Source organism: Pantherophis guttatus, chromosome 1 (assembly GCF_059756535.1).
Source record: "Pantherophis guttatus breed Tessera chromosome 1, ASM5975653v1, whole genome shotgun sequence".
Taxonomy (NCBI): Eukaryota; Metazoa; Chordata; class Lepidosauria; order Squamata; family Colubridae; genus Pantherophis; species Pantherophis guttatus.
Window position 1 is genome coordinate 170539051 of NC_142063.1, and position 72089 is coordinate 170611139.

General features: G+C 39.6%; 1 protein-coding gene across 3 annotated transcripts; it reads left to right on the forward strand.

Annotated features, from left to right (window-relative positions):
* The first annotated feature begins 7626 nt into the window (after positions 1–7626).
* Positions 7627–32885, forward strand: LOC117675021 (inducible T-cell costimulator-like). 3 transcript variants are annotated; one of them, XM_034433313.3, is made up of 5 exons: positions 7627–7689; positions 25851–25898; positions 26989–27321; positions 30046–30158; positions 30699–32885. In XM_034433313.3, exons 1-5 carry the CDS (start codon positions 7644–7646, stop codon positions 30768–30770), a joined length of 612 nt encoding a protein of 203 aa, XP_034289204.2. In that variant the 5' UTR covers positions 7627–7643; the 3' UTR covers positions 30771–32885. The 3 variants fall into 3 exon arrangements, with proteins under 3 accessions (XP_034289204.2, XP_087738263.1, XP_034289196.2); XM_087882137.1 differs by lacking the exon at positions 7627–7689 and adding an exon at positions 17738–17784; XM_034433305.3 differs by lacking the exon at positions 7627–7689 and adding an exon at positions 22059–22615.
* The last annotated feature ends 39204 nt before the right edge of the window (positions 32886–72089 follow it).

Genomic DNA, 72089 nt, shown 5'->3' on the forward strand with positions numbered 1-72089 from the left:
GTTACATTCAGAGGTAGAAAGGAGAGGCTCTGCTTTCAAATACTAATCACGTTTACATTAGTCCACAAACCACATAATACCTTATTTGGCATTTAACCGACTCATGCCTATTCAGCAAAACTTACAGACTTTCTATGCCTACGTGCTCTATTACAGACAGTCTCCTGTTCATATGCAACTATGCAAGTTTCACAAACATAATACTTTTCTATTTCCTGTAGATTCTGCAATTTTTCCCACTTTCTTTAGGACTCAAGAGCTGTTGCTGGAAAATCAGGAACATAGTTTGGGTACAAACAATGCTTTTACTTGAAGATATTAAATAGGTCTAGGAAGCTCCAGATTCTAGCAATATGTGTTTAAAATCCTGAGTTTATTTCTCCCACCATTACCTGATATCAGCTAATTACAGACTGTGGGAAGCCATCCCCCTCCTAGAAGAATGAAATATTTTGAGGAATATTAAAAAGGCAGAATACTATATTTCCCTAAATGAGAAATGGAGAAATGTTTTTTTTAGAGGCAGGAAACAGACTCATTCTTAATAGCGCCCCCCCTCTCTCAGCAGATATTTTGTGCCCATTAAGAAAGACTGGGCCAGCCTATCTAGAAAACAAAAGACCTTCAGCTCCAAGACGATTGGATTATCCTTTAGGACATAATAGGATTAACCCACTACCATTTAGCAGAAGATACAGAGCTCACTACATTGCACAATCGCCTAAGGGTATTTCAGACATTGCATCACCCTCAGAACAGACCAAACTTCAACCAAACATAGCTCAGACAAACACCTAGAATTTGTACTTTGCCTATAGAGCCAGCTATGACCCCTACATAACCCCTATATGGCCCCATGGCAGTCTGCCAACAGCGAATAGAATACATATTATTGCATAGGAACAGGAAGCTCAAGTGCAAAGCCCAAGAGAAGGTATAAAAAAATCCCACTCTCAACTTCATGTGGTCAGCTGCCCAGAACTCATGTGGTTCTGTTCATCATTAAACCTTCTTTCCAATCAACCTCCATGTTTCCAGTGTCTTTCTCCTGGATGGGAACTGAACCAGATGGATATTTCTTCTGAGACGACCATTCCTCTGGTTGAGCTGTTGATGACACCTGTAGTGTGCTTCCATGACACAAGTAAGACTCTGTTTCTCATTTTGCTACCTCCACTATTTAAACAAGGGGAAGGGAGCACATCCAGAGGAACTCATCAATCCTTGCTTTGCATCATAAATAAGGGCAGCACCATGAGATGGCATTCTGTCTGTGACAGGATAGGGATTGCCTGTGGTGGCAGCAAACTTTTATGTGTTTCTGGGTAGTTCAAGGACTGGTGAAGAGCCCCTTACCTGGCTGTGAGGAAAAGCCCTAGGAATGATTCAAGCAGGTTCAAAGTTGCACAATTAGTCTCAACGGGTATTCTTTGCTTCTGAGCATCACAAGGACTGGAATTACATAAATTAACCTGCTGTGCCTTTCCTGAAACTTATCCTCCTCTACAGTCAGTAAACCTCACACTGCTGAATTTGGCACACCACGTTTAATTCTTGCCAGAAATTAGTTCTGCGTTAGAGAGAAAATAAAACATAGAAACCCTGAGCCTCTAGGGGGCAGCAGAAAGCAATATACCAACAGCAGTCCCTGAAAAGAACACCTGTACCTTCCTTTCAGAAGCTATCTCCATATATAGGTACTATACTTGATGAAAAGAGTAATGAAAAGAGAGATTCTCCACACAGTGATAGCTTCTTCTTCTTCTTCTGCATAGCAAGTCCAAATTATGATAATTTTATGAGTGGAATCAGAGATTTATGCAATGTTACCAGGACAGGAAGAGCTATGGTTTGTGTGGTGTATCAAAACAAGCACATACAGCATATTTTTTTTTGGTCAGAAAAGACTCTTGTATTCTGTCCAATCATGAATTTAGCAATTTAAAAAGGAGGAGAGTTTTATGGTCTTCCTGTTCCCTGCTCCATGAGCTCTTCCGTAGCTTGGTTTTCTTCAACCCTCTCCCCCTCCCTCTCTTCCATTAACATTTTCATTTTGTTGCACCTAGATAGAGGAAGGGGAGGGGGGAATTTATCTCCATCCCTGGCACTTGGTGGTGTTACAGCAGTGAGTCAGATGCCAGTATTGCTGAGATGATATAAAGCAGAGAACGAAGTCCTCTCAACACCCCTAAATTCTATTTATGGGGGCCAAATATCTGTATAAAATTCATGGAATTTCACTTCAACATTTGTTCTCATTTCAACATTATGAACATTTTACAAGTGTGTGTCACTGATGATCATAGAATTTAACCATCTCTTTGATTTTCCTGGTATACTGAGTGTAGTATCATGGGCTTATAATGGGACATGTGCCCCCCCCCTTGGAGCCTGCCTGATATAGTTGAGTGTTGCTGAATTATGCAAGTATGTTCTTATAGCTATAGAAGAGCTTATAGAACTGTAGCAAGTGGGTGAAGGAAGGAGAAAGAATGTCTTGCGGTTCTAGAACAGGGGTCCTCAACTCCTGGGCTCCAGATCGGTCCCGGTCCGTGGCCTGTTATGAACCAGGCCGTGCAAGCAAAGCTTCATCTGCACATGTGCGGGATCTAGATCCTGCGCAAAACCATTCCTGCTCCTCCTGGTCTGTGGAAAAATTGTCTTCCACGAAACTGGCCTCTGGTGCCAGAAAGGTAGGGGATCGTGTTTTAAAGGGTTCTAAAGGGAATATGTTTATGAAGCAAGGGAATTTTACGATTATATTGAGAAACTTAACCCAAGAGCACACTGACACTATTAGGCATGGAAGGTTGATTGACTAAATTATCCTAGGCTCCAAAGGCAAAAAGATTATATTAGAACTGGAAAATGAAGCTAACCATCCCCTCAAATTCTCAGAGCTTTGAACCCACAGCTTACTTTCCAAACAAAGATATGTACAAGATGTTGGGTAGACAAGGGAGGAAATAACAAAAAAAAAGTAAGCTTTGTTGTATCACTTTCGTTATAGTAATACCAGTCAGTGAACTTTGGATTGTGTGGTGTATATGTGTGCGTGCGTGCGTGCATACACGCACGCACATACTTTCAAGTAACTGACTTCTGCTGACTGCCTGGAAAACCTTAACCCTGCAGTTTTCGTGGCAATTTTATTAGTAGTTTGCCCTTGCCTCCTTTCTAGGGCTAGAAGAGAGAGACTGGCCCAAGCTCACCCAGCTGGCTTCATGCCTAAAGCGGGACCAGAATTCCCGGTTTTTCTAGCTTGGTGCCTTAACTACCACACCAAACTGGCTAGTATAAAAAAGGTAGTAAGAAATGTATTAGTATAGCATATAGCTGAACGTTTTCAAAGGAACTAACTGGCATTTTGTAAATTAGATTAACAGTAACATAGGACTAAGAATTTAACACACTTTTTTTTTTTTTAAATTTGATTTATATGCCGCCCTTCTCCGGAGACTCAGGGCGGCTTACAATGCGTTAAGCAATACTTAAAACTTAAAACTTAAAGGAAAGGCACTGCTGTTCTTCTGGCAAACAGCTAAAATTCATTCTTTCCCCCATACTTCTTTGCACAGTTCCAGTTAAAACAGAGTAGCCCTGATTAGGGCATCCTTGGTAGTTTTTAACCCTACCATTGCTTCTACCTCTCAATAAAGCAATTTTAAATGGATTGGTGTCTGTTCTAATTCCTGTCCATGCTAGAAGGGAGTGGAAAATATAGAGAACATTGTAATTTTGCCAGGGTTCCTGTTGTCTCCCCCCACTCCCCTCCCCTCCCCTCCCCCCCTTCCTCTTTTTCTCTCTCTTACTGGGGGACCAGCAAGAAAGTACAAAGAATGTTATCCAGTCATTACCCCACACTGTGACAATCAGTCATGGACTAACAAAAATCCCTCAGCCTATTGCACCGAGCAAATTTCCAGAGAAAAGTTTAGTGAATTACAAAATAAATAAGCACGAGAGACTGCGATGAAAAGAAAGTATGTGTGAAAATGGAGACTGTAAAAAATGTAAACAAGAACACTGAAATCTTACATGTGAGCAAATTGCAACTGACCCTTTTCCCGGTTCCATGTTGCTATGGTGCATGTTGCTATGGTAGTGCACAGCACAGCACTGGTGGGGAAATGTCCTCAGAATGGGGGGAGGGGGACTCTCTTTCCCCATTTCAAATCTATCACTCTAGCCACTATGACCTTATAATATTTATCTCTCTTGTTTCCTCCAAAGAACTCAGGATGGTTATAATTCTTCCCACATCTCAGTTTATTTAGTAAACGTGCAATATAGATTAGACAAAAGGTAGCAATAAGCGCCAAGATATCTAAAGAACTGCCTGAAAATGTAAATCCAAGTCTCTCCCCAGAAAGTCCATGGTTAATGCCACTATATCCCATTGGGGACACCTGATTAACAACTGCTGCCAGCTAAACAAGCTCCATGATACATTTTGGGAGGGGGGGGCAGGGGTTCATCTAGTCTTCTAAAATTGATGTTTAGGAGGAGTGTCTGTGAGTGAGGCAGAAGACATTATTTTTTGATTTACAAGAAAGTTATTTTCTCAGGTATCTAGTGAAAGAGCCAGGAGCTAAGCGATTGCTCAAAGGAATATACCTGATCTCATATGGTTTCTTAGGAGAAGTCTTTATCTGGTCTGATGCTTCAATGAAATCCTAATGGTGTCCATTAGCCTGGGGATAGAGAGCTCTTCACAAGGTGAGCCCCAAAAGACTACTAAAAAAATTGTTACCTTTGGAAAAATGGAGGTGAAACAAGCTGTCTGAATGCAAAGATGTCATTTCAGCTTAAAACAGGGCTTGGGCTGCAAATAACCCGAATGTTTTGTTGTGTAGAATAAAGAAGGGAAGTAGGAGGTTGAAAGTCATTTTGTAAATCACAAGCACAATAGGGGTATTTCTTATTAATCTCAAAAATCTCACCTCTGTAAATGTGAGAGGGAATATGGTTGAATGAGAAGCATCAGCAAACTGACCCGAGGCAGCCTCATATGAAGACATATTTAGCCCGGCCAGAGAGGAGGAACCAGCTGGCAGGGACAGTTACAGGTAGTCCTTAAGTTACGACCACAATTGAGCCCAAAATTTTCCTTGCTAAGCAAGACAGTTATTAAGAGAATTTTGTCCCATTTTACGACTTTTCTTGCCACAGCTGTTAAGTGAATCTGGTTTCCACACTGACTTTGCTTGTTAGAAGGTCGCAAAAGGTGATCACATGACCCTGGGACACTACAACCATCATAAATATGAACCAATGGCCAACTGTCTAAATTTTGATCACATGACCATGGGATGCTGCTATATTCATAAGTGCGAAAAATGGTCGCAAGTCACTTTTTTCAGTGCCGTTGTAACTTCGAATGGTCACTAAAGAAATGGTTGTAAGATGAAGACTACATATATGCTTGGATTTTGTTGCATATGATACTACTCCTTACCTAATGGGTTCAAGGAATCCAGAGAGTGGGAGTAGAGGGGGGAGCATGCAAATTATATAAAAATTATTTTTAAAAAACTTTTATGATGACAATACTTCTATAAAGGATACTTGGAAGTCCCAACCATTCAATACGTAGTTGAAGATTCCAAGAATATATGAATAGCAGAATTATCTTCTTGCGTCCTATTTGAGCTTATAATACTGTAAGTTGGTTTGCACATCTCTAGCGGTTCATGCACACAGGGTCAGTAGTACTATGGTGTCCGCCTTTCTTTGAAACGGGAGGAAAAGATGGCAATATAAAGAATGCAGCGCCCACAAATTTTTAATAAAAGTTTTAGTAAAAGGGCCCACACTGTTGCTGTTTTCACAAAATATAACACAGGTTACTTTCAGGAACAGGAAATGTTTGATGAGTTCCTGTTGTCCTTCCCCTGCCTACCTATGGTCTCCTACAGTCAGAAAAACCAAGAAAGGACCAACATCCTGTGTGGTGAGGAGAATATCAGAGATAATATTATTCATGTGGCTGGGAGAAGCTCTGCTTTCTCTCACCACAAGTAATATTGACCTCCTGCGTTCAACCTTACATGAGATCAATATTCTTATCCTTAAACAGCAATGAAATTAAATAGACTGCACAATTGAGATATTTAGTCTCTTAGTCACAGCTGAAATAGCCCTGAAGGTAAGAAGTCCAGTGACCAGATAAGAGAGGCAAGTCCCACAGCAGACTTGCTGGACCATTTGAAATCCCCCTGATGGCCAATCTAAAAATGCTGCCCCTGTGCACTCTGGCTTGGTTGCAACTTTACATGAGAACTCTTGTGGCATAATATTGGGGAGAATTATTTAGCGAAGATCTTCCCTTTTTGCTTGGCTCATTGCCAGGAAGGGCCACTCCATGATTCAGGAACAGATGATCATCTCCTCCTCCTCCTCCTCCTCCTCCTCCTCCTCCTCCTCCTCCTCCTCCTTTGTGTTTTCAAGCTTTATTCAAAACTGCTGTGTTGACCCAGGTTGTTTTAAGTCTTTCAGAGCAGATGGCCTTTAGCACTTCATTCGAGTCGAGCAGCTGGAAACCACAGTAGTGCCTGGCATATCTTTTTCCCTCTGGGGGTTAGTTACTGTCTTGGTTGCCATTTCAGGATCACATGATCCCACCAATTTCCTAACAACTAATCAAAATCACTGATTTTCCAGGATGAGAAAACAAATCACCTGCAAGCAGGTTATTGGGAGGAAGGGTAAACTTGTTACTTCTCTCTTCCCACCAGTGACACACTGCTCAGGATTTTGAGTGCATGTTAAAGATGTTCTCACAAAACAGTATTATGTAGGAGTAACCAGTTTCAAAATACCCATTTGCTAAAAAGTACTGGCATTATTTTCAGCATCAGCTTAAAATTTTATATGGATAATTGGCAAGCAAAGGAAAGCAAATCCAGTGGAATAGCCATCACAAAGAATAGATGATTGAAGTGAACAATGAAAGTAGCAGTGTGCTTTCAGAAATGGCACCTGCTCTACAAACGTAATTGCTAATATGAAGGGAAATTAGTCTGAAGTAAGGACTGTTCAAAATGGAAGATAATGCAGTGTTTATCTAAAAGGAAGACAACACAAAATTTAAAAAGACCCATTCCCGAAATAAAGATTATACTGAAAATAGGTTAGAAATACTAATAAAATTCTATGCATTGCCCAATTTCTCTACTTGCCATTTATGGTTGCCAACACATAAATGTATATAGTGAGCAGAGCCAGAACAAAACAATATACATACATACATACATACATACCAGTGGTGGGTTGCCCTCGGTTCGGACCAGTTCGCAAGAACCGCTAGTAAAACCGGCGGGAGGCCCCGCCCACCACCCCAGATGTCGTCATCAGTGATCTGTGCATGCGCAGAAGTGATCCCGTTGCAAACCGGTAGTAAAGGTAAGTAGAACTCACCCCTGATACATACATACAACATACATACAGCCATGTAAATTGAGGTGGAAACTGGTGAAGATATCCCCCTTGTGAGGATGATGGATCTAACCCAATAGCTCATAAGACACAAGTATATCTTCTTTTAATTTCTTTATTGCAGGCCTGAACTAGTCCTAGGCCCATTCAGTTGATAACCACTGACCTTTGTCTCTCTCTTACAGGTGCACATCTGGAACTGCTGGATGGCCTCATGGTGGGACCTCTTATACCCAGGGGGAGGAGTCAGAGGTAAGGTGGAATGATGGGATATGTGGTTATGTTAACCCTTGCAGGACTATGAGGGGATGTGATACGAATGGGTTAGACATTTAACTTGACAAAACCCCCTCTAAATGTCTAACTGATGGCAGGTACATGATATTCACATACATACATGTTACATACATAAAATTATTTGGTTTACATATAGACACATATTTTTGACGTGAGGTATGCCTGTTGTTTGTGAGGTAAAGGTTTGGTAAGTATATCTGCTGTTTGCTCTTCAGTGTCACAGTGTATGGCCTTAATAAAACCAATCTCTGAGAATTGTCTAACATTTTTACACTTAATGTCGATGTGCCTTGATCTCTGTCCCACGGCATCAGCCTTTGATATTTCTATGGCTGCTTTATTATCCTCATGGATAATTATTGGGTATGATGGTTCAGTCCAAATATCACTGAGTAAGTCATCAAACCATATTAGGTTATTTGCGGCTTTAGACAAGCAGACAAATTCTGCCTCGGTGGTAGAGATGGCTACTAGTTTTTGCTTCCCTGTGTACCAATGTATAGGGCTGTTGTTGAGGAAAAGTACGTACCCAGAAGTGCTTTTCCTACTTTTGATATCTCCCGCCCAGTCAGCGTCTGTATAACAGGTTAACTTTGGTTTCATGGATAGGTCTGGTTCAAGGTATAAGTGGGCATTAATACTGCATTTTAGGTACCTGAGTAACCTTTTGATGGCATCCCAGTGTAGAGTTGTAGGCTTACTTACGTGTCTAGATAGTAGGTTGACAGCTAAAGCGATGTCTGGTCTTGTACAGTAGTGACCCTATGGTAGACCTGTACAGTTTGTTGTCAATGAAGGGTTCAGCTTCATTGTACATATTTTTTAGAAAATCTGGTTGCATGGGGGTCTCACTGGGTTTTGCCTCTGACATATTACATTTTGATAATAGCTCTATGATTTTTTCTTTTTGCGAGAGTCGGAAACTTTTGTCAGTTTTGGTCACTTGGACCCCTAAGTGTTTGTCTGTTTTCCCTAGTGATTTTAATGAAAAATGATTCCCTAATTCAGCGGCAAACTTGTCACATTTGGTTTTTTGCTTTCCTATGTATCATCCACATAGACAAGGAAGCCTTCAAATGATTCTTTTTCTCTCTTTATGAAGAAGCATTTATCCGCTGAAGTGGCGGTGAAGCCCATAGAGTTGAGGGTTTTGGCTAGACAATCGTACCACCTTTTGCCTGACTGCTTGAGTCCATATAAACTTTTATTCAGAAGCCACATGTTGTTTTTTCCTTCATTGTATCCTGGTGGGGCCATGACGTAAATTTCCTTATCCAATTCTGCATGAAGATATGCAGTTTGCACATCGAATTGAAATACTTCTAGTCCCAGGATGGTGGCTATTACTAGGGCACTCTTGACACTCTCAGCCCTGACCGTGGGCGAGTAGGTGTCTGTGTAGTCCTCTGGGTGCTTCTGGGCAAAGCCTTGTGCGACTAGCCTTGCTTTGTACAATACTTTATTGTTTTCTAGCATCTTGACCTTGAACACCCACTTGGTCCCTATTGGTTTTTTGTTTTCTGGTACTTGAGCTGGTGAGTATACTCGCAGGTTCCTAAGACTCTCCATTTCTCTTTCTATGGCTTGTTTCCATTTTTCTTTCTCTTCCTGGGGAAGGTCGAGTATCTCTTCATAGGAACCTGGTGTGATATTGCCTGTATGTATAGACATGACGTAATCCTCAAGTCTCTTTGGTATTTTGTTTCTATTCGTTCTGATTGGTCTGTCAGGAGGCGTGTCTGTTTCATGCAGGTACTAGGCTTCTTTGTTAGTGAGGCTAACTAAGTTCAAAGTGGGATGCCCTTCCTTCCATTCCTCGGCCCTTAGTTCGTGGTGTTTGGGCCTGTGTGTTTTGGTTTCTTTTTCTTTTTCAGTGGTTGGTTCCTCATCCTTTTGTTTATGTGAGTGCGTATCCCTGCCAAGAGAAATGTCGTTGGAATGAAGCCTTGACCAATTTGAATGTTCATGAAAGTCCGCAGATCTAGACACAATAAACTTGTTATTGCAATCCACGAACCTGAAACCTTTTGTTCCTGGTTCATACCCCATGATGTTGTGGCTCTGTTACCTGAGCCTGTGTCATCGGCAGGAGAGGACTCCGAGAGTGAAGGAGAGGAGTTGGCAAGGCCTCCCTCTCCAGGACCCTCCTCTCTGGCAATGCCTTCGGTGTCCGCTGAAGGGCAAGTGATAGGGCAGGGGCCAAGCACATCCATGCAGCCACAGGTGGACAGTGATGAGGGAAATGAGTCTTGGCTGGATCCTCGGCAGCATCGCAGAGATAAGCGCACACAACAGAAGAAAAGGCGTGCCAGAGATTAAGCTCTGTGGGGTGTGAGTCACTGGACCACACCCCACAGGGTATAAAAGGGGGTGAGGTGGCCATTCAGACTCTGTGACGGACAAAACTAACTACTATCGAGTCACATTGCATCTTTGGAAACAACATTATCGGCCTTGGATTTATTTTACGAACTGGACAATTCTTGACTGTGTGTATTTTGTTTTATGAGTAAAGTTCTTGGCAAGCAGCTACTGGATTGCTGCCAAGCTTCTTATCGGAAGAATTGGTTGTCTGCCAGTTTATTTAACCCCGGGCTGTCTGTTTGTGTGCATGTGTGTGTGAGACGGGGACAGAACACATGAATCTTAGTCTTTTGGATATCTTTTCTCCTTTCTTTCTTAATTGTCTGGGGATATGAACGTCCGCTGGGACACCAAATATATGCAGGTGAGGTAGGTTAGGTTTTCTCTTATACATTATCTCATATGGGGTTTTATTAATTGAACTTGACCACAATCTGTTCAGTGTATAGTTGGAGTAATGCAATGCCTCTGACCAGAATGATTGGCTCATCCCTGCGTCTTCTAGGACACATCTCACCATTGTTTGGAGCACGCCGTTTTTATGTTCTACGACTCCATTTTGAAAGGGGGAAAAAGGTGAAGAAGTGAAATGCAATATGCCCCTTTCCCTTAACCATTTTGTAAAGTCTCTGGCCATGAATTCTGTACCTCGGTCAGTCATTATCTGCTTGATTTTGGTGCCATGTTGTAGTTCCACTTTTCTATAGAATTCTTTGAATTTTTGGAATGTTTCATTTTTATGTCTGAGTGAATATACATAACCATATCTACTATAATTGTCCACAATGGTTAGAAAAAATCTTTTTCTATGCCTAATGGATGGCTTCAATGGCCCCACTAGGTCCATGTGTACTAGTTGAAAGGTAGAGTCAGTAGTCAGAGCTCTGATTTCTTGGGCCTCGCTTTGACCTTAATTTTTGAGCACTTACAAGTGGAACACTCTAAATAATTCTCACAATCTTTTACTTTTAAACCCTCGGTACATTCCAACATTTTCTTAACAACTGGGAAACTGATATGCCCTAGCCTTCTATGGAGAAGGTGGGCACAATTATCATGGCTGGGCTTTCCCATAGATACCGTGTTTTTACCTGGTGACATACAATTGGTTTCCCTCTGGTGTATCCCTCCTGTTTCTGTGTTTCCCTTTTTCTCATTGACAATGCTTATGTTTACACTCCCTTTGTTACTCTCGTTAGGTGTAAAGTAAGGTAGACCGTCGTGTATGGTTACCTTCCCAACCTTTTTCCCTTGATTGGATAAGTAAACTCTGCCTTCTTTGAACATTATTTAGGTGTTTGTGTCTATTGTAAGTTTTGTGGTGGCTAGCACGTTATGGGATATTTCTGGCATATATAACACCCCTTCTATTTCTCCTATTCCTGGGATATGCACACTTCCCTTTCCTATTACCTTGGAATGCTCTGGTTGGCCACTCTGATCTCAAAATCTGTCTCTATGAGGGAAATGAATAAATTTGAGTTATGTGTGGTGTGGTTAGTGGCTCCTGAGTTTAAGAGCCACATGTTCTCGCTTATTTTTTGTTTGGAGTTTGGCTTCCCATATCTGAAACCGTACATGGACCCTGGGTTACTGTCCCTGAAACTGTCCCTACACTCACTGTTTCGTCTGGGGTTGGGAGACCACCCACACCCTTGTTCCCTAAAGGGCCTGCGGTCTGGTGATTGTCTCCCTCTGCGATCATTGTATCCCCTGTCCTTATTGTTTCTGGGGCAATCCCTTTTTAAATGGTTCTTGGAACTGCAAGAAAAACATTCTGGAGTACCCTTTGCCCTATCCTGGAACTCAACCCTCTTGGTAGGTCTTGGATCTCTCCTGGATAGATGGTGGTTCCTCCTTAGGTTATCTTCTGCAATTAGGCGATTGGTGAGTGTGTCTAAGGATAAGTGTTCTAGACTGAGACTGTCTAGCTGTGTCACAAAGTTGTCCCAGCTACTGTCTAAGGAGTTTATGACTATGCTCATCATACTCTCTTCGGTGATTGCTTCCCCCCTTTGCATTAATTCAGCCCTGGTACCATTAAGCTTCAACAGGTGCTCGCTCATGGGAACCCCTGGCCTGAGCCTGGCAGAGTGAAAATCCCTGGATATCTTTGTAGTGGTGGCTCTACTTCTACTGTAAAACAGGCTATAAAGTTTTTGCATGACCTCGTGTACCGTCATGTGATTACTTATGCTTGGATACATAGTGGGTGAGATGCTGGTTAACAATATACAAAAAACCCTGTGATGGATACAGTCAATTTCAATTTCAATTTCAATTTCAATTTCTGTGTATTTCGCTGTGCCCTCAAGACCCTGCTGTTCCGCCAAGCTGGGCTATCAATGTAATGATTTTTAAATTGGGTTTTAAATTTTGGGGTTTTAAATCTGAGCCAAAATTATGTAATAATTTTAATTATTTTTTAACTGATGTTTGTCTTTGTGTTTTTAATAGGCTGTACACCGCCCTGAGTCCTTCGGGAGAAGGGCGGTATAGAAATTTATTTATTTATTTATTTATTTATTTATTTATTTATTTATTTATTTATTTATTTATTTATTTATTTATTTATTTAAATGTCCAAGGTTTCTGGGGTGGTTTTGAAATTAGAAAAAGTATGTTTTCTTTCATAAATATTATTTGCAGTTGCTGACTCCATTCTAAAAGATTTCTCCCATCTACCTGTAGTTTAGGAAAGTTAACAGGTAATGTTCCAGAATTATTTGAGTAATTACTTACTGAGGGCAGCTGTCCATGGTCCTGGATGTGAGTGAATTCACAATATGGTAATGGGATGCTTGAGCTTAAAAAAACTGCTAGTCACTTTTTTTTCTTCTTTCCCTACAGGTGAAGACTTAGCATGCGCAAAGCTCATTACCAAGAGCCTTGGTAGTACAGTGGTCTAAAGCACCCTGTTATTAAGACCAGCTGCCTACAATTACTGCAGGTTCGAATCTCACCAGGCTCAAGGTTGACTCAGCCTTCCATCCTTTCTAAGGTAGGTAAATTGAGGACCCAATTGTGGGGGCAATAAGCTGACTTTGTATAAATATACAAAAGGATGAAGGCTATTGCTTAGTACATTGTAAGCCGCCCTGAGTCTCCGGAGAAGGGCGGCATATAAATCAAATTAAAAAAAAAATTCGCACTGGAAGTTGTCGGGTGAGGAGCTCGCGGCCGTGGCTCCTAGGCCTAGGCCCAGGCCTGCCAGGGGGAGGTTGGACTCACCCCTGGCGCATCTGGACTCCACGCTGGGCGTTGGAAACTGTTGCTGGGCAGCTGGATCCCCGGCGAACATTGGTAGAAGGCGCGGGGGCATTGCGGTCGTTGACCGAGGACTTCCAAAGTCCGGTGGCTCGGCGGCGGCGGCGGCAGCAGGTCTCGATCCACAGATGCTGGTCCCTGGGTGAGCAGAGAAGCCCGGAGGAGGTCGTAGAGTAGGTAAGTAGCTGGCTTGGTTTTCTTCCCTCAGGTCTCGTGCCGGTAGTAGGAGGGGTGGTGAGTTCGAGTCCTGCCGTGGGGTCAATCTGTAGGCAGTCGATGTCCTGTGCTTGTCGCGGAAGTGTGTTGCTTTTCTGGGGAGTGACAGGGTCGGTGCTTCGGTGCCGATGGTCACTCTGATGTCCCTCTGGCTTTCGGAAGTTTCTTTGCGGCTTGTGGCTGGTGCGGGAGGCTTGAACGTGGAGCCAAACGCTGCCGCTAGAGTCTCGATGGTTCTCTCTATCTCGAACTCGGTAGGCGAGCTCCTGTTGCTTTGGATTCGTTCCTCACAGTTGTCTTCGGGATGTTCCCCGTTTGTTTTGGGGCTCTGGCTGTTTTGCGCCATTGAGTTTGAATCCCAGCTCCCCATTGGTTGTTGGCCATTCCAAGATGGCTGCCGGGAAAAGGGCGCAAAAATGGATTTGGCTAGGTCTGGGTCGTCCGACTGGGCTGGCCTGTCCCTTACCGGAGTGTTGGTTCCTTGAATCAGCTCTGGGGCCTCGATCGCTGCTCCATGGCTCCCAAGGAGGCTTTGGACGTTCATGATGAGGTTTTCTTCACTGGTAGGCGTCTCCATTAACATCAGTATTGATAGCCTTAGTTCATCCCCTCTCTGCGATGCTTCCTGTTCGCGATAGATTGCTTTCTCTTGTTGTCTTTCGTTCCTGGGCAGTGAGTTCAGGTCGCCATCCTGCTCACTCTCAGTCGGTGTGGCTCTTGCTGTGGCACCTCCGGGTGTCAGTTGTGCAGCCATTTGTCTAGTGAGAGCTCTTGTGTTTATTCTGTTCTTCTTTTCAGAATAAACAGCTGGTTCAGTCATTATTCAGAGTTATGGGTAACCATCCTCTGCTACCAATCTGTGAGGATGATGGATCTAACCCAATAGCTCATAAGACACAAGTATATCTTCTTTTAATTTCTTTATTGCTGGCCTGAACTAGTCCTAGGTCCATTCAGTTGATAACCACTGACCTTTGTCTCTCTCTTACAGGTGCACATCTGGAACTGCTGGATGGCCTCGTGGTGGGACCTCTTATACCCAGGGGGAGGAGTAAGGTGGAATGATGGGATATGTGGTTATGTTAACCCTTGCAGGACTATGAGGGGATGTGATATGAATGGGTTAGACATTTAACTTGACACCCCTCCTCCTGAGTTAGATAATTGAAGATGAAATTACACATATTAAAAATCCCACATCCCAGAAGGCCACAGATGAGAGGTCTAAGATTTGAAATTAAGACATATGGGTGGTGCTCAAGTTGAGGAAGACAGTTATTGAAAATACCCAAAGTTCAATTTTATAGTAGGGGTCTAAATAAACATTACATACCAGCTGAATATAACTTTATCCCACAATTTTTGTTTTAATTCCAACTGCTAGCTAAAGTATGATTTTAAGCAGAACAACAGAGTTAAGGAGGAGTTACGTGACACTTTTTTTCTTTGCTAGTTTCCAAATCAAGTCTCTTTCTTTCTTGTTCCCCTATCCAGGGAAATTTGAGAAGACCTGGACAAGAAAGTCAATAAAAAAGTATCAATTTAAAGATAAATTAAGAGAGTACTATGAGTGTTAAATATGTAAATGGGGAGTGAAGCCTGGAGCAGCTGTCACCAACTGGTGGTCCGCGGACCACTGGTGGTCCATGAGAAAATTTTGGTGGTCCACAGAGAAATCGTTGCATTTCTCTCATGGAGCCCAGCCAAGGTTTCCTATGCCACTCGCACTTCAGCGCTTTGACTCCCAGAGACAGGATGGGGTCCTTCAGGCAGTTAGTTTGGCCACCTGTTAGCAGAGAGAAGCAGCCGGAGTCCATCCTGGCTTTGCTGTCCATTGCAGATGCTAGAGCAGCCCCCTGCAAACTCTTGTCTCTCAAAGAGCACTCGCTGAAGAGGCATGGGAAACTTCGACCGGGCTCCTCGAGAGGCGAGAATTTGAAGGGGCTGATCTAGCGTCTGCAATGGACAGCAAAGCCAGGGTTGACTCCAGCTGCTTCCCTCTGGTGTAGTGCTTCCTGGATGTGGTTTACCACTCTGAGCCCCAAGTGCCCCCCCATCAGTCCTTCACAGCACTTCCCCTCCAGCCGGCAGGTCGAGCCCAGTGCCGGCTCTCGTATGCCAAGCTGAGCTCTTTGTCTACTTCAAGCCATCCCCCATCAGGGGGACCCCACAAAACCCTCACCACCCCTTCCATCCTTCTGCCCCCAGCCTTTTGGATGAGGTGGAAATACTGGATCTTCAGAGGTTGGGTAGCTACGGCCGGGAAGAAAAGGAAGAAGAGCAGCAGCAGTTCCAGGAGGAGGAGGAGGAACCCCCCCTCCTCCTGGAGATATCTTTGAGGTATCTTTGCTTGACTTTTCCGTACAAAGCTGGCTTTTTCCCCTTCTTTCCCTGTGGCTCATTCTGGGGGAAAAAAAAAGACCCCTTCCTCTTTTTGTATCCAGCTGGTGCTTTCCAAAGCTGGCTTTTCCAGTGTTAGCTGCCCAAATCCCCTTTGATTGTGATTTTTAAAAATTATTATTTACATCGACCGTCCCTTTCCGGACATCACCGGGCTTTAAAGACCTCTCTTTGTATTAGATTGGTGGATAAATCCCAGGCATGAATATGCCTATGTATTTAAAATGGGAATGAACAGAAATTCTTAAAAGAAATTTAGCATGAAGCGGGGGAACTGAGATTTGTTAGCTTTGGTTTCTTTGCTGCATTGCCTTGATTATGTTGTGCAAAAAATAATAATGGTGCACCGGTTAAGATTCTAAGTTGATGCTGATTAAATTTAAAATAGGACATTCATGAACAGTGTACTGTAATGTAGGGAAGAAATGATAAAATGGAAAAAAGCTGAAGTGCTTCCTGGATGTGGTTTACCACTCTGAGCCCCAAACGGCAGGAGACAAAGGCTGCCTTGGTGCCACCAGCTGGCACAAATATACCATGGTGAAGGCGGAATGCTGATGCCATGCAAATACAAGTAGCATTTCACTCCTGGACCTTCCAGCCATCGCCACCGCCACTTCAGCTGCCCCCCCCACCTCTGTAACAGCACCATTATCTCATTCAGGCCAGCAAGGACTGTGCTCCTTTTCACATGTTGCACCACCTGCAAAGTTGCACATTGCACGTCCCACCCCCTACGGTGGAGATTTTCAGCCCCACCATGGCCTAGTCCCATATTCCAGAGCTGTGGTAGTCACAGGACTAGCTCTTTGGTCATCCCGGAGCAGTCCTCCACCTGGGTGCACTGGCCTGCCAGGCAGCAGGCGGGTAATTAAAGTGATGTCAGTGGCCAGGCTGCTGGACAGTCCCTTTAAAAGAGGGCACTGCAGAATAGCCGGCAGAATAGCTTTCCCTTTTTTTCTTCACCCAACATCATCAAGGCATGTGATCCTGTCCACCATTAAAAACATATTTCCAAGCAGTCTCCATGTTTACAGTGTCTTTTTCCTCACTTGGAACTGAACTCAGATGGACATTTCTTCCAACAGTACAAAATAGTAGTAATAATCAAAATACTAGCCCCTAAGTAGACCTTTTGAAAATTTAACAACGTTTAATTACAACATTTTCAGCTATAATTGATCAAAGTTGATCAGTTTTATCAGAATAAGCTTGCCAATTTTTAAAGTGCTGCATACCATCATGAGATTTTAAGCAATGCCATGGGTGTAAAAAAATTATATTTATTCATAGCAGTAGAGAACACTCTAGCTTCAAAAATGGCTTGGAAGAAATGTCTCAGGCCTCCTGAAATTACAGCCTCTCTTTGCTATTCTACAAGAGTAGCTAGCCTGAGGTTTTTCAGGATTGTTTATGAATCTGAGGAAATGAGTTTCATTAAGTTTAAAGAATGGAATCATTAATACAGGTGTTAGGGTTCTAATGGGAAGGCTGAAAAAAAATGGGTTACTTTAATAACTAGCAGAGAATACTTACATATGGTCTGAAGCACTTCTTCTAAATGTAACCATTCCTTGACAATAAAATCACAAAAGAAGCATCATGAATGATGTCACAATGACAGCTCTGCCTTTTGTTTTCGCATCCCAACATTGCAAGAAAAAATATAAGGGGCAGAGTTTGCATTCCGAAGTCCTATTACCCATTTTGTCACCTGCATATTGGATGCCTGTTTCATTTTGGAAGCCGTATGGCATAATCCTATTCAGCAGACGCAGAAAAAACAATCATACTGTTGTGCAGGTACAGTTCCATGGTATCCACTCTCCAGGACTTCTTGTTAGATCAAGTCATTTAAGTCTTTTAAAAACATAGCTTTTGATCCCCCCATCTTTCAGAAGGAATTCTATCTTTAAATTAGAAATTATTTCTTTATCTCTTGAGCCAGTTCCTCTCAAAATCTCTCTGCGTCTTTGTGAGCACTTTCTCTCTCTTTTTTCTTTTGTTCTTTTATTTGAAATTAAGCAGAGTCAGTCTAGGATGTGGCTCAACTGCTTTTTGGATCTTTTGAATTCATCATTGTTTCAACCTCCCTGCTGTATCTAGCTATTTAAGTAGCTATTTGAATAGAGAATTAGATTTGTTCTGAGGCTGGCTCAGAACTGCATTACAGTCTCTCCTAAGTACTGCAAGAATCTGTAGAGAATTATATTGCTTGGGTATCTGCATCCTTTGGGTAATCGTTTCCCTTTCTTCAAATCAATTTTTCTGCCACATTCTGCTAAACAGCCTCAACAGTCTCCAAAATGGTGTAGTTTCTTAATATCCCTTTTGGGGAACTTGTCCCAAAATTACTCCAATTTTCTTGCTCCTTAGAAGTTCTCCAAGATGATGGACACCTACCTTTCCACAAGAAGTTTTAATTTAATTGTTTAAATGATGTCAGGGAATCTCTTAGTGGTGGATGCTGTTGCAGAAGGCAGATATAGTGACAGAGAAAGCTTGTGTTGTAACAACAATTAGATGCTATTTCTTAATAGATGGGATGTGAAATGTACCCACTCTGCTCAATCTGAGGGGAACAACATAAATAATGGGGGAAAGATGATCCCTCAGATAAATGGACTACAGTATTTATAGTAGGTGGCAACAAACAGGTTGAATTACAACTGAAAATTCATTGCAGCTCGCATAGCAGAAGTTACATGGGCATACCAAAGCACACTCACAACTGCTCACACATCTGCATTTGGACCAGCTGCAGCTGTCAAATGGTCTTTAAGAACAGTCTGCTTTGTATGCAATATTTTACATTTGGGGGAGACTATGGGTGTGTAACTCTGAAAAAATACTTCTAGCCCAGGAAATGATGCAATTGGTGCATCAGACAAATCTGTGCAAAAACCTTTCTGTTTGTAATAGCTGCCACCAACATTTCAAGTAGCAGCAGTCAATCTAGGAAGATTTATGAATTTCATGCCAGTTTTGTCTGGAAAAAATTGATTCTATTCAGAAATAAAAACAAGAAATATCTGGCACCGGAAGAATCATAGCTACTTGGTCTTTTAAGAGGCAAGACAAGACTTATTGCGTCCTATAAAGACTCCAGGCATTAGGATAAGACTTCAGCAGCATCATTTGGTTGACCAAGGGTTGAACTATACAACTATTATTGGCATACTAATGACACCTGATTCTGTGTCATGGGAAGACTTTTCCCTGCAGATTCAGATAGATGTTAAACAGGAATTCTGATAGTGTTGAACACCATGCTGCCCTATAATAAGAGGCTTCAGACTTTATTTCCCCCACTCCCAAACAATGATTGGAGCCAGAAAGAGAAATACCACAGCACTGTGCCTTTGATCTCAGTCCCTTTGTAGTTGATCCAGAAGGATAATATAATCAGTGTTATCAAAAGCTGTTGAGAGATCAAAGACCACCAGCTGGACTGCTCTGTCCAAATTCTGCCACAACTCCAGCTCTGCCATAAGTCCTGTGCAGTAAATTCATCTCCATGCTATGGCTTGACTTGAAATTTGACTGAAATGGGTCCAAATAATCTGATTTTCCAAGGTCTATTGGAACTCCAATATAGATAGATAGATAGATGATAGATAGATAGATAGATAGATAGATAGATAGATAGATAGATAGATAGATAGATAGATAGATGATAGGCCTAGGCCAGTAGTAGGTTTCAAATCCCATCGCTACCGGTTTGCTCGTGGGCATGCGTGTGCAATGCTTCTACGCATGCGCAGAGACATCTGGGTAGGTGGGTGGAGCCTCCCACCGCCGCTGCTACCAGTTCGCCTGATCTGGGGCAAACCGGTAGCAACCTACCACTGGCATAGGTATATACTGTATATTATTTCACTAGCTTTAATTAGATGTATCATCAATGTTTTAGTTTCTTTTTACATATCTTACAAACTATTAAAAGTAGAGTTTTTTTACAACAGTGGGATATAAAACAATAAAGAAATGAAATGTGTCATTCAGTAATCTGAATTCATTGGGAATGATCACTTCTTGATAAAACAAGAGAATATTGTTTAGGAATGAATGGGTGCAGAATGAATGAGGATTGAATAAAGAAGTGAGAGATCAATGCAAAAGAAGTACAATGCAAAAGAAGGTTATTTGGACACTGAAAATGAATGAGGTTCAAATATTTAAAATAAATATAGAAAGACAAAGTAAATGGTTTGGGAGGAAGTGGAAGATCAAGGAAGTTCTGATTAGATAGATTTGATATGAGAATTTTGAATAGTAAAAGGCAGTGTATGACACCAAGTATTGATATGTTGGGTGCAAAGATAGTTCATTCAGATAGGAAAGTGTATTGAATATTGTTGTTGTAAGCCAGATTCTGCTATATTTCTTTTCTTCTTTTTATCTCTTATCTCTATTTCTTTGGTTCAAAGAACAATAATTTCTTTGGTTTATTCCTTTTTTCATTTTGTATATTGTTAAATTATTTAAAAAAGTTACATAGTTAATGTGAACTGTTAATTTCCCAAATTAAACACATTAGAATTTCTTGTATTTCTGTTCTTTCCTCTTTACTTCTATATGCCTTACATATTTCAAGAAAATTGAAGGTAGTGATAATTGGATTAATTCACAAGGAGGCTTCAAATTACAACCAAAGGAGAGGATCATTAAAGAACCTAAGCAGAATTGACAACGAGAAATTTAGTAGATGAGCAACTATACCCGCTGACCTATTTTCAGTTTTCCTTGCTATTGCAGAAAGGGATATGAGATTTGTTTAAAAAAAAAGGGGGGGGGGTTTCAGGAGAACTATCTCTGGCAAACGCACCATGTCTCCCACTGAAGCCTTATCCATAGAGTCCTTGGAGACTGACTGGGACAAGAAGTTAAAGCCCAGATAGCAAGCATAGAAGTGACTCCTGAGTGTCTAAATCCAGAGGCCAACAGCAATTCTGGGTCAAAAGAAGGCTGAAGGACACAAATGTTCAAGACTGAGGAGAGTGATTGATTCACAAATCACTATGGCTCTTGAGTAGACCATTAGTCTTAATTGGGTCAATGCAGTCCATCTGGTTTAGGGCGTGAGCTTGAAGCCTATGATACAAAAAGTGGTTTGTGGAGATGAACAAGTACTGAAAAAAATTGTCTTGACTTTGTGTAGTCTGATTATCAGCTGCCAGAAAACTTGCCTCATTTCCTATGACTGAGTATTTATACTTAGACCTGGTTTGTATTTGGACCTTATTTTTTCCTAAACTTTCTTGTATGAAGAACTCATCTGCTCACTTTAAGATGTTGATAGGCCTTGTTTCCATTGCACTGCAAACCAATTCTCTTTGATATAAAGGAAACTTGGTAACTCTCGGGGAAAAAAAGGTTAACATTGCTATCATGATAGGTAACTTCCTGTTTTACCCCAAGAAAAACAAATTTTGAAATGTTCTGGAAGAGATAACAAGAGCTGCTTATAGAAATCCATGGAAATTTTCTATTTATTGAAGTATATCAAAAAGAGCAAGGAATAGGTTTCTGTTCTTTCTAAAGGTAAAGGTAAAGGTTTTTCCTGTCCAGTTGTGTGTGACTCTAGGGGTTGGTGCTCATCTCAGTTTCTTAGCCAAGAGAGCCAGAGTTGTCTGAAGATGCTTCCGTGGTCATATGGCCAGCATGATTATATGGTTGGAGCTCACTCTGCTGCACTGTGCTGAGGTCTTTTTTGCTGTTTCAAGTCTTAAATATTGTATAAAACTAAAATAATATTTTATGGATTTCCAAACAAATATAGCAAAAAACCCATTAAATGTTGAAACGAATGAATAAAGTCAAAATAATTTGCAGACCACTGACCTCTAATTATTAGGACTAGTGTCTGACACCCTAGTCCTTAATGTTTCCTCTTTCAGCCCAGCCTCTATTTTCTAACTACAGCATTATCATGAAGAAAAGGTTCAGCATAACAAATATTGTCATCAGCTTGATTTCTGTTTGCTCAGATTAAACTGAAACTAGTTTCAGATTCTGATTCATTGAAACAAACTGAGACAGGAAAAGGACTATCATTTCAGCGAAATAAGCAAGAACTGAACTGGGGAAATCCAACGCTTCAGACAGATCACACCTTTCACGATGACATATAAATTCCATATTTCTACATGTGGAATTTAAACCAAGAACAGTAATTTTTAACAAAAACAGTGATCTTTTCTACTACTGAGAACCTAAAAAGAGAGAGAAGCACCATCTTTTTTTCCAGTATAAAACTTTGCTCCTCTTTTTTTTTTTTTTTGCTTTTAATTTATATGCCATCCTTCTCCGGAGACTCAGGGCGGCTTACAATGCGTTAAGCAATAGCCTTCATACTTTTGTATATTTATACAAAGTCAGTTTATTGCCCCCACAATCTGGGTCCTCATTTCACCTACCTTTGAAAGGATGGAAGGCTGAGTCAACCTTGAGCCTGGTGAGATTTGAACTTGCAGTAATTGCAAGCAGCAGATGTTAATAACAGTGTTTTACTCCACTGTACTACAGGCTCCTTGACAATACAAAACATTAATTTCAGCATCTAGGTTCGTGAATATGAAAATAGGCATTGTGGCTTTCTGCCTTTTGTGTTGCTGCTTTGAAGCTTTGCATGGTAAGTGATACTGCAGATTCTGTTGACAGAAATTTCCTTTGGTTGTGATTTTATTGAGTTTAAAGACTGTATAAGAAATGTTTAGAAGCAGTGACCCTGAAGCTACGGCAAAGAACAGGCATTTGTACTATGAAAAATTGAATCATTCTCTAGCTATAGGACCATATTTAACGGTTGATATTTCTTATGTGCCATTATTTAGTTTACTAAAACTGTATCCACTAGTATATAGTATAGTAATGTCTTTGAACAGAGTTATAATAATCATTTTAACTTTATTATAAAAATTATACTATAAACAACTCCAGAAAATGATTGCCAAAATTGTCAGGTGTATTTTAACAAGACACAAACTTTTCTCAGTTGGAATTCCTTGTCTATGGAAGGCCAATGTCCAGTACAAGATTTCTAGTATATTGTTTACTTGGTTTTTAAGCTGCTCACTATTTTCTGTTTCCAACATTGTGCTTATATCATATAAAGTTGGTTTATATTACTTTATATCTATTTTTCACTCCCGGATCATTCTGAAGTATTCTAGTTACATGTGTGAAGGACCAACATCACACCATTTTACATAGAATATCTAATTCAAAATCTCATTGAATTCACTGAGACTTACCCCCAGGTGAATATATTTTGGAGTACTGCTTTAATTTACTTAGATTATATTTTAATAATGATGGCTGTCCAAGAAATACACCCTTTGTATTATCTCATGGTGCTTCAAAACAATCAGTGTGGAAGTCAGGAGTTGGCACTGTATGATGTGCTGCATGTGAATAGAATGATGTTGCCTTCTGACCTACATGATAGACTCTAATTTTGCTTCATGGAATACCACCATTTATCCCCCCAAATAGAGTGATGAAGGATCATTGAAGGTTGGCCAGCTGTATAACTGTGGCAACCTATTGGCATGATTTACTTTATACCATTAAATAACATAAATAACATAGGAACATAGGTGAGAAAATAAGCAGACCAATCATTGTTTGTACAGAAATTAGAACCAAGCAAAGAAAGGAGATGAGGACATCTTGTCACCTAACTATAAAGGAAGCATTTAGCACCTCTTTTCTCACCTCCAAACCTTGCATATGAAAGAAATGCCTCCACTAATTCATGTTTATTTGCAGCAAGCTGGTAGTCTCCCAAGGAGGTTGTGCAAGAGCGCATCATGCTTTTTTAGATGTGGTGAAATTGCACTTCTCAGAATTCCCAATTTGCATAGCCATATACTGACTTGGAATGCTGGGGGTTGCAGTTCACACAGAATGGGAGAATGACCCCTGTGGGCAGGCTCATGAAGTGGCCTTAGGATTGTGATAGTTCTGCTACTTCACTTAGGTTCATTTCTGTGAAGTCTTAGAAATTAATAAGAAACCACATCTTTATTTATTATATTATTTCTATATTACTATTAGCATTTTAGATTTTTTTGTATTATACTTTAAATTATTCACTCTTGGAAATTGCTGAATAGATTGAGTCATTCCATTTATACACAATATTATTATGTCCAAACCCCTTTGAGGGGTCAAGCATTGTTTCACTGTGGTAGGCACCTTTTTTCGGTCACTGATTCATTTCTATAACAGTGGCAATAATTATAAAAATAATTAATTGGAACCAATGCTTAAGGTTTTGTAATTTCTTTGGGATTTCTTTGGGAAACACAAAATGGCCTTTTATCATTCACTTATGCTTTAGCATTATAGTTATGAATCCAATAGATCCAATATTCTGCTTTTAATCAAATCTATTAAAAGATAAGGGTAAGATAGCTGAGGTAAGTAAGAGAAAAAAAATAGTATGAAAGAGTTAAGATTCATGTATCAGCTGAATAGTGGCTAGAGTAGGGGTGAAATCCAGCAGGTTCTGACAGGTTCTGGAGAACTGGTAGCGGAAATTTTGAGCAGTTTGGAGAACTGGCAAATACCACCTCTGGCTGGCCCCAGAGTGGGATGGGAATGGAGATTTTGCAGTATCCTTCCCCTGGAATGGGGTGGGAATGGAGATTTTGCAGTATCCTTTCCCTGCCATGCTCACCAAGACACACCATGCCCAGCAAGTCACACCCACAGAACCAGTAGTAAAAAAATTTGGATTTCACCACTGGGCTAGAATATCCAATTTCAGCAGTTATTGCTTTCTAATCTTGCTGTAGTCAAGTTATTCCCATTTGCTCTTGAGTTGTACCCTGGTACTTTCTCTATGTTACCTACAACTTCCTTGCATTCCTAAACTTTGAGAGGGAAATTGGGATAACTGTGTTCATTTCCATGCCTCTTTCATTTGGCCTTGCTAGTTTCACCAAGGTTTTCTCCATAGCAGAAGTCTATATTACATTCTGGGTATAACTCTAGGTACATATTGTAGGACTCGATTTATACAAGCAGAATATACTGCAGGTAAACTTTTTTATCTGCAGTATAAAAGACCTTTAAAAAATTCTCTTACTGCAGCTCCTTCATTGGCAACATGCCTTGCATGCATTTGTGCTTTTAGGTCATCATTCCTAACCACAACAATGCCACAATGATAATATCATGACACATAACCCACTCTTTTATACTTGCATTGCAGTATCTTGCAATGTTACCAGAGGTGGGTTGCTGCCGGTTTGGACCGGTTCACCTGTACCGATAGTTCCGACCACCGGCTGGGCCTGCCCACTTGCCCCGGTACTATCCCGTCCTATATATCTCACTCTCTGGCTCGCCCGCCCCGCCCACGCAGCCCAGCTGATTTCCGCGCCTTGCCTGCTCTATTCACCGTGGCTGCCAGAGAAGGTGTACTGGAAGCTGCACACATGAAATCGCTGTGTGTTTGAAGCCTCACACAAGCATGAAGGTGCATATGTACACACTCACATTTTCGGTTCTGCACTAGGCGAACCGGTTGTTAAATTGTTTGAAGCCCATTCTGGACGTTGCATGCCCTTTCTTGACTTCTCTGCACAATGTGTTTTAATTCTGATCATAATATACGCATCCTTGGCTGCAATCAAAACTTTGCAAATATTATTTACATTCACAACCTTAACAGAATTTATAACATAAATAATGTTCAAAGAATTCATGATATGCAAAATTATAGGGGTACTTTGCAATGATTGATAATTTACTTAAACTAATGTATTGTTAATTTCTACTATGCAATTCAAATGTTTATGTACATTGGTTTTTTTAATCTTAAAAATGATTAAGTGGCATTGATATATTATTTTTAGGTGTTGACCAGTGTCCATCCATTTCATCCTGCACTACATCTTGCACAGGTATGACTTATTATATTTTAATGATATTAATTAAGGACATTATATCCAAATGAGTGTGACAAGCAAGAATTAACAACTGAGATCTGCGATTCCACATATATGTAAGTGCTATATGAGTCAATATGATTTAAACTCTATGTCCAAGGGACTGAAACATCAAACTTAATCCAGTATATGGTTAGCTGCTATTGAGTTGTGATTAATGTTTCAGGTCTGTTAATAAATGAACATCATAAAAATATTTCTCTTGGTGTCTTGAGATAACATATCATTTCACCTGTCTTTTTCACCAGCCCTAGGAGAAGTTGATTTGTGATCTGCTTTTGATATTGATTTTGACTAGTCTATGTTTCGAGGGTTGTGTAACATCTGTGTTGTCTCCCTGAAATGGGTGGGAGGTTTTTTAGTTTCTCTAAAATCATTATTTTGCTGCTGTTTAAATTTGAATTTACTATATTGTTGTATGCCACCTAATGTTTCAGTACCTGAGGCAGCTCGTTCATTATTTTTAAAAGAAATATAATGAAAAGTAACAAATTGCTTACCTGTATTGGTATTTTAATGGGCCCTGTTCATGTAATGGCTTTTTTTCCGCTGTTACTTGCTTAAATATTGTGATGTCATGGATTTGCAAGGCTATCTTGGACAAGTCAGCTGCAGGCTTGTGAAAACTAATCGCAAATGCTGGAATTCTAAAGAAAACATATCAACTTATTTTTGAAGAAGATCAAAAGCACAAAAACTATCAGCAAACTGGGATAAAATCTGACAATCAGTTCGGCCATTTTGGAGACATAGAAAAATGTTTGCAAAACAAGGATCCTGTATTGGCTTGAATGAGCTCACACAAATTAATGCAATTGATCGCATCAATTATAAGATGTTTATACTACATCATTATATAGATAATATAGATAATAATGGGATTAAATAATATATGTGACAGGATATTTAGAAAAAGCCTTAGTCCATTTCCTTCTTTTACCTTATGTTTTTCCTCTACATATTTCTTTGTTAACAAAGCAGACAACTGCTAACTTCCCATGGCAATGTTTACTTTTGCTTGTTAACCGTTTCTTTCTTTCTACAGATACTATCACCAACCATTCTCAGCGCAAAGATGAATTTCCAAGAGAAAATTTTACATTGAATTGTCCTTTGCCCAGGAATGTGAAAGGTTTCTATATGAAGCTGTATAAGGGCCAGAGCAATCAAGAAGTCTGTTCTCTTTATGTAGACAATGGTAAAAACAACTCTGAAAGAACAAATGAATCCTGTGAACCAATCTATTCAGATGACAAGGTATCATTCACTCTCAGAAATTTAAAAAGCAAGCATAGTGATACTTATATCTGTTGCCTAGAAGTTCTTACTCCAGTCTATCGTTGTTGCAAATCGAATGAAAAGCATCTCTATGTTCAAGGTAAGTTATCATTGTTTTTGAGAACACAATTAAATAAATCTAACAAAGTATGATTTGGCAGAACAATTCCTTTTGTCAAATAATTCTTACTTGTCAGACTGTTTCACCTTATTTTAGAGAAAGCATTTTTCTTCTTTCATCTCCTTTGGAAGGAAGGTACACTGAATTCTGGGGAAATGCCAGCAGCTCTTCTCAACTGGCAACAATAGCCTTTCTAAAAAGAGGCACGTAATATAAATGTGTAAAGGAATAATACTCATGACATCATCATTTAGGAGAAGTCTAAGTTCCACCAATCCCATTAGGTCCATGTATTGAGAGCCGTTGCTTCATCATTATTCCACACATGCCCTCACTTCCACCCAAATAAAATTGAAAGCAGTTTTTAGTGTCTCAGGACTGCTAGTGATTGAACAGTAATAAGATAGAAAACACAGCTGGAGCATAGTGCTCAAGGAGCAGAGTTCTTTTTCTCTGGCTCTAAGGTCTTCACAAATACATATGTATCCATTGATGACCTGCATATTTAAATATATACCCACAATTATAGATTCATAGATTCTCCCATCCACCAATATTTTGATATGCAATGTTTTAACACAGAAGTCATTTACCATGCTCACTGGTAGTCCCTATGGGAAGGTAATCAAGGGCGTGATCCTCACCAGGCCAGATTCTACTCCTGGATTAACAGAACGGCTGGCTAGACTTTCCTTGCAGCTAATGGATTCTGCTTCTATTCTAGTTATTTTCTGATGGCCATATTTGAAACTGATTTTTTTTCAAAAAATTGAAAGATGGTAAACGTAATTTTAATTGCAGTTTTATTGCATTGTAATAGAACTAAGGGATGTGGTGGCTCAGTGGCTAAGAAGCTGAGCTTGTCGATCAAAAGGTTGGCAGTTCAGTGGTTCGAATCCCTAGTGTCGTGTAACGGGGTGAGCTCCCGTTACTTGTCCCAGCTTCTGCCAATTTAGCAGTTCGAAAGCACATAAAAAATGCAAGTAGAAAAATAGGAACCACCTTTGGTGGGAAGGTAATAGTGTTCCATGCGCCTTTGGCATTTAGTCATGCCGGCCACATGACCATGGAGACATCTTTGGACAGTGCTGGCTCTTCGGCTTTGCAACGGAGATGAGCACCGCTCCCTAGAGTCAGGAACAACTAGCACATATGTGCAAGGGGAACCTTTACTTTTACCTAATAGAAGTATGTTATTATTATTATAAGATTATAGCTACCAGATGGCTGTAAAGTAGCATATAAATGGAAGGTATGGAATCAGAGATAGGTTTCAGCAGGTTCTGGCCAGTTCTCAAGAACCAGTAGTGGAAATTTTGAGTAGTCCGGAGAACCGGTAGTAAAAATTCTGACTGGCCCTGCCCCCATCTATTCTCTGCCTCCCAAGTCCCAGCTGATCGGAAGAAAATGGGGATTTTGCAGTAACCTTCCCCTAGAGTGGGGAGGGAATGGAGATTTTACAGTATCCTTCCCCTGGAGTGGGGTGGGAATGGAGATTTTACAGTATCCTTCCCCTGCCACATCCACCAAGCCGCGCCCGCCACGCCATGCCCACCAAGCCACACCCACAGAACCAGTAGTAAAAAAATTTGAAACTCACCACTGTATGGAATGCCTTCTTTGAGGAGTGCCACATGCCACAGAGTATTTATAGATCATACTCCTTATCTAAAAAAAACACCCTCTTATTTTTTTAAATGGAATTTTTCCCATTAAAAATAAAAAGCTTGTTTCTTATAGATATATAATTATAAAGATATTCATCATATAGAGAATGTTTCTACACATTAAGCAATATAGAAAAAGATAAAAGAGCTATTTTATGTATTTATTTTATCAAGTCCAGGTCTGAAAACCTTTACATATCTATAAGATGTGTATGGAGCAGGGAAATTTCATCCTTTGTATCTTTTTCTGTCATTAAAATTCTTTCTAGGAAAGACCGCTATTGATAAAGTTCTTATTTTTGGATGAGGATAATGATTTCTATTGGAGATAAATTGGAAGACTTTCCTGAAGCCATGGAACCCAAAGGAAAATGAAAGATTGCTGACAGAGAGTGTAAAGTGCTGCATGTGAATCTCTAAAGAGACACTTAACTAACCACTTTAAAAAAAAAAAAAGTCAAGTTATGCACACCTAAATCTAGATTAAATGGTATCATGGTAATCATTTTGGTCCAGGTATTGAATGATCAACTCAGCCAGTTAAGGGGAGCAGCCTTGTTTTGGACAAGGAACAAAGTGAGCCAGGCAAATCCCTCTTCAACCATGAAAGATCTTTGGTGATTTGGGACCAGTCACACTCTCAGCCAGGATTATTGACAGGTCACTTCTAAGGAGGGGATTCTATATATTCTGAGCTGCTCAACAAAAAGCAGGAAAGATATCCAATAAGAAAGAAATCCAATCCAAAATACACTGCTGAAGATGGAAGAGTAGCAGACCAGTGATTCTTCTAGTCAAACTTCATTTCTGAGTCACAAGAATAGGATGGTTGGCAGCTTGGTTAATTTCTCTTGGCTTCATCCCTACCCTTTCCCTGTGTCTATAATCATATGTCAAGAGGTATTTATGGACACTGCTGATCACCAGCCAGTTCAAAAAGAAAATTGGCCAAGTTTTTGGGCTATACTACACAATTCACAATGGTGGCTATTAGTCCCAAGTCTTAATTATAAACACCAATTTGATTCTTTCCCAGATTCAGAAAAATCTTGCTGGCTATCGGAACTTACATCATGGATACTTATTGGGCTCGTAGTTTTTTTATTTGTTGCCTGCATCTTTTCTTCAATATGGTGTTTTAGAAGTGTGGTAAGTGATTTCCACAGCCTTCTTCAAGTCCAGTTTCTGCCAAAGATATAGTAACAGAGTTTCCATTTTGTGAGATTCAGTGGCATACAGTGTCAGCATGTGGACTGGAAATCACTTTGATGAATAAATCTAAGCATTTATTTACTATTGGAATTCAGTCACAAGTGATAGCAGTTTACTTTTAATTTGCATAAGATGGAGCTGTTTATTGATTTAGTGGCCTGAAGTTTTAGAACTAGGGCGAAGGGAGAAAGAATGCTGTGAACATCAGCAAAAATATCCAAGAAAGCAATTCCTCTGATTGCTGGCTGCAAAAGAATTGATAAATAATAGTGGGTGCAGCCAAGCTCTGAAGTCACTTGGAAAGCATCCAGCAGAAAGTGAACAGGGGTGATAATCCTTTTATTTTTATTTTTTACCCTGAATTTGCCATTATTTCACTTTTTCATAGTTTTGGTCATTTCAAAAGAAAAGAAAAGAGTTAAGATCATTCATCAAAATTATTAATCAGAATCCACACCATCTCCTTTTTGTTCCCAGGCTTGCCAATGTGCCAAGAGTTATGACAACAACACTGAATACATGTCCATGGCAGCAGTAAAACCTAGATGAAAATGCAGTATCCAGAAATAATACGTAAAGTGGGTTCCATGAAGCAGTGGGGTCAAAGCTGACCTTGGACTTAATTTACTTTCAAGGGGTTGGTTTCTTTCCTTGCTTATCTCTTCTTCCTGAACAGCCAGCTTTGGCTTCATCAGAAAAGCTTCTAAAGCAAGAAACTACTTTGAATGATTGCAGAGGAGCAACCCAGCACAAGGCCTCCATGCTATCAGGATTCTTCTCCACGTGTTAATTTTGCATTCCTCCTTAATGCCGGTTAGGACTGTCTTGTCCCACTGTTATTTCTGTTATGAATCAAAGACTCAAGGATTAATGGAAATCTGGAATATTATATCGGGACAATGCTTTTTTAAAAAATTAAAATAATTTTATAACATTCAGAGTTTGGGTTTTCTGTATGAATTCCTCGATAAGCCAGGAAGCATAAAATGTGAGAAATGTCCACCCTTTTCCAATGCTGAGTTTTGGCCTCAAACTTTTCTGCGGACACTGGGCTGGAAGAAAGTAGAACAGGTTACTGTTGTGTTCATCTTAGCTTTTCTTTATAAATTAAACACCTGAAATATATTTTTCAGTCATGAATGGTTGTAACTTCATTAAAATTGAAATATTGCTTTTAGTCAGATTTTTTTATTTCTTTGATTTTGCTTTAACCAACAACTAAGAGAACCTGCTTCAATGAAGTACGCAATAGAATAGCTGCAATAGTTTTCAGTGCATACATGAATGAATAAAATGCATTTGTTGCCTACATTTTTGCAAATAATTAAAAAATGAATATGAATTTCCCTTTTCAGCCTGTTAACCAGCAGTAGACTTATTTTTTATTATGCAGCTTCATGAAAACTAATAAACTTAGTTGTAGTAGATAACTTGCATTCAATGAAGAAAAGTTTGGGGCCAAACTTGAGGATGGAATCCCTGTGCAAGTTTTTTATCTTGTGATGGTCCAATCTGTAACTCAGATAGTAGAAATTTGGCAAATTTCTTTCTAACCTTTTTTTCTCTTCTCTATACTTTAATTATTTTTATTCAACATATTTCATCATTTTATATCACATTTACAATTTTTCAGCGTTTCAGCATCGCTAATACTCATATATACATAACATACATAACATTCTTTAGTCTTCCTTTAACTATATGCATTATCTTTAAATTTTAGTATTTCTTTCAAGCTATCTTCATATTTAATCTTTACATCTGTTCTCTAGCCATTTGTACTACATTTCCCAGACTAAATAATATTTTGTTTCCCCTCTTTCTTTTAATTTCAATGTTAACCTGTCCATCTCAGTGCAATCTAACACCTTTTTAATCACCATTCTCTCAGAGGTCCTGTTTCTAGCTTTGTGCATATGAAATTCTGGCCGCTGTGTTACATGTAATATGATATATTGAATTTTCTTACTATGGTTTCCTCTTATTATCCCTAATAGGAATATTTCTGGTTTTAACTCAATTCGTTGATTCATAATTTCTTCTAACCATTTTCTTCTTCTAATCCAATATTTCCTGGCTTCTGAACATGACCACCATATATGGTATATGTTACCTTGATTATGTTTACACTTCCAGCATTCCACAGATAGATTTGGAAACATTTTGACCAGTCTAGCCGGAGGTAAATGCCAACGGTAAAATATTTTATATAGGTTTTCTTTACAGGCTGCCGACAATGTTAGTTTATATTTTTTTCCCCACAATTCTTTGCCCAGGCTATCATGGTTTCTTTGACAGTTTCTTCCTCCATCTTAAGTCTCAGTAAATAGTTATATGTTTTGGATATCATTTTTTCCTCCGTCCCCTGTATTATTTTATCAAGCTCTTGTTGCTCCTTGTAGAAACCATATTCTTTTAAATCTTTTTTGTATCTTGCCTGAATTTGTATCTTTCTAACTTTTTGTATTATGAGAAAAATGACAGACAAAACCTGGGTACACAACAAAAGTTTATATTAAAGCATATGACAGACCAGTTCACCAATTCATTGTTTGTTTATCTGATATTATAAGTTATATATTACCTTGCTATAACCTGTATTGGAAGTTTGAAATTAACTTCCAATAGTATGAAATGTAAACTAATAAATGGTATTGAGAGTCAGTTTGATCTATGTGTTGAAGGTCCTGGAATAAAAACTGGGAGACTAGGAGTTCTAATCCCATTTTAGGTATAAAGCCAGCTGGGTGACCTTGGTCCAGACACTTTGTCTCAGCCCTAAGAAGGAGGCAACAACAAACCAATTCTGAAATCTTGCCAAGAAAACTGCAGGGACTTGTCCAGGCAGTTTTCAGAAGTTCAGACTGAGTCAGAGGCAAACAAACAAACAAAGAAATAAATAGTATTGTATCATATATTTAAAAAGCAGAGATGCAGCTCTCCAATAAAGTTATGAAAAAAAACTTTGTCTAAAGGAATTGTGGTTAAGATTTTACTTCTGTATATAGATTTCCTGGCTGATTCTACCCTGCTGCGCTTTTTTAAGCTGGTGAGACTATAGTTGTAGGAGAACTAGCAAGAGAAGCAAAATATATTAACAGGGTTGTGGTTTTAAAAATAAACTAACTGCATGGCAGTTGCAATTCCTTCAGAATTTTTTAAAAGCACAGTATTTGACAGTGATCATATGCAATCAATTTTTTCAAAATTCCCTCCCTGTACTGTTGAATCCTTTTTCTCTTATCTAAATAGAGAAAAAACTAAAAAGGAAAAAGAAATTTAATAATTTACTGCCCACTAATCCTTTTCCTCCTGAGAACTGAAGAAATTAATCCTTGGCTGCCCCAGTTACTCTGCATCCTCCTGTTTCTTTATTCCCACTGCTCTGCCTTGCCCATCGTCCTCTGGGGGGATTTAAAAGAAATGCTGTGTCTCCAAGTGCAGGCAATGGCTGCTTCGGTGGATGATCTTCCCAGAAAGCTAAAACATCTCATATTTGAAATACACTTTACATGGCGATATATTGGAGCTGAAGAATAATGAGAAAACAAACAAACAGGGGAAAATGATGTATTAAGAGAAAACAGTGGCAGAATAACAAGCTGAAGCGTTGTAGCCTATTGGCTGCCGGCCCCTCTGGCAGCTGAATCAGATAAGGAGGCGGCGTAAGAGTCAGGGCGGGCATCAAGGCATTCTGAGAGCTCTGAGGGGCCAGCTTGGCTGGGTGGGCGTGGCCAACTTGATTGGTCTCACCCTTAGGAAATTTCTCCTTAGTCCAACTCACAATAAAATAGCACAATAAAATAGCACCGTTCCAATATTTAGAATAGAATAGAATAGAATAACAGAGTTGGAAGGGACCTTGGAGGTCTTCTAGTCCAACCCCCTGCTTAGGCAGAAAACCCTACACCACTTCAGACAAATGGTTATCCAATCTCTTCTTAAAAACTTCTGGTGTTGGAGCATTTACAACTTTTGGAGACAAGTTGTTCCATTGATTAATTGTTTTGTCAGGAAATTTGAGGGGCTCCTACAAAAATTAGTGGATCAATCTATTTTCCAAAGCACTAAAAGGCATGACAAGAAACAATGGATGGAAGCTAACCAAAGAGAGAAGCAACCTAGGACTAAGAAGAAATTTCCTAAGGGTGAGACCAATCAACCAATGGAATAGTTTGCCTTCAGAAGTTGTGGATGCTCCATCACACACAAGCAACACAGTGACAAGTCAATTTGAAATCTTTACAGTCTAATACTGTAAGCTAACTCTTAAATGCTGAAAATGCGGGATCAAAATACATAAACATTGAAACAGCATTGCAACCCTATTCCAAATTAATAAAATCAGTTCTGCTAATTAGAACGTATATTTAAAAAGACATAGGAACTCTGGCAAGGTACTCCTGTTTTTTAAAAAAAACATTTTCAAAACTCCTTTCCTGGCCTAATCCAGTCAAGAACAAGGAGAGATTCAACCTAAAAATAAGGAGGAACAATCAACCAATGGAACAACTTGCCTTTCGAAATTGTGGGAGCTTCATCAGTGGAGGCTTTCATGAAGAAGTTGGACTGCCATTTGCTTGGGTGGGGGGTTGGACTAGATGACCTATAAGGTCCCTTCCAACTCTGTTAATCTGTATGATCTGTTCATTTCTATTGTTTCTGTGCTGACTGCATTCCTGCAGTTTTGTTATTGTAACTAAGTATTCACCTATTAAATGGTTCTTGGCTGTCTGCTCGGAGCTATTAACTCAAGGGAGAGAGAAGAAAAAAACCTCTTTCACTTTATCCCCCCCCCCCAAAGTTTTAAAGGGGCTAGAATTTTTCTGCTGAGGAAATGGCTATGTGGTTATTTCATTTTTTTCTTTTCCCTTCCTTTGGTTAATTACAAACAAGCAGGAACATCTGAGGTGTGTGTGAGCTACTGAAATCATTAGGCAGGCAGCCTTGACTATTCAGCTGGTTTGCAGCACTCCATAAAGATCTCCAGAACCAGTGCGAACCAGCTGAATCCTATCACTGGACATAGACATATATCTTGGAAGATGAAAGTTGATAGAAATTGAGGCCAGTAGCAAAGAAATCCAGTATTTTACTGATTTGCTTGCAGAGAATAAAATATTGATTAAGTCCATGCTGGTGTAGATGAGTTTTTAGATAAATTGGTCCCAAAGCATTTATGTCTGTATATTAACCAGCCTTAGCAAAATAATACTTAGATTTCCTTCATGTTCTGTTTGTGCCATCTAGATTACAGTCCAAAGCTATCTCAGTTTCCTGGTGGGTTCAATCAAAGAACACTTTTCCCTTCTATGATTACAATTTGACTTTCTATAGGCATAGGAAAAGGACAGTCAATTTTCAAATAAATAACATAGGCCAGCACTTTATTTATATTTAAAGAGTTAATGTGGATGTTGGGTGGGGGACTGATAAAGCTTCATCTAGATTAGTATCTCCATAATATTTAGCTCGTCAGCAAGTAAGTTTTCATTTGGCTGAAGATCAACTTTTAATAAGATATAAATCATTCTAACAATCAATAACGAAGCTTTAAATTGCACCAAACATTAATCCAACTGGCATTTCTTAACACACACACACACACACACGCACACACACGCAGACAGACACTCAAACTCTTGACAGCCCTGAAATATTGAAAAAAGGTTCATTATGTAAATCCAGCTTCAGTTTTATGATGACATTTTTAAAAGCAAAACATGCAGCACTTTCAATCTCAGATTTTCAATCAGACTGTCTCTTTGGACCATGATCTACATGATTTCACTTTATAATCATTCAGCAGAGACTATTTTCTTCCATTTAGCCCTTAAGATTTATTGCTGGTAATTTTTACCTATATATCTCAGTTTCAAGTGTTCAGTCACATTATATACAATTTTTCAATAATTATTTCTAATAATTTTGTGTGATAACACCTCATCCTGGAGAATGATAGCACATATGGCTTTCTCTCTATCTTCCTCTTTTACATAACTTTAATATCATTAATTTAGTTGGAGGGGAGAATTGTTTTGAGCATGATGGAAATACATACTCAGGGATAGGTTGTTTAATATTGTTTTTTCTTCTTGGAAAATGCTACCACTGCGTGTCATTTCCCAGCAATGCTTTGTTGTTTAACACCACCTACAGGACTAATGAACATTAGTCACTCTGTTTATGGTGCTCACTGAAACTTTCATTGTACACTATTTTCCCCACACATTTGAATAACCTTAGGTAGTTGCAATAAATAGCACATTCTTCGGTTCAACTCATACTGAGATGGTTTCTGCAAAATCACAGGTTCTGATTATGATGGAGCAGTTCAGCAAATAAAAAAAAAACAAAGAAAAACTCAGTTAAGTTTTTAGCAGCCGTCTCAAAATCTAGAAATAAATCTTTCCACAGAGTTGGCATAGCAGAGGGGATATGAACCAAAAGATTACAGCCAAATTCTCCTTTCCCCCCATCCATGAAATTCTTCATCTGTTCGGGCTAGTTAGAGAATCCCATAGAACAACTCCAAAGTCTGCATTGAAGAAAAGGGAAATGGAAAATTGCATAGATCTGAACTATAAGTTAGAATATTCAAGATCACTCTTGCCAAGAACCAAACCACCTTCTTTCAACCTCAATCTCCTCCTATACCAGATAAGAGATAACACTAACTTGTTCTACCGGGCTTTTGAAAGGAGTACGTTGATGTGATGCTATGAAGTGCTCCAAAACTTTGAACCACAAATTCATGCTTATGACAGTTATGAAGACCATTGTTGCAGCACAGAATTTTCCTTTGGGATAAAATGAAAGTTGAACAGCTTTGATTCAGTGAAAGGAACTATAGAAATTCAACTGGTACAGAAAAACTTACAATCGAATACAATTCTGGTTGTGTTCATCTGTAGGAGACTTTCCCTCCCTCTCTTCTCCTCTGTTCTCTTTTCTCCAGTTTCAAGACTATTTTGATGAACTCCCATGGGTGTGAAGGAAACAGGAGCCATTGTGAACCAGCCTTCAGTTCCCTTCTCCTTATAATGTCCTTACCCCATCTAAATTTTTGTTGGAATATTCTGCTAAACTCTTACCCTAACAATTTGCAAATGTTTGAAAGTTATTTATTGGGGTTTATAGTTTTAGCCATCTCAAAGATCCAAGACAGGACCCAAACATCTCAATGATGGCAAGATCAATCAGAATAAGCATTCCTTTGATTTATTGTTTCTCAGCTCAGTCCAGAATCCCAAAGTTCAAGTCAAATAGGTGGACATTAATACTTAGTTAAATATGTTTGGCTTGAATGATGCATATAAGTATGAGTATGTGTGGCACCTTGCTCCATGTTGAACAAGTAAATTAGCATCAGTAAATTGAAGTTAGTAAATTAGTAAGTTAGTAATTAGCATTAGTAAATTGAAGTTCTAGTTTACCTATTCATGGCTAAATGCATGGCTAAAATTGAGAAGAATGGAACTTGTGTGTTTTGTGATGCCTTCAATATTCTCTTAGTTTCCTGGCCCTCTCAGAATTGATTATTTTATTTTATTTTATTTTATTTTATTTTATTTTATTTTATTTTATTTTATTTTATTTTATTTTATTTTATTTTATTTTATTTTATTTTATTTTATTTTATTTTATTATTTTATTTTATTTTATTTTATTTTATTTTATTTTATTTTATTTATCAACAAGTACAAGGAAACAAGTAACATTATAGACATAGACATGGACACATGAAAAAAATTGCCACAAATAAAAGGATATAAATAGGCAAAACAAATAGAATGATTACATATAAATGGGGACAGTAGGACAGGGAAGGTAGGCATGCTGGTGCACTTATGCACACCCCCTTAGGGACCTCTTGAGAAACATGAAAGGTCCACAGTAGACAGTTTAACGTAAAAGGTATGGGGATTAGCGAGACTAACAACAGGATCAGTAGAGTGTTCCAGGCATTTACTACTCTATTGCAGAAGTCATATTTCCTACAATCAAGATTAGAGCGAATTACATTGAGTTTGAATCTATTGATAGCCCTTGTGTTATTACGGTTGAAATTAAAGTACTCATTTACAGGTAGGACTTTTTGGTAAATAATCTTATGAACTACGCATAGGTCGGAATGTAGACAGCGTAGTTTGAGGCTATCCAGACCTAAAAATTCAAGCCTGGTGGTATAGGGAATTTTATTTCGAGCAGAAGATTTGAGTACTCTTCTAGTAAAATATCTCTGGACCCTCTCTAATGTATTGATGTCTGAAATACAGTGAGGGTTCCAGGCAGGTGAACAGTATTCAAGTATAGGTCTGGCAAAGGTTTTATATGCCCTAGTTTGAAGTATACCAGAGAGAAAACTTCGTAAAATGAGATTGACAACTCTTAATGCCTTTTTTGCAATGATGTTACAGTGAGCTCTGGGACTTAGATCTTTTGAAGTGAGTACTCCTAGGTCCTTGTCAGAGTGTGGGTCAACTTTTAGATCGTTTCCAGCCAGCAAATATTTGATGTTCTTATTTCTATTGCCAATGTGCAGGACTGAACATTTGTTAGCAGAGATTTGAAGTTGCCAATTGTTTGACCATTCAGATACATAGTTTAGGTCATTTTGAAGGGTAGTAGAGTTGTCTGTGGTGTTGAATAGTTTAACATCATCAGCAAAGAGGACACAGCTGCTTATAATTTGATCACAAAGGTCGTTGATATAAAGCAGAAAGAGTGTTGGACCTAGAACGCTGCCTTGGGGAACACCGCTGTTAACAGGTGCAGGAGTTGATAGGGCGCTGCCTATTTTGACCACTTGTTGCCTGTTTGACAGGAACGCAGCTAACCAATTATGCAGGGGTCCAGAAATGCCATAAGATTTTAGTTTCAGAAGTAGTTTGTTGTGTACTACTGAATCAAAGGCTTTACAGAAGTCTATGTAAATTGTGTCTATTGCTTTGCCCTGGTTGAGTTGAGATGTTTTTGCAGTGTATGAGTTGCAGATTACATGACAAATTTTTCCTGAAACCAAATTGTTTATCAGAGAGTAAGTTATTTGTTGCTAAGTGGAGGGTGATGGATTGGTTTATGATGGATTCCATGACTTTGCACGTGACACAACAAAGAGAGATTGGTCTATAATTCTCAACAAGGCTGGGGTCATCTTTTTTGAAGATAGGTATGACTGTTGCTAATGACCATATGTCAGGCAAGGAGCTCATTCTAAAAGATACTTCATAGATGGTGCTTAGAGGTTCAGCTATGGCGGAGGAAAGCTTTTTAAGAAAGAAGGCACATATTCCATCAGGACCAATAGATAGAGATGGCTTTAGTTTGTGTAGTGCCCTTATGGTGTTATCTTCAGTAAAATCAATGTGGATTTGATCATTGCAATTGGATGAGATACGACTAGGAAATGAGAGGGAGATGCTGTTGCTATTGACAAAGACTGAACTGAAAAAAGTGTTGAAGAGATTAGCTTTAACGGCATCATCGTTACAACCTTCACCATTTGGCCCTTTTAGAGGTGGAATGATTTTTGAGTCTTTAAGTTTGGCGTTTACAAAATTATAGAAGGCACGATTGGAATTCATGTGTAACAATTCTTCCTCCTGTTTGCAGTGGTAATTGATACATTCTGTTTTTATTTGGCAGCATATGGATTTGTATCGTTTTTTTAAGTTAGCAACATAGCCAGTTTTATTTTTCTGCCAAAGGGATTTTTTTAAATTGGAGTTTCCTTATTGATATGGGTAATTTGTTCTTTTTGGCTTTGGCTGTTACTAATGGTACATATAGATTAATGACTCTTTGAACTTCAAGTAGAAAAGTGTTATAATTGTCTTCAGCAGTGTTGCAATCATTGAATAGGATTTGCCAATCTAGAGATGAAAGGTCGGCAGCTATGAGATTGTAATTTGCTTTTTTAAAGTTGTATTTAGGAGTCCTATTATGAGATTTGTTGTATGGATGTAAATTTAGACAAAAGTCAATCATGCAGTGGTCACTGTTGGAAAAAGGTTCTTTGATATGAAGGTTATAAATTGTGTTTAAACTGTTGTAGAAGATTAGATCAAGGCAGTTGTTGAATCTAGTGTTGTTAGATACCAACTGATCAAGTCCTAAAGTAGTGACGGCATTATACAGAGTCATATGTATTGATTCAGTAGAGCACTCATTTAGGGTCCAATTAATAAGAGGTAAATTGAGGTCACCAAGAAAAATAATAGGATGTGGGCATGAGGCTACCCGTGTTAGTAAAGTAGTTAGTTTAATCGCATGATCAAGGTCATAATCAGGGGCTCTGTAACATAATAGGAAGTGAATTGTGGTATTTAGTGAAAGGTCTCATGAAGAACTAGCTCTTGTGTTACTTGAGTATTTTTCAGATCTAGGGACTTTTTATAAAAGATGGCAACACCACCTCCTCTTCTGATTCCATGGTCAGACCGATGGACATGGTAGTCACTTGTAGTGGTAACGGAGTCTGAAAAGGATTTGTTAAACCATGTTTCACAGCCAAATATAATGTCAAATTGAGCCGTATTTAGAAGAAGAAGAAATTCCGCCATTTTGTTTGTGAGGCTTCTTGCATTGAGTAGTTTGCATTTAAGATCTGTGACAGTGAACCTGGATGATCTTGGGGGCATGCATACCTAGTTTTGGATGTTAGGGTGTTAAGGTTGTTGATTGTTGGTTGTTGGGATGTTTGATTGATGGGATTGTCATTTGTTGGTTATTGGGTTGTTGTGGTTGTAGGGACGTGAGCCGTTGCTTTTGTGTTTGATACAGTCAGCCCGGTAATCGATGTAAAGGTCAGTTTCACCACGATCCAGGCTTCTTCTGAGCTCTGCGTGAAGCATTATGACAAATGCCATCTTCAAATATGGCTGCATGAATATAAATAAAATGATGAAGATTAGACAAATATTATTTTCTGTCCTCTGGATCCTTCCTTTACCGTTACATAATGGTACCTGCTCTTCAGAGTACTGGCTCTTATGTTTCCTTTCAGCTGTTCTGAATGTTATAAAAAGGGAGCCTGGTTTCATCTGTCATGTTCCTTCTAAGTTTAGTTGGTCATGGCACTTGTCTGCAAGCTTGGATACTGATGAAGGATCTGGGTTAGGAATTAGATATTATTACCCATGTTGCCTTTTTCACAGAAGCAGACAGCTTTAGAATTAAAATCTGTAACCTCAGCAAACCTAATCTTTAGAAATGCAATTAGGTCACGTTATAATTTTCATGAAAACTGACAGATTGATGCTATATTGAAAGTATTAAACTCAATATTAACACGATAAAATTAATAGTTTTGAAATGAGTGATTAACCACACAGCTTCCTGGAACTGGAACTGCAGAAACAAAATCTATATCCTTTAGAGCAGAAAAAATGAAATGCATACAGTGCAGAGATTTGGTCTATGATGCATTTTGCTAACAGCAAAAGTATGTGTTCTGATCTGGTGTTTGCCTTCTAGATGTAGTTGGCCTACAACTTGTTCTGGCTACAACAACATATCTGGTGAGCATCCAATTGTGAGAGGTGTGATCTAGCAGACACCCATGTATGCCCAAATGAGAGAGACATTTGAGGATTTTCAACCTTTGGATTCTGTTATGAACTGTACCAATGGAAGAAAATAGTTGTAGCGCAGGGTTGAACGGTGGCTTCCTTGGTACTTTCTGAGCTTGGTTGCTTTCTTCAAGATGTTTCGTTACCAAACTAGGTAATACCATCAGTGCTAGTAAGGAATGGGATTTGATCTCATTTTATATATTAGTGGCTTGCCCTATCAGTGTTGGTGGGATGATAATTATGGCAGTTCCTTGATTGGGCTGTTGTTTACTGTTAGCTTGTTTGGCAGCTCCTTGATTGAGATATTGTTCGCTTCCTGATTGTTGGTCTAATATTAATCTTGGTGTTAATCTCTGCTTATCTGAGTGTTGCTTGCTGGTGAGGAGGTGTTTAAGTATTTTTGTTTTCTTTTTGGCTTTTTCATTGTCTCTTTTGAATGGTATGTACATGTTGTTTATGTTTATGTGCCTATTGATTAGGGGTGAAATGCTCCCGGTTCGGACTGGATCACCTGATCTAGTAGTGATGGCAGTGGGTGGTTCAGAGAACCGGTAGCAAAAATCCCTGCACCACCTCCCATGCCCAGCTGAGCACACGATCATCAGAGGCTTTTTTTTTTTCTTTTAAAAGCATTTTTTCTACAACCTCTTTAGCTGAAAAAATGCTTTTAAAAGTAAAAAAAAAGCCTCTGATGATCACACGGCTCAGCTGACTTGCCTGATCGTCAAAGGCTTTTAAAAGCATTGTTTTACAACCTCTTCAGCCAAAGAGGCTGTAGAAAAAATGCTTTTAAAAGTCTCTGACGATCCCAGCTGAGATGCCTGATCGTCAGAGGCTTTTAAAAGCATTTTTTTACAACCACTTCGGCTGAAGAGGTAAAATTGTAAAATTTGTTACTACCGGTTCTGTGGGTGTGGCTTGGGGGAGTAATGTGACTGGGTGGGCATGGCCAATTTTTTTTATTATTTTTAAAAGCATTTTTTTACAACCACTTCGGCTGAAGAGGTTGTAGAAAAAATGCTTTTAAAAGTAAAAAAAAAAAAATTGGCCATGCCCACCCAGTCACATTACTCCCCCAAGCCACACCCACAGAACCGGTAGTAACAAATTTTACATTTTATCACTGCTATTGATGGCCTATTTCTCAGCGTGCCAGGCTTCCAGAAATTCCAGAAAGTGTTTTTGGACTTGGCTTAGTTTAGGATGCTTATAGTTTCCCAGTTGAAACTATGGTTAAGTCTGCCCATGTGTTGTGAAATTCAGGAGTTTGTCTTCTGACTGCTAGTTGGCATTTATGGATGCACTCTGATAGTTTTCTGCCCCTTAGTCCTACATAGTAGCTGTTGCAGTCTTTACACTGTATGTTGTAGATCAGTGGTCCTCAGACTTTTTGGCACCAGGGACTGGTGCCTGTGTGAAGGACAATTTTTCCACGGACTGGGGTTGGGGGCTGGAGGAGGAGTGCACAACTTAGAACCCTCGAATGCACAATTTACAGTAGGGTTCATGGTCCCATGACAATCTAATGCCTGATGATCTGAGGTGGAGCTGAGGAGGTGGTGTTAGCACTGGGGAACAGCTGCAAATACAGATGAAATTTAGTTCGCTCACCCACCGCTCATCTCCAACTGTGTGGTCCAGTTCCTAACAGGCCACAGACCAATCTGTGGCCCAGATGTTGGAAACTCTGTTGTAGATGGCCCCTGTTTTTTTTCTTCTGGGGCTGCTGGGTCTTGGTTTACTTAGGATGTTTTGGAGGGCTTTAGTTGGTTTGTGTGCTATGATGGTGCTATGTGGTTTTAATAGTCTGCTGGTGGTTTCTGAAATGTTTTTGATGTTTGGCAGTGTTATCATTTTCACAGCTTGTGTTAGTTGTGGTATATAGCATTGAGTACAGATACTTTTTGACGAATGCAATAAAGGCAAATAACTGTAACTCGGGTGTACAATCAGGGTGAAAGTTCATTTTCCAAGCTGATTTCCAAACATTTTGATATCAGGCTAGGTAACATCTTCAGCAGAGTTTAGGGGATGTCAGTGTCAGTGTTCTTCTGTTTATAAGGGCTTTGTTAAAAACCAGTATTTATGAAGACCAGCTTGGCACTGAAATGCCACAATCCTAAATCCTTAATCTCTGGTGTCACACTGACACCAAATAGCACCAGTTTGATTGGAGCAACACAAAAAAACATTGGCCACGCTACCATCCACCATGCTCATGAGTTCATCGAAGCCTGGCACTCCACAAGCAATTCCATCAATAGACACATTAACCTACAACCAGCCTACGAACCAGTGGTGGGTTGCTACCAGTTCTCCCTGGTTCGGGTGAACCAGTAGCGGCAGTGGTGGGAGGCTTCACCCACCTGCCCGGATGTTTCTTCACATGCGCAGAAGCATTGCGTGTGAGCGTGAGCACGTGAGTGCCCACAAGCGAACTGGTAGCAACGGTTTTTGAAACCCACTACTGCTATGAACCCCTCAGAACCCAAATCAACCGCACAGCCAACCAGAGACAGCATTAACTCTCTATCAAACCTTGCAACCCCCCACCAGCACTTCACCTCCTAATGACCCTCATCTGACCTAACCTCCCCATCACAAGACCCATGACAAGACTCTCACTGGTGACTCATACCTGACCCATGACAAGACCCTGACCTGATAGGACCCTGACCTGATGGGACCTCATCATCACAAGACCTACTGACTACATGAAGCAGTTATAAACAGAAAGAACACTGATATCCCCTAAAATCCACTGTAGATGTTACCTAGCCTGGGAACAAAATGTTAAGAAACCAACCCACAAGCTCGGAGAACAACTGAATTTCTATACTACTGACCTCATTTCTATGGACTGTGGAGCCCTGATCTGGGGCTCGCCATACCTGGGGTGATGATGGTGGGAAGGGCATGGAGCAGCACACAGTGGAGATGACCACCAAAATGACAGACAAGGCTGCGGTGGCAGTGGCTGGACACTCTGGGGCAGTGCCAACCAGCCCCTCATCAGCAGATCATTCCCTTGGCCAGTCCTCTGAGAGTGGCACCGAGGGGCAGGCGACCAGCATGATGAACAAGGAGGCGATGGCAGTGATGAGACTTCTGGTGGCAGCACCAAACAGCTGCTCGCCAGCTGCTCGCCCCCCTGCTTCCATGCATGGGCCTCTGGTTGAGATTCACAGGGGCCCGAAGCATGCCACCACCTGGGCCATGCTGCTGTGGCCAGATGTTTGCCACAGGCTACCAGATGTTGGGTGACCAGCAGGCATGGCAGGCCAGCTAGAGTGGTCCTGGGCTATAGAGTGCATGGAACTGTGTTATTCTCATCATGTACCAGGGCTCTGACCTGCTGTTGAGGATTAAAGTCTGGGTTACTGAGAAGCTTGGTTTCCTGTGTGTTTGCCTTGGTCCTCACCTGGTCTGGCCCTGGACCTTTGAGAGAAAATCAGCACTCTTCCTTTTTCTTTCCCCTTGTTGTCTTCCACTGATTTCATGGTTGGCCAGAGAGGAGGAACGAAGCCAGTGCAATGGCTGAAGGGACAGTGCCAGAGGTGGCTGAGGTGGAGCCTGATACAGAGGAAGAGGTGCCCAAGCCAGAGGCTTTGGAGGACAGTGCACAATCAGTTGTGAGGCCAAAGGAATGTGAGGCATGTAGAGCGGTGCAGCCAACAGAGGCGCGACAGTGCCCAGAGGCCTGCAAGGCCCCAGGGCCCTCAGGGGAGTGGTGGCATAGTTCATCGGTGACTGGGGTTTCTGAGTCACGATTGTCAACCCCCCCTCATTCTGGGGCTCCTTTGACAGTGGGCCTTGGGAACGTGGGCCTTGGCCCCCAGAAGGCCATGGAAAGATTGACTCATGGAACATGATCTGTCCCTAGTGCCCTGGGCCCTACGGTGAGGCCTGTTCGACCTCCACTACAGTGTTTTCAGTGTAACCAGCCAGGACACTGTGCAGCTGAATGCATGGCGCCTTTGCTGCAGTTACCGATGTTACTAGCCCGCAGCTCCAGTAAGACTGCAAGGCCTCCCTGACAGACCCCTGAAAGATTCCGGGGAGCAAGCAGGCAGAGTCCTCAGTGATGACCTCAGAGGAGGGAGAAGTGACGGTGGTGGGAAAGTTCCAGGTGGTAGCATCAAACAGCCACTCACCAACTGATTGCCCCCCTGCTTCCATGCACGGGCCTCCAGTCGGGATTCACAGGACCATGAAGCATGCTACCGATTGGGCCATGCCGCTTCAGCTGAATGTTTTCCATAGGCTACCGGATGTTGGGTGACCAGCGGACGTGGCAGGCTGGCTGGAGGGTGTGGTCCTGGACTATAAAGTGCACTGGGAGTTGAGAGCTCCCAGCCCTGACTTTGCACGGAACTGTGTGTTATACTCATCGTGTACCAGGGCTCTGGCCTGCTGTTGAGGGTTAAAGTCTGGGTTACTGAGCAGCTCGATTTCCTGTGTGTTTGCTTTGCTCCTCACCCAGTCCAGCCCTGGATATATCCTTTTCTAGGAAATATCCTAGGATATATGTGTATGTCCTTCTTTGCTCTTTTTTTTAGGAAGTCAAGAAAATCATACTTATTTCAACCTGCATTTTATAAATTATCTTACTGCAATTCATTTCTTCTCATATTTGAGAAGGTATCATTTTAATCTGATGCTTGTGGATGTCTTTATCTTGTTTTGGGTGGGAAGTGTGCTCTGAAAGATACTGGTGAATAAGAAAGTAAACCCCACTCTCTATTAGCACTGACCATGTTACCTAATTTTGGTAATATAATGCGTAGAAGAAACAAGCAATCTCATAGAGCACCAGGAACCCATGGTATGAACTGTCTTTATGGATGGAAACTAATCAAGGAGAGAACCAACCTAGAATTAAGGAGACATTTCTTGATAGTTAGAACAATTAATCAGCGGAACAACTTGCTTCCAGAAGTTGTAGGTGCTCCAACACTGGAGGCTTTTAAGAAGAGATTGGACAACCATTTGGTTGAAATGAAATAGGTTTTCCTGCTTGAGCAGGAGGTTGGACTAGAAGACCTCCAAGATCCCTTCTAACTCTGTTATTCTGTTATTGTCTATTTACTTGCCCTTGCAGGACTGAAGTAAGATAGTGACTATTCTTCAACTTCTATACTCTGCAGGTTGCAATATAGTTTTTAGCTGAACAGACAAACAAGACCTACTGGAAACTTAGGATGAAATAGAAATGTGCTCTGAAATGATAAATACATGGAAATGAAAATTATAAAACAAAATGTTTATAAAAATATGCACTTAAACATTCATTGTCATATTCCCACTCCCAGTTGTAAACCATTGTGGAAACGGAGTGTAATGAACTTGTCAATAAATACACATGGTAGTGAAACTGACAGAAAAAGATTGAACCCTCCACCTAATGCAGGATGTTGAAAACTCATCTCACCTTTGATCAGTGTTCTAATGTTAAATATAGCAAAATTGTTCTCAGATTCTTTCTACAGAAGCCATTTTCAACTTTTCCTTCTGCTCAGGGGCCATCATATCACAGAGGAGAAAGGAGGGAATGAAGGTCAGACTCTTGGTAGTCAAAAGTAAGATTTCTACTGAGCCCTTTTAAAGACCAGATTTATTGATAAGGTCAGGAGTATTAGTACAGAATTTTCAACAACTGGACCATTCATTTTAGAATCTAGTTTAATTTTAGGGTACATTAGGGTACAGTTTTCTTCAGTTTCTTTCTACTACCTCTTCTCTGTGCTGACAGACACTCTGTTGTTTCCCAGACAACTGAGGAATGTGTAGGGAACTTTCCCAACCCTCTGCTGTATCTTTATTAGGCTGAAAATAGACCATGGCAGTCTGGCTAATCTTTTCCCTTGCTGTGAGTGCTGACTTTCGAAGAAAAGTCTCTGCACTTACATAGGCTTTTTTTTTTGATTTTTTTGATTATTTTTAAACAGAACATAAAACATAAATCCATTATCCATTACAATTGCAAATCGGTTACAAATCTTTTGTGCTTCATCTCTATATTCAGAGTTTACTAATTATCTAATTTCTCATATTGTCAAACAAATAAACATCCTCATTTATCATTTATTTAACTATGGCTTTACTGCTTCAAAAAATTATTTTCAAATATTATATTTATAACATTCATTTTATGTTTCATATTTCATTTCCATGCTTTCTTATCTAGCCATTGATAAAATAAATCCCATATCTTATAATATTGTTTATCTTCTTGTTCTCTAATTTCAAATGTCAATTTACTCATTTCAGCACATTCCATGATTTTCTTAATAACTTCATCTTGTGTTGGTATTTTCTCATTTTTCCAGTTTTTAGGAAACACAATTCTGGCCGCTGATAAAATATTCACAATCAAATATCTCAATTCTCTATTGTATATTTCTGGCACAATCCCTAATAAAAAAATCTCTGGCTTAAAGTCTATGTGTTTTTTTATCATTTTTTCCAACCATGTGTGGATTATAGTCCAGTATCTTTTAGCTTCTACACATGTCCACCACATATGGTAATATGAGCCTGGTGTCTGATGATATTTCCAGCACTTTTCAGATTTGTTCTTGAACATTCTGGCTATTCTTGTCAGGGGATGATGCCACCTGTAAAACATCTTATACAAATTTTCCTTATATGCTGTTAACATTGTCATTTTATAATTTTGCAGCCACAATTTTTGCGATTTCTCTAAATCAATTCCATAACCAAAATTTTTCCCCCATGCAATCATTGTTTCTTTTTGTTCTTCTTCCAACTTTACCTCTAATAAATACCATACAATTTTTTAATTACATAGTCATCAGAACCTATTAAAATTTTATCTAAGTTAGTCAAATTATTATAAAGACCCTCTGTCTTACAATCTTTATCATATCTAGAATGTATTTGCATATAAGAAAACCAATTCATCTGTAAACCTTGTTCCTCCAATTCTTGCTTTGATTTGCACTTACATAGTCTTTGACCTTAAAATTGTCACAGTGATTCAGTTCACTTCACTTGCATCAGTCCAAGCTCAAGTCCAACATCCTCCTTTGACTTCCTGATCTGATAGTAAGTTCCTCAAATGTTGGCATTCACCTGTATATTCTGTTCAGAAAAACAGTAGAAAAACATGGCAGCCAATTTTGTAAGAATGATGAAAAGGAGCTGCAAATGGCATGAAAGTGGTGCTCTAGAGTCCTATTGTCATATGGTGTAAAGAAGTCAGAGATGACCTTGGAGAAGGAATGTGACAGTTAACAGTACAGGATTTAAACCCAGGATTAAAAATGAACATTAGAAAGACACTTAAACCCACCTTAACTTTCTAGTATAAGAGAAAGGGAGGGAAAATGCTTTCCATCTTTCAAGATTCTGTCCCAAAGCCTATTTGCAGTGGTGAAATTCATTTTTTTTTACTACCGGTTCTGTGGGCGTGGCTTGGTGGGTGTGATGTGGCTTGATGGGCGTGGCTTGGTGGGCGTAGCAGGGGAAGGATACTGCAAAATCTCCATACCCATCCCACTCCAGGAGAAGGATACTGCAAAATCCCCATTTCCTCCCCACTCCTGGGGGAAAGATATTGCAAAATCTCCATTCCCACCCCACTCTGGGGCCAGCCAGAGGTGGCATTTGCCGATTCTCACAACTATTGAAAATGTCCACTACCGGTTCTCCGAACTGCTCAAAACGTCCGCTACCAGTTCTCCAGAACCTGTTGGATTTCACCCCTGCTTATTTGGGTATTATATGTGGAATCTGTTTCCTCATCTGGCTTATTTAAAAAGGAAGATGTATCTAACTGATCTTCTTACTGATTTGAAAGAGAACATGCTAAACATGCCTTAGCCAAAACAGCAAGGATAGAATCAGAGATGGTAATGCTATCTAAATACAGCAGGATTTACTCCTGAGTAAAAAGGCAGGGATTTCAACTGCCAACGAAACAGGTTTTATATATATATAAAATCACCAAAGAGTAATATGACATGGCTCATTTTTTATTCAGTTCTAATCTCCATCATGGCCAATTCCTACTGCCTCTGTCTTCCAGTACATCAATAGCTTGCCTTTCATTGATTGCTCAGATACTGCTAGCTATTCTATAAGTGGCCTGTGCCATTAGGATTGTGCTGTTTTCCTGGCCACACAAAATACCCCCTCTATGGTAGAAGAAAGTAAATAACAATTGAGTCACAGGCTAAGCTCGGTGACACAATCACTCTTTGAATATGAAACATACTGTTTGCCTTAGTTCTCTTCCTGGAACACATTTACCAGTAGAGAAGACGTCTGTGGAAAGTATTCTCAAAGGCAGCATGTTTATCTCTTACCTCTGTTTTCACTGACTCAGTCAAAGTGGTATGATTTCAAAGTGGGCCTCAATTCCCAGCGTCTTGATGACAACTAATAGGGTTTTCTTGTCTTTCATTTCATTTCCTTTTCAAATGGCCCATGTTACTAATTTACGTCATTCTGAAAGAAATGTTTTGCAGCTCAAAAGGAAAATGCGGTATCAAGATTGTAGGTGGCAAGGTGGAAATCATTAGGTACCTGTGTGTTGTTTAGCTAACATGACAAGGAACCAGGGAAGTGGCAGGTAGAAGAAAAATGGGATGTGACACAAAGTTCATTGTGTAGCATGCATTGTGGTGCTGAACAGTAACATCTTCCCTCTCAAACGCCGTTTCAAAGACTCCTGAGATCATATTGTTTCCAAAGCAGCACCCTAAAGTAAATATGAAACAAGAAGCTGATGGAAAAAGACCAGGGGTGAAATGCTCCCGATTCGGAGCGAATCAGGTGATCCGGTAGCGATTGTGGCAGGTGGTTTGGAGAACCGGTAGCGATGGCAGCGTGAGGCTCCACCCACCCACCCGGGTGTCGGTACTTCCTGGTTTTAACCAGGAAGTAATGTGTTTTTTACCCTCTGCGCATGCACAGAAGGTTTTGCGCATGTGCAGAGGGTCTGCGCGCGCATGTGACGCGCACACACTTCCGAACCGGTAAGGAAGATAAGTAGATTTCACCCCTGAAAAAGACCATGGGTGCAATCTATTCACATTCCAAAATTCCAAGGAAAAAGAAACCTATAGGAAAAGTGACCCAGAATTAATGCATATGTTCACATTCTAAAACGTACTTCTGACATCATAGAACACCTCTGAATATAGCTAAGGAAATGCAATGGAGGATGGGGGAAAAGGTAAAAAAATGCAGATGAAGGGAGTTATAAATAAATAAAAAATATCCAGCTCCAAATAGCAATTATTCCTAAACACTTAAGATTTTTTTTTTTTTTGGTCAAAGGCTTGATTCTAAATATTTGTGGTGCTAAATCTATCTTAACCTAGATGTCATAATTCAAGTTCTCATATATCTCTCTATTTAATATGGAATTTTGCTGTATATTTCTGGAATAGCTCTCAGGAAGATTTCACATTAACCTGATGAAGTAAAAAATAGTAACTTACCATGCCGTTTTCTTGCCCTGATGACTGACATGGATTCTGGTCCTAACTTTAGCATCCTAAATTAGATTTCATTGCAGCAACTTTTTTGTCTCTAATAAAACTAAGGGGCAGCTATCATTAGCTAGATAAATAAGATGTAGCATTATTGTAAGTAATAGCAGCAGAACGCACTGAGCCACCTGAGGATTGTGAGATCAATGTGATAAACTGGTGGGATTTTTTTTTTTTTGCCCTTTTTATATAAATAAGCAACCTAGATTTTGACATGCATTTTTTCCCCTTTAGTTGAAATCTCTTTTGAAATACAAATAGTAATTCTGAGGGAATTTTGGCAAGGAGAAAAATTGTTCCTAGTTTCCTTACTATTGCTTAGTCTCTTTACTACTACTTTTCTGTTTTATTTACACACTAAAGCTCACATGTGACTTAGGATAAGCCCAATATTTTTTTTTTACAATAAACTCAGTTTTGCTACTGAACTACAAATAGGCTTCTTTCTCCTATTCTGGAAGCTAAATGACCAGTTAATAATAAATCAACAAATAATCTAAAATGGTCATTTCCATATAATAAAAAAGATAAAGAGATAAACAAAATGATTTTAAAATAAAAGAACAAAAGAAAAGGCAAAAGGAACCCTATGTTTACATACTCATTTTCTTAGGAAATTATATAGCCAGCAATTTTATTCTTACAACATTCCATGAAGTTGGGTAGAGAAAGAAAAAAGTGACCAGCACAAATTCTGGAATAGGAGATCATCCAGTGAGTTTTCTTTTTTTTTTTTAAAAAAAAAAATTAAAATAGTTTAATAAACATAGTAAAAACGAATACAAACTAAATTAAAAGAGCCTTGATAGTACAGGGGTTTAGTGCACCCTGTTATTAACACAGCTGCCTGCAATTTCTGCTGGTTCGAATCTCTCCAAGGCTCAAGGTTGACTCAGCCTTCCATCCTTTCTAAGGTAGGTGAAATGAGGACCCAGTTTGTGGGGGCAATAAGCTGACTCTGTATAAAAATATACAAACAGAATGAAGGCTATTGCTTAAAGCATTGTAAGCCGCCCTGAGTCTCCGGAGAAGGGCAGCATATAAATCAAATTAAAAAAAGAAAAAAAAAAGAAAAAAGAATAAAAGAAACTTTTAGAAAGTGCAGGAAAAAGTAAAAAAAGAAAAAGACAACTAGAAAAGGAAGAAAAAAAATAAGAATAGAGTACAAAATAGAGTACAGAAAAGGAAAAGAAATATATAACAAAATGACTTTTCCCTTCATAATAACAAGTATAAACAACTTTAGGAACTTATTAGTCACTCTGTGAGGGAGGCTGCATCGTTCATGAAATGAAACAGTCAATGACTGGCACACAAAGGCCAGGATGGTGACCACTCTTGTTCTCTTTCTCTCTCTTTTTCTAATATGAGACTAGTGGCCTTTTCTGCCCCCTGTCTATGAGCTCTGTGGGATTATTTTATTTGGACTGGCTTGCAATGGTTTGAGAAAAAGATAAAGGAAATCACAAATGAAGTTATCCAAGCTACTATAGATGCATGAGTATGTGTGTAATTTTGTCATCACAACTGATGCCAGAATGGGAATCCTGATGACGTTACTTGCCTCCTTATGTCCATTCTTGTTAGATGCCCAAGGTTCATGACTGGGATTTTCAGGAGGAAATGGAAAAGGAGAAGTTCATGCTACAATTGGGCCACTCCCAAAGCAGGAAAACAGGAAGCTACAATCTGGTGACATACTTTTAATAGTGGGCTGAGTCATTCTTATATTTGGAACTGGGTCTCATCAAGTCAACTGGAGATCTGTAGAAACGGTGATATATTTTTCTTGCCTAATAGCAAGCAAAGCTGCCTCTTTTGTTGTTTAATTTTCTGGACTGCTGAAGCTCTAGAATGAAAGGGAGTCAAACATTTTTCAGCCATGTGGTTATTCTTGAAGCAATCTCAGGATTGGGGAAGATTATTTTGAAAATGACTTCCATAGAAGCTGAATCACACAGAACAACAGCAGGCAGCTTTTCTTAAAGAGAGTTTTCTGGGATGGCTGTTAATTGCAGACCTTGCTTAATGTCAGGTATGCCTCCTTTCAACACTCAAGAAAGAAAAACCCTGACTCCATTTTCATAGAGAAAGGAATTTAATAGCAACTCAATCCTCCTCTAGCAGTTGACATCAGTGGTGGGTTCTACTTACCTTTACTACCGGTTTGCAACGGTGCTGCATAGAAATGCTGCAGAAGCATTTTGGTGACATCGGGGTCAGTGGGCGGAGCCTCCTGCCAGTTTTACTACTGGTTCTATAGAACCGGTGTGAACTGGGGGCAACCCACCACTGCCTGTATCATTACAGAGAAATGGCACTCACAGCTTCTGAAGGCAAGTTGTTCCACAGGTTTATTACTCTCACTGTCAGGAAATTTCTCCTTAGTTCTAGGCTGGTTCTCCCCTTAATTAATTTCCATCCATTGTTTCTTGTCTTACCTTCTGGTGCTTAGGAAAATAGGTTGACCTCCCTCTTCTTTGTGGAAACACCTCCAATATCAGAACACTACTATCATATCACCCTTAGTCCTTTTCACTAGAATAGACATATCTAATTCCTACAACTGTTCTTCATTTGTTTTAGCCTCCAGCCCTCTAATCATCTTTGTTGCTCTTCTCTGCACTCTTTCCAGAATGTATGGGAAGAGATCATTTGTTGTGTTTTAAGGGAAGGCTATTTATTTAATCTATAAGATGTCCATCTAACTCTACAAAGGGACTTTGGGTGGCTTATAATTAAAGTTATACAATTGTACAATTATTAATTAATCTTGCTGATTAGACTTAAAAACTGACTTCAGACGCCATTCTACTTCCCTTTTCAATGGTTCTGTCTCCATAGATCTATACAGTGTGAATGCACTCAGGGTGGATTGCATTCATAGCATATTCCAACATATATTAACTATGGTGTGCATATTTTCGTTTACAAGCATGGGCTTATAAGTATGGCAGTGATTCCTTTAAAACTGCTTTGGTTACTACATTAAGGTTGTACCATTCAAGTGAGTGAATTGAAACCCTGGTTGATGACAGTAGGAGCCTGGATAGCTCAGCAGACTAAAGCATTGTAATTTAACTCCAGCTGTCTGCAATTAGTAAATTCGAATCTTGCCAGGCTCAAGGTTGACTCAGCCTTCCATCCTTTCTAAGGTAGGTAAATTGAGGACCCAGTTTGTGGGGGCAATAAGCTGACTTTGTAAAAATATACAAAAGTATGAAGGCTATTGCTTAATGCATTGTAAGCCGCCCTGAGTCTCCGGAGAAGGGCAGCATATAAATCAAATAAAAAAAAAAATGACAGAGCCCTTGCAAACCAAAAGTAAGCTTTGCCCTCTGCTGAACCAGCTTCTGTAATTTCTAGCAACTTTTGGAAAGGGAAATGGGCACTCCTTCTACAATGTCTTCTCTGTATTATAAAGTTGCCATCTGACTGCAACTTTAATGGGTAAATGAATGACCCAACTGATACCCTTTTGCTGGTAATAACAACTTTGTGAAGTTCTATCTGCACAAATATTTAAGATCACAACCAAATGCTATTCCTCCCGAGATAAACCACTTTATGGTTTAAACCACTTTAAACCACTAGAGGGTACCAAAGCACCATTATTTAAAACGCCAATTTCCTTCTAATTAAAGTTCTCTCTGAAATGAGAGGTAAAAGAAAAATTGTAACAGAAGGAGCCAAAAATAAGTTTTAAAGCTTGACATGAACAATCCTTAAAACTGGAATGATGAGATTTAGGTTCAAGCTCATTTATTATATAGAATCAGCAAGGACTTTAGAAAATTTTACTGACTTATTATGATTCAAATAACACATTATGGGGATTTCCAATTTTAATTTTTTTTCCTTCACCCCAAAGCAGTTTTAAGGCTGGCTGCATCTGTGTGAGAGAAGAGCATGCACATGGGGTTGCTTCATCAGTTCAAAATCATCCTAATTGTTACCTGTGGATGAAAAGATACAAGGTTTCTCCATTTCATAGATGCAAACAAGGAATGCAAACAGAAATAAAATTTCCTTTGTTCTGTTGAAGTGAAGCAATTCAGGTTTTATTTTTCACTTCCAGAGTGTGCACATTAGGAGACAATGGTTACTAAAGCAATACTTGGTTTTCTTGATCTGCTTTTGACCACAACTTGCATTCACACAGCTTAGGGATGCTGTATGTATGTTTGAAGAGCATCCAAATGACCAATATCCCATAGGCATCTGTAACAGGTAACAATAAGAGTTAGAAGGAACCTTAAAGGTAAAGGTAAAGGTTCCCCTCACACATATGTGCTAGTTGTTCCCGACTCTAGGGGGCGGTGCTCATCTCCGTTTCAAGCCGAAGAGACAGCACTGTCCGAAGACGTATCCGTGGTCATGTGGCCAGCATGACTAAATGCCAAAGGTGTATGGAACGCTGTTACCTTCCCACCAAAGATGGTCCCTATTTTTCTACTTGCATTTTTTATGTGCTTTCGAACTGCTAGGTTGGCAGAAGCTGGAACAAGTAACGGGAGCTCACCCCATTACATGGCACTGGGGATTCGAACCACTGAACTGCTGACCTTTCGATCGACAAGCTCAGCATCTTAGCCACTGATCCTTTTTTCTCCACATCAGTCTCAAATAGCATACAAGTCTAGAGATACTCTGAATGTGGATTTAGCATGAATCCACCCTTCTGCACTCTGTTGTTCACCTGCCTTCTCCATCAAAGGGATACTTTATTCGAAGAAGGAGGAACAGTGTGATAAAGACTCACGACAACTGGAATCATCCATCACTATTTTACAAGAACATCCAATGTGGAACCTGCCCCAGATTCTTCTTCATTTTATTTTAAAACCAAGGACAAACATAAAGAAATCAGAGTAATTTACAATCTGAGTCTAGGAAAACATAACCAAAGAGATGGACACTAGTCAAGTATCCTGTCTACCAGGACATCACAATCCATGGGTTCATGGAATTATAAACAACAACAACAACAAAAATGACAGTGTATGAAGTAGTGCCAAGGAGCTCTTTTTACAAAATCACTGCATTCGCAAGGGGAAATTCAATTGTTGGCGACTGTTGCAAATAGGCCAGAGGAAATGGAAAATAATAGCTCTGTGGGCACAAGGAAGAAATACAAATGGTTCAAGGGACAATTTCTGCTGCCAAACTGGAACTGACTAGTGACCAAAAAAAAAAAAAAAAAAAAAGCTTGCTGACAATGGGAACAAACAAAAATATTGGTATGAAACATATCACATACATTTGCAAATGACAGATGGGCTGAAACAATACCAATCACAAATTTGCTAAACTAGACCAACCCACCCTTCCTCCCTGATTAGATGTAAATAATAATAGAAAAACATAAAAATATTTAAAAAAACAATAAACAATGTTTCTGATATAGTTCTTCCATGTGTCTATTTACCTTCCAGGACCAGTTGTAGGACGTACCCCTCAAAATCCTGCCTTCCCTCAAAAAAAGGGAAAGGAAAGGAAAGGAAAGGAAAGGAAAGGAAAGGAAAGGAAAGGAAAGGAAAGGAAAGGAAACAAAACAAAACAAAACAAAACAAAACAAAACAAAAAAAACAACAACAGCCTTGCAAAATATTTATAGCATGGGAATTGTAGAAGGTTTCATTTCTATTTTAAAAAACACTTTTGCTGTAATTGCCTGCTTTCCCTACACTGCTATGTACAAAATTGGTATCATTAGGCTTCTGCAACATGGACAGATAAACTTATAGAATGGCTGACTTCCAAAGCTTACTGCTAATTTCCTAAAATTCTCAAATAATTCCACTCCAATTATGAACACATGTTGAGTTTTGCTTGTATTAAACTAAGAGACCAAACTATATGTTCATTCACCTCCAAAACTTTTCAAGAGGTCTATTCTCAAGATTAAATCTACCATTGCTATAACTTTTATATATATATATATTGTTCCTTTGAGTCAGAATTGGCCTCTGACTAATCCAGGCAGTTTTCTTGGCAAGGTTTCAGAAGTGATTTGCCATTGCCTCCTTTCTAGGGCTGAGAGTCTTTGTGCCTAAGGTCACGCAGCTGGCTTTGTGCGAAAGGTGGGAAGACTCACAGTTTTCTGGTTCCTAGCCTGGTGCCTTTGCTGCTACATCAAACTAACTCTATGATTTTTCCCCTGTAACTCATTTCTTAATGTATTTAGATCATCATATCTTGCCAGAGTAGTGATATGTTGCAATACTTCTCACTATTGTCCTTTATTGTCTTCATTAATGGAGGGGAAATTTGAGCATGTTGATTGGCTGATGAACAACCAACAGCACAGAATATTCAGCTTCTCTGAACTCTGTCCATAACTGGTCAGTTTGTGGGATTGTCTTGACTCAGGAACCCAACTTCCCATAGAAAAGCAAATCTGTTCATCATACGTACATACTTGTACTACCCTTGTGCCATAAACACCTTTTTTTTTTACTTAAAGAAACATAACTTTAAAAAAGAGACAAGAAAACACAGATGATTTTAGAGCAGATAAAATTTATCTTTAAAATCAGATAAAATTACAAGATGGATATATCATAACCACTGAGAATTTTAAAATGCAAAAATATTTCATCAATATTACTCTAAATTACATAAATAAGAAGAAATTACACTGGCAAAGATTCATAAATACTTAAAGAAGCAAAAATAATAATAAAAAACCCCAGAAACAATTAAAGGGAAGTTTGTGAAGTTATAAAAAAGTAGGGAAAATTGGGAAAGTGCCTGGACCAGGTAGTTTACCAGCCTCTTATTGTAAACATTTTGAAGATAAACTATTCCAACCGTTGCAACATATGATGAACTCTATTTCACAGACTGGAAACAACAGAATTCATCGAGGCTAATATAACATTAATCCACACAGAAAGTCAAGAATTGACCTCGCCAAAAAGATACTGCCCAATATCATTACTGTATAGTGATTATAAGTTATAATTATTTACAATGACTTTAGTTAAGAGAATGATATGTTTTACCGTACCTTATTGATGAAAACCAATGTGCTTTTTTTGTCAGCCCCTCCCTCTCCCAAGTAGACCAGAGAGGAAACATGATGAGAGGAACTAATTCTACTTTATTGTAACATTACATTGACAGAATCTTGCAAGTCTGAAATACAAATCTTCTACTGTCTCTTTTTACTCTGTGATAAGTTAGAGCAGATTCTTTCTAAATTTCTTTCTCTGTCCATTACTTGGTTGTGGCATCTTCTCCCTTTTATCTGACTGCTCTCTAGGCAGCATCTCTTCCCTCCATTTTCCAAGGCCATTCTCACATTCATTTACAGTTTTTGCCTAAAAGGCAGCCGAGGGACAATATTAGAAATGTATTGGATATTTTGGAATACTTGGAACAACACAATGAAAAAATGATCTTGATGCAGAAAAGATTTTTGACAATTTGAACTGGACTTTCTTGCTTAACATTTTGGACTATATAGACTGCGGTGTGATTTTTATCAAATGGCTAAAATTGATTTACACTTCATAAAATGTCCCTATATTGTAATTGTGAATGGGGAATTAACAAAACCTTGTGAGATACAGAAAGGAACTAGACACAAATAAGTGCTGCTTATTTTAGCTTTGGAAGTATTGAATAGAAATATCAAGTGAGATGAGAGAAATGTTGGAGTGATGTTTAAAAGACAAACTAATAAATTATGGTTGTTTGTTGACTACCTAGTAATTTTGGAGGATCCTTTGTAAGGAATAGAAACATTAATAGAAAAACTAATGGTCCTTGGGGGTATTAACTGGCTTTAAAATTAATAAACAAAAGGTAAAGTTGTTAACAAAGAACATGGAGATCAAAAAGCAAATTGAATTCATGGGAAAAAAACTGGTTTTAAGATTAAGAAAATAGTGAGATACTTTGCTATCATTATGACTAATATGAAATGTATTGTATATAAAACAATTGTGTTAAGACATAGAATGGACATGATATGATGGAGAAATTACAATTTATGTGACAAAAATGAATGTTTTGCAAAGGATGATGTTTTTGTTTCAAACAATCCTCATTTCTGAAAAATGATGTACCATTTAAGCAATGGCAGAAAGAAATGCTGTATCTAAATCTACTGTAAATATGGCAAGGGAAAAATCTCAGCAGCAGAGAGGGGTCTGGTAATTTCAGTGCCCCTTGGGGTCCAACTGACTTCCATTCTTCTTTCTCACCCCTTCCCCTTCAGCCACACAGGGCTTGCTGGAACTGGAGTCTAGGAATTTTATGGGATGGAGGGCAGAGAGGTGGACAATAGCATCTCTAAGAGATACTTTGAGTTCTTAAAAGCACAAAGTTACCACTGAGCTTTAAGAATCCCAGTGAAACAAGGCACATTATTTTCTTAGATCACATAGTATGAAAACAAAATTAGTATTTAATGATGCCACACTAATTCCAGTTACTAGAAGGTATAACTTTATTACGCTATTTGTTAATTGCCCTTGATGTTTTTTAATGACAGACAGTGAATCATTTTTGTATAATTACTGCACATAAAGATTCAGCTTTTCCTGTGCTTAAGAACATAAATCCTTTTCTTTTTTGGCTTCTGCGGCTGGTTCGTTTTTAAAATAATATTATTTCAGAGATTTTTAACCTAAAGATCACATTGAACAAAATCCACACAGCTTTATTTTCTACTTTCACTTATGAGTCAAAAGAAAGATCCAACTTTTGAACTAATTTTTTTTTTTGCTTTAATTTATATGCCGCCTTTCTCAGGGCGGCTTACAATGCGTTAAGCAATAGCCTTCATACTTTTGTATATTTATACAAAGTCATCTTATTGCCCCCCATAATCTGGGTCCTCATTTTACCTACCTTTGAAAGGATGGAAGGCTGAGTCAACCTTGAGCCTGGTGAGATTTGAACTTGCAGTAATTGCAAGCAGCAGATGTTAATAACAGTGCTTTAGTCCACTGTACTACCAAGGCTCTCACTCAAATATCAATAATATCCTGGACCCAGTAATCCATACTAAAATTAAATGTTGATACCACATATATTCCTCTCAAGTAAAAGTCTGAAAAATGTTTAAATGACATTCAAGATGTACATGTGAAAGGGTACACCTGTGTGTGTGTGTGTGTGTGTGTGTTATGAATAAATGTCAACTTTGTATGTGGCAGTGCATGGGTTAACTCCACCTTTCCCACCTAGCCCTTCCCTTGACCCCTCCTTACCTTGACTCCGCCTCCGTGGTACATAAGTCCATGCCCAGGGACCGACCAGGCAGTTCCAGATGTTCACCTGAAAGAGAAAGACATGGTATAAATAAATGCTTTTGAATTGAAAACAAATCATATTTGTGGTTATTGGGCAAGGTCCTTGGAAAACAATTAACAAAATGGTAGCAGAGGATGGTTTTGCCCAATGACCCAAGAATAATAACTGAAATACAACTTACCCTGAAATGGAAGAAAGAATGAACATGAGGTCCATCACCAAACTAATGGCAGACCTGCAGGAATCCGAAGGCGCCACAGCAAGAATTCCAACTGCCATGGAAGTGAGAGACTTGGACCAGACAGACAGGAGCGTGAGGCCACGAGAAAATGCGGCCAGGTACGAAAGGGATGAATCACCCGAGAGGGATGAGCTGAGAGAGACCATACAAAGAATGATGGAGGCCTCCATCAGCAAAAGGGAACTCATCGCGAAACTCCGGGACCTACTAGATGACCACACTCTTAAACTACACCAACTGATTTCCACACTCTTAAACTAGATGGAACAAACCTTATGCAGTGGAATCATCAACTCCAGATTTTGTTCTTAAGGGAGAACATGTTATTTTTAATTAATGACCCTCCCAAGAAACCTTGGACTCTAGAAATAGACTGCTTGCACCACAGGGCTTATTATATAGTCATAGCAAGTATTTCGCCAAGCATATATCCCAGCCTTAGCCATTACCTAACTGTGTCTGATATACTGGAGAAAATATTTAACTTATTCTACAGTAAAAGTGCAGCCACCGGAGCCAAGATATCTAGACAGTTCCACTCAGCCAGACACAAGGCTGGAACTCCCATGGGTGAACACATATTAAACTGAATGCCACTAGGGCTGAGTTGATACAAAGAGGGGAGGATATCTCAGAGGAGAGTATGAAAAGCATTGTCATTAACTCCCTGGATTCTAGCTGGGATAACTTCATAATGCAGCTGGATAGCCTAAGCCTAGACCACCTCACACTTGAGTCACTAACAAACAGGATAATTGCAGAAGACAGTTTAAGGAGGGACCGCTCCATTAGTCGCAGGGACAGCAAACCAACAAAGAGGGTTGAGTTCCAAATCAGGAACCACGACTCCCCAGCATGTTTCACCTGTGGTTCCAAGAACCACTATAAGAGGGATTGCCCCAAAAATTCGAGGGAAAGGGACTACACCTACCGTAGGGAAAGACAAGGCTGAAGGTCAGGGTTCCCCGATAGGTCCCCACCTGAGAACAGATATAGACGCAGAGACTCCCCCAACCCAAGGGACAGAAGGGGAAATAGAGACAGCTCCAGGGACAGCCGAGCAGGATCTATGTATGGGATCGGGGAAAACACCCCCACATACCCACAAACGAGAGAGGGAGATGCGTGGCTCATTGATTCGGGAGCCACCAATCACACAACTCATGACAGAAAGATCCTCACCTCATTTACAGAAGAGAACTACCACATTAAGGTAGCCAATCAGAACAAAGTTCTAGTAACAGGGAAAGGAGATACATTCATAAGCGGAATAGGCAAGATAGAGGGGGTATTGCTCATACCCGAAATATCTCACAATATATTAGCAACACTCAAACTCAATGAAGACATGGGTATAGAGACCACTTTTAAGGGAGGAAAGGCCTACATGACTAAGGGCAAGATAAGTATCGGCAATATAGTCATTAATGGAGGACTAACATACCTCCAACCTAAAGGGAATAGTCAGACCAGTATAAATGCTCAACTAGAAAGCACAGAGAACAAGGCCGATACCCATGACGAGACAGAGGGGGACAAGGAAGATGACGCCACCGAAGATAGACACAACCGCGATACAACACACAAAGGGATGTTGCTAATTGGCAAGCCCATTCATGATGACTGTGCCCACTTACTACATAGAAAGTTGGGCCATGCCAGCTTCCCAGTCATCCAAAAAATGACAGACTGTACCAATGGTTTGAAAATAAAAGGCTGTAAAAACTACTTAGAGTGCTCTGTATGTAAATCCTCTAAACTAAAGACCAAGCCTAGACCTAGGAAGGCCGCCCGCACCACCAACTCCATCTTCCACCTAGTACACATGGACATTGTGGGTCCCATGAAGCCCTCTATAAAATACAAAAAGAGATTCTTCCTGACAATAGTAGATGACTTCAGCCACTATGGCTTTGTGTATACCATTAACCATAAGAGCGAGGTATTTCAAAAATTTAAAGAATTTTACAAGAAGGTGGAGACACAACACAATACAAAAATAAGGCAAATAATGATGGATAGGGGGTCTGAGTTCCTATTAAGGGACTTCTCGAACTGGTTAAAGATGCGTGGGATAGTACATTACACAACTTCTCCTTTTTCCGCGTTCCAGAATGGAGTCGTAGAAAAAAGGAATGGAGTCCTACAAACAATGGTGAGATGCACTCTAGAGGACGCAGGGTTGGGACAATCATTCTGGGCAGAAGCACTCACCTACTCAAATTACACACTGAATAGGCTCTGGTCTAGCGTAGTAGAGAAAACACCTTATGAGGTGATGTACAACAGAAAGCCACAAATTGCACACTTGCACATATTTGGGGTCACGGCGGATGTACATATCCCCAGACAGCTAAGGCGAAAAGGAGACAAGGTCTCAAAGAGATTAAGGTTCATGGGGTATGAGCCCGGCACAAAAGGGTACAGGTTCATTGACACGGACAATAGGTTCATCATATCCAGGACCGCGGTGTTCCATGAGAACACCAACTGGTCAAAGATACATCTCAACGAGATACTCATCAGACAGGAAGACACAGACAACATGAGGGATAAGGGCAAACATACCACAATAGAAATGAAAACACAAGAAAGGCACAAACCTAGACACCAAGAGATAGTCACCAAAGGGTGGAAGGAAGATCACCCCATCATTAAGGTAGATGTAATCACAGAAAAAGAAGCCAAATACATGCATGACACAGATACACGACCAAACAGGCCCATAAGACCCAATAGAAATAGAATTCCAAAGAGATTTGAGGATTATGTTATGTCCATACACACAAATAAAATGACCCCCAACTCATACGAGGAAGTAATCAGACTGCCACAGGAAGAGAGAAGTAGATGGGAACAGGCTATGGAGGAGATGGCTAGCCTAAGGGAACTAAATGTGTACACCCCCTCTAAGGCCCCAGCTGACAAAACACTCATAGGTACAAAATGGGTTTTCAAAATTAAGGAACTCGAAGACAACAAGACCCTCTATAAGGCTAGGCTCCTAGCCCAGGGATTTGCACAGAGGTATCCAGACGATTACACAGATACCTATTCACCAACAGTTAGGGCAGAAAGTGTCAAAAGCGCTCTAGTAATAGCATCCATCCTAGGCCTAGAAGTTTACCAATTTGACATTCAGACTGCCTACCTCCATGCAAAGCTAGATAAAGAAATCTATGTCAGGGCACCTCCAGGGAAGGACACGAAAAAGGGAGACACCTGGTTATTGAACAAAAGCCTGTACGGACTAAAGCAGTCCGGAAAAAGATGGTATGAGTGTCTAGCCAAAACGCTCAGGGACATGGGTTTCACCGCCACCTCAGCGGACCTCTGCCTCTTCGTCAAGAGGGAGGGCACATCAGTCGAGTACGCATTCATTTACGTAGATGACATCCTATACTTAGGCCAACACAAACGGAAATGTGATGAGTTTGCCGAGAAACTGGGGGAACATTTCACACTCAAGACCCTAGGAAGAGTCAACAAATATCTAGGGGTACAAATCGACAAAACAGATAAAGGGTTCAGGGTCTCACAGAAAGAAAAAAAAATATTAGAACTCATACACAGGTGTAACATGAAGGACGCCAAACCATGAGACACCCATGCAAACAGACTTCCTGAAACATATGCACGAAGAAGGGGAGTCATTTAAGGACAACACTTTGTACAGATCCGTCATTGGATCCCTTCTATACATAGCCAATTGGACGAGGCCAGATATCAGCTTAGCGGTAAACCTGTTATCTAGGCATGTCAGCGATCCAAAAATATACCACTGGGAAGGTGTAAAACGGATAATCAGGTATCTGAAATATAGCATAGACGCATACCTATGTCTAGAGCCGACAAGTTCCAAAGAACCCATATTGACCTGCTATGCGGACGCTGACTGGGCAGGTGACACAAAGAGTAGCAAAAGCACCTCTGGTTATATATTTCTCATCAATAACTGCCCAGTACACTGGTATACTGGAAAACAGAACTTGGTTGCCACGTCCACAGCAGAAGCAGAGTACATCTGTCTGTCAAAAGCAGCCAACAATTTAGTATGGTTCGATGACCCATATTCCATATTCCATATTCCAACATATTCCATATTCCAACATATTCCATATTCCAACATATGGACCAAACCAGCTTATCCAATAACTATTCACAAGGACAATAAAGCGGCCATAGACATTTCCAACGCAGACGCAGTAGGCTAAAGATCCAGACACATCAATATCAAGCACAAGCATGTCAGACAGTTATCGAATGTCAGTTTCATCAGAGCCATACATTTTGTGAGACTACTGAACAAATCGCAGATATCCTGACAAAACCGTTACCAAATAAACAACACGCGTATCTGACATCAAAGCTAGGAGTGGCTATGCATTGTACGGAGACAATGTTAGACATTTAGAGGGGGATTTGTTATGAATAAATGTCTAACTTTATATGTGGCAGTGCATGGGTTAACTCCACCTTTCCCACCTAGCCCTTCCCTTGACCCCTCCTTACCTTGACTCCGCCTCCATGGTACATAAGTCCATGCCCAGGGATCGACCAGGCAGTTCCAGATGTTCACCTGAAAGAGAAAGATATGGTATAAATAAATGCCTTTGAATTGAAAACAAATTGTATTTGTGGTTATTGGGCAAGGTCCTTGGAAAACAATTAACAGTGTGTGTGTGTGTGTCAATGTGTGTATGTGTTTTAAAAGCTTTCTAATAATCACTTAACATTCCACTTATATTTCTGCAATGACACAATATTTTAAAAAAATGAAAAGTGAAGCTAATGCAGAAACAAAACAAAACAAAAAAATAAAAATAATCCTTCTAACAGTATCCACTAGAGTTTAGCAATTATATTGGCTTAGCTTCTGGCACATAGACAACATTTTTGTCAGTTCCAACCCCAGTTTTATGACTAGGGTAGTTTTCAGGAAATAAATAGAAGAAATCTCCTTAAGTTAACTCCTCACGTTTTATTACTTGAAAGCACTGATTAAAGTAAGACATATTTCATAGGCTCTCGCTAACTAAGCCACAAATTCACTACTGTATCTTAATGGCTTAGCAAACACATAATTCTCCTGTCTTAGGCCTGCCAAGTAGGAGTGCTTTTGCTGAGCTGTTTCTAGACATATTTTATTTCTGGCCCAGTGAAACTGGTAGACAAAAGTCCTACATGCTTAGACTCTTGGTACATTACTCTGTGATACAAGAGTAGTTGGACTATGCAAAACCTCCAAATACTTAAATTCATGGAAGTTTTAATTAAATCAAAATAGATGTGTGAATCCATACCGAGAGTCCTCTGAAGCAGGGAATCCAATGAGCTAGCTGCAAAGAGTGTTTTTGCACTATGTAGATGTGATGACTTTCTTGCCACCAACTCACAAATCATCCTGTAAGGAGGAATGCAGCTAAATTCAGAACATAACACTTCTCTTGAATCCTGAAGTCCAGCTTCTGAATCAAGACAAGTCCACCTTGCTTGATTTGAATTCAGCTTCAGCTTCTTGCTTTACTGTATTGGCGCTGGACATCTCCAGCCCAGTTCAGGAGAAGAACAGCTGAGTGTCATGCTCCCATCAGAGCCTGAATCTGCAGAGGAGGATGAGCTGGAGCTGGAGCTGACAGAGATCTAGGGGATGGCTTCATTGGCTTTGGAGGAATGTGAGGAGGAGCAGGCTGAGGCAGTCCAGGGCCCCTCAGGATTGGGACAGCTTGTTAGCAGGGAGGAACAGGGGCAGGCAGTGGACACGAGGAGCGATGGAGCTCAGGTGATGAGTAAGGACTTCCCCCTCCTGATCCCAGAGCATGGAGAGTGGAGAGAAGGCAGGAACAGTACAGGCTGACCCAATGACTCAGGAGGAGAGCGCCCTGTCCCTCTTCACAAGGCACACCTGGGGACTGAGATTTAAGGAGATGATGTGGGGAGGGGCATTTGTTGGAACAAATGCTGAATTGGTAGAGTTTGATGTGCCGGTACAGACATTTGGAGTTTGCAAGACTGTTTGCTTCTTCCTTGCTTCATGGACTCAGTGCCTTGTTCCTTACTTCGTGGACTCATTGTTTGTTCCTTGTTTCGTGGACTCATTTCCCTGCTCCTTTGTTTTGCTTGGACTGGGTGCAGCCAGAGGCTGTCGTGTGTGTGTGTGTGCACTTTGCTCTGGGACTTGCCAAGAATATGGGAGCGTTTGGGGGGAAATTTGGAGTATTAAGGGGGAGTTTGAACTCTCAGATGGCTGTATGATCTTTGTGCCTTGTCCCGGGTCATCACAGCTGAATATTCTCAGCATATACAGGGAGCCTCCAAACCTGCAACTGGTCTTTCTTGGAAAAATTCAAATAAAATCCCAATAATACATGAGACATTTTGGAGCCCTCCAGGACATTCTCAAAGGGGGTGGAGGCAGTCAAGATGTTTCCCAGTACAGTTTCTAATAGCAACCAGTCAGAAGGAGTTTGGTAGCATCTTTTCCGACTAACATATTTTATTAAAAGGTACAGTATAATAAACTTTCATGAGCTTTAGCTTTAGCAAACTTCACCAGAGGCATAGAGTGACTAGGTAGGATTTAAATGGGGTGGTGGTGGTCAGGAAGGAATAGAAAATAGGTTGGTTATGCAATGAATACTTGCTGTGGCTTGTGATGATACAATATATAATCTACATCTTCATAACCAACCTGTTTTCCCCTTTCTCCCCCCACCTCCTTCCAATTTAAATCTGCCATCAGCCTAGCCACTCTATGCCTCTGATGAAGAAAGCTGCAGTTTACAAAGTTTATGCCCTTTTAATAACATTTGTTATTTGTTAATTGGAAAAGTTGCTACCAGACCCTTTCTCATAGTCTGCTTTCCTCCTACACAGTAGCAACCAGCTCTCTCAGACATCCCCGAAGGACATCATGATTTCAACGGACTGTTTGCAACTGAAAAAGGAGTGTTTATATCACTCTGTTTACCGTTGCATTCAGTAGTCTAAGCCAGGGGTCCGCGGCATGCCAGAAACTGGTGCGTGCAAACAAGCGAAACAGGATGCAGGAACCACATGAAACCATGCCCCCCCCCCCAGTCTACGGAAGAACCTCTCTCCACAGAACTGGTCCCTGATGCCTGAAAGGTTTGGGGCCACTGGTCTAGGGTTTCCAGCAAGGAAAATGATAAATGCAAACCATGTATTATGAAAAGGAAGCAAACTCTGTGTAACCCCAAGAATGCTTTCACCTTGGCTGCTATTTGGTCTGTGACTGACTCCGTTCTCAGCAGGCATTACTTAATAAGGACCACATTTCCTAATACTCTGCCTGTTTAGAGTGTGCTTGGTAAAGCTAACAAAAGCCCAAGTATCCTAAATTGCCATTGTTTGGAATGCCTGCTTTCCACAAAGAGAGCTATATTGTGTATTTAAAATTATACCCATTATTGAAAGAAGCATTGAACATGATGAATGATGATGGGCTTTTGAATTGAGGCAAAATACAGAAAAGTGGGGGCAGTGAGACAGGCTGTATAAACTGATAAACAATAGCAAATTATAAGATTAAAACATGAATAATATGGGATGATATAGAAAGAGGCTGAGCGGGTAAGAAGACTAATAAAGACTGATGGCTGACTGTGCCAGATGACATGCCATAAGATCTGGTAATGAACTTTTCACAAGAGGCTGGATTATCAAAACCAAGATCAAGTTATCTTGTCGAACTGTCAGGATTATAAAAAGGAAGGAAAATGTTACATTTTACAACAGCATAATGAGAACAAACAGTGATTGAAGGCTATTTAAAAGCCTTGGAACCATCTGTAGGGACTCAATGAGATAAAGAAAAAATGAAAAGAGCCTTTTTAAATATTGCGCTGATGGCTGGGGACCAGGCAGGCACACACATACGAATCTCTCTCTTTCTTTTTGAATAAACACTGAAGGCCTAAATTTCTTTTTTTAAAAAGAGGAAAAGGGGGCGGGAAACAAAAACTTTTCCAGAGGAGAAAAAAATCTCACCAGCATTTTCTGTAGATCTCTCACAGCACCCACTCCTATGAGCCTTTTCCAACCAGATATATTTTGGGAAAGTATTGCCTGAGAGTACCCCCTAGTGCAGGAAAAGTTAGAAATGGATGTCTAATCTGGGAGGGTCAATGTCTCCCAGAGGTATATGAGTGAGGTTTGGTGAGAGGCTTCTGAGGCCTCTTGATGATTAGAAGTCAACCAATTTTCTAGACAAAGGGTTTTTTGCTGTTTTCTTTTGACTACCTTGCCCCATAAGTTCAACCCGTAATGGCGGAGTGCATCCATGTTAGGGATTGTGACTAAAGAACTAGAGAGAAGGCCTCATCTGGATCAGAAAACTTGGGATTTAGTTTGAACAAATTGGACAAGCCTTCTGAAAACTTTATGTGGATGCCAGTATCATTGATATAAATGAATTACATTGGCATGGGAATACTTCCCCAAATCTGAGGAGGGTAGGCATTTTCCAACACAAAGGCAGAGTGGTTATATATTCGACTGATGGAGTCCATGCTATAGAATTATTGCTGGGCTCACAGACATTTTTTTTTTTTTTGCTGGAAATTATGATCATTTGTCAGATGGCTAGGCCAGAATAATTCAACATGTCACTCTCCAGTATGACTACAACATAACTTTTAAAAATTAGATTATTTTCCTCAGTGTTTTCTAGAGGCTAAAGATCAGTCATCCAGACTTTTTTAAAAAAGCAACAAGACAAGAACTCTTTTGTTAGCATCAGGCTGAATTCACACATGATGTTAAGCCTTGTTAAAGGCTTAACCTAAAGAAAATGTAAATGGTTGGATTTACACCACACGAGACCACAGGCAAGCAAGCCACACAATTATTTAATGTAATCTATGACCGTTCGGTCAAGGTATGGAGGGAAGAAAAAATATGACTCCTGGATTTTTCCCAGAGAGACCTGAAACCCTAAGGAGGCCCATGACAGGATATTCATTGGACTACCTCCTTTACCCTCACCAATGTCTTTTTGTTGCATTCTAACATAATGTATTTTTCCCCTTTTAAAAAAACCCAGTTAAAGTTAATAGGTCAGTAAAAGGAGAATCTATGGAAACATCTGCAAGATTATAGTAACCTCTTGATAGTCTTATCAACTAGTCAGTTTTATTTCTTTAAATGAGAAGTATAACTGGATAGTATGTTACCCTTCCATGGTGGGCCTTCTAAGTCACCCCCTCCCCTCTCTCTCTTCAGTTGATTCTCAGCAATGCATACAAAGTCTGGAGGGTGGAAAATGCCTCTCTGGACTGACTCTGATCTTCACTCCTTCAACTGACCACAGCATTTAAACCAAACACCAAAGATCACTTGTCCAAAGTAAATGTCAGACCACAGAAGCATACAATATAGAATTTTCCCTGAACACTGAACTAGCAAATTATCCATTAATAATAATTACAAATAATCACAAGGGTTGGCTTTTTGTTATTTTCCTTCTTTTTATGTTTCTTTGCCTGTTTCCTTTGGCTTTGTTAATTTAGGTACAATTAGTTGTGATAGTTATAAAAGACATGCACGTTATTCATAATTATTCATAATTTTCAGAAATGCGTTGAAATGAAAATGGGAGAAGAATGGGAGAGAACTAGCTTCCTCATGCATCAATAACATTTGTGGATACAAATACTTTATGCCAACACCTAAACAATCACCATGGTGGTGTGAAGAATTTTTGGTTTCAGCAATCTTTTTTTTTTCTTTTTTAAATTACTGCCTAGGAAAGCAACGAGCATCAAGTTTGAAGCATCAAGATGCAAATTGATGCTATGTTATGATCCTGGTTTTGGAGAACTAAATTCAAACATTATGATAAAATGCTTTTAATCTTTCACTATTTTTCTTTGTAAAGAAATAGAATATACAGGTAGTTATAATTTTCCTTTAAAGCCAATCACCAATCTACCTTCCTATGTTGTTGAAGTTTTGAGTTGGATCTCTTCATACAAGAGCACAGAACCTTGTTAGTTCCTTATTACACCCATTCCTGTGTAAGATTTACTTGTCTAATCATAGGAATAGCCCACACCACAGGGTAAATCCAGCACTCCAATGATACATTGTTCTGATTAGTACATTAATATAAAATACTTCTTAAAAATATGAATGGGATTCAGTGCAGGAATCCCCTCTCTGCTTTGCTTCTCCTTTATAAAACAAAGAAACCCGATCTCTTTTATGTTGTCCTTATGGGGTGACTGTATAAGATATTTGCATTCAGTAATCTGAAAAGAAAACTTAAAAATTCATGGGATGGCTATGAATATTGTACCACAGTTTTCTACAACTTAGTCCTGGATTGCATAATACATTTTAGCATTATATGAAACTATTTCTCATCCTGAGACTGAAGCATGAGATCATATACTAATGAGGTCTTAGGACAACTACTGGCTAATAATTCTCAGCATCCCATATAAATGGAATCAAGAGCAATCCAAGAATGCGTTTAAATTAAACATATCAATATGGCCTGCAAAACCTGCAAAAATTCTGAAAGATAATTGCAGTGGTCCTTTTAAAGAAGAGTTTTTTTTTTTAATCTGGGGAGAGAAATTTAATTCCTTGTCTCCTTTTTTTTTTTATAGAATATGCAGTTTAAATGAAAAAAGCATTCAGCAGAGACATAACTCTAGGCAAGAAAATGGGGAACAGATGTAAAGAAGTAATTATGAATAAAAAATAGTGTAAGGCAAAAATTAGAGATTAGCAAAAGTCAGTGATTACAAGGCGTCAGAACAGATCTGTCAAGTTTAAGTCTTGTCTTATTTTATTTTCAGTGGGCAACTTCCTTACTAGGCTGTGTGAATGCTTAACCAATATTTTGGTGATCATAACTGTGTAAAATGTTTAGTAGCGAATGAAATTTTGAACAGTAGGCTAGTTAAATATGAGCTACTGACATGACCATTAAGGTGGATGTCTATGATGTTAGATTTATATCCTTCTTTTTCTCTTGAAGCAGTATGTGGCATGCACTCTCTTGTTCAATATTTTCCCACTAACTTCCCAGGTTAGGCTGAGAGATAATGACTGGTTCAAAGCCACTCAGTAACTTTTCATGACTGACAATGGAAACTCCTAGATACTAACCCAACATCTTAAACTCTATATAAAACTGACTATTGATGTAGAAGGAAAAACCTTAAGAGGATTTCTGAGCAAGACCTTTTTAGATATTTTGAAAATCGTACTGAAAGAATCCTCACCCATAGTT

Coding starts and splice junctions, on each gene's coding strand:
- LOC117675021 (XM_034433305.3), top strand. CDS start 22,558: ATGAAAATAGGCATTGTGGCTTTCTGCCTTTTGTGTTGCTGCTTTGAA. Junction 22,616..25,850: donor CTGCTTTGAAGCTTTGCATG/GTAAGTGATACT, acceptor TATTATTTTTAG/GTGTTGACCAGTGTCCATCC. Junction 25,899..26,988: donor CTGCACTACATCTTGCACAG/GTATGACTTATT, acceptor TTCTTTCTACAG/ATACTATCACCAACCATTCT.